This window comes from Stegostoma tigrinum, chromosome 30 (assembly GCF_030684315.1).
Source record: "Stegostoma tigrinum isolate sSteTig4 chromosome 30, sSteTig4.hap1, whole genome shotgun sequence".
In the NCBI taxonomy this organism is placed as follows: Eukaryota; Metazoa; Chordata; class Chondrichthyes; order Orectolobiformes; family Stegostomatidae; genus Stegostoma; species Stegostoma tigrinum.
In genome coordinates this window covers 17,910,721-17,982,809 of record NC_081383.1, presented here as the reverse complement: position 1 = coordinate 17,982,809, position 72,089 = coordinate 17,910,721, and the positions used below count along the sequence as shown (strand labels likewise).

The window sequence follows — 72,089 nt, the reverse complement described above, 5'->3', positions numbered from 1 at the left end:
GGGAAAATGCCAGGAAACATGCAGGGCAAGTCCAGACTGGGTATTTTTAAATATGGTGTATGCACAATGGGTGTCAGTTTTTTTTGCAATACCATGGCACTGGTGAGTTTTCCATGACTGGCATATAGTCAAATGGGGCAGTGGAAGGACATCGAAGGGGTAGTGTATGTAGTAAATAAAGTGAGTTGACAAGATTCAAAGAGAAACTCAGTAGGCCATATGGTGACAAACCTTCCAAAAAACACAGCCTAACTCGCATATAGTTGATAAGAGGGTGGTACAGTAGCTCAGTGGTTAGCACAGCTGCCTCACAGCACCAGGGACCCGGGTTCAATTCCACCCTAGGGTGACTGTCTGTGTGGAGTTTGCACATTCTCCCTGTGTCTGCATGAGTTTCCTCCAGGTGCTCCAGTTCCCTCCTACAGTCCAAAGGTGTGAAGGTTAGGTGGATTGGCTGTGCTAAATTGCCCATAGCTTTCATGGATGTGTAGCTTGAGTGGAGCGGAGTGGGTCTGGGTTGGATGCTTTGTGGCTCTGTGTGGACTTGTTGGGCCAAAGGGCCTGTTTACACACTGTAGGGATTCTATAAATAAAAAAAAGTGAGATTCAGCCTGTCGTTTTTGTTACTCAGTCTGATCCAGAATGTTCACAGGTCATCGACACCTGAGTTCAAGCTCCAAGTCAGTTATAAGTTCTTTAACCTAACCGTTCACTTCCAAGTTAACTTATATGAAAAAAAATTTTCTCAATTGTATGGTGGTATCATTATTTTTATGTGGCTCTTCACTATATCAAATTCCTTAATGTCGACCTCTAACTCTACAATTACTTTGTTCAAGATTCTGCTGTATGTATATAGGAGTCTGAGTTAAGTACTTTCTCCATTCTTTATCACAATTGAAAAAAAAGTGCCTTTTGCAACCTGTGGACATACCAGCATATGTGGGATGAATTGTGGTTACTGGAGAAGCCAAAATACACATAGTAAACTCCCACAAACAGCATTGTGAGAATGACTAGAAATCTGATTGTGTGCTGCTGATTGAAGGGTAACTGTTGGATAGGACACAGAAATAACTCCTCTGCCAGCAGGTTTACACTAGTGATAGGCTATATTTCTCACCAATGCAGCATGTTGAGTTGGGTAAAGTCCTAAATTTCATTCTCTTAACTGCGCTGAGTTAACTTTTGTAAATTTGAAAGCATTCCAAATCTCATACGAGTAAGAAAGATTAAGGTTCCTCATATAAACAAACTGAACACTGGAGAAACTCAAGAGTTCAAGCAACATCAATGGAGAGGGAAATTGTTAACTTTTCAATTTTAGTATGACTCTCTTTCAGAACTCAAATTTCCAGCATCTGTAGTATTTTGCCTTTATTCCTAATATGGTGACTACAGACAAGAATGTATATGTGAAGCAAGAAATTTCCCAACATTTGACATTATTTTCCATTTAAAAATAAGACTAAGAGAATGTTCGATTGAGATTTATAAAATCATGTAGGGTTTAGATGGGATTAATAAAGAGAAACATTTCCAATCACTGAAGAATGAAGAGGAGACAGATTTGGACAATTAGCAGAAGTAGTAAAATGACTGGTTCAATTTTGGATTGCACTTTTCAACAGAATGGCTCAAGTGTTAATGCAATCGCAGTCTTCACAGCAATTGGATAAATAATTGAAGAAGAAGAAAGTACAGGTATGTGTAGGAAGCAGTAGTGGAGGAGAACTAACCTGTTGAAAGAGCTGAAACAGCCTCAGGTTGAAGAGCTTCATTCTGTGCCACATCATTTAATATCCTATGAGCTCTCTCTAAATGTGTAGCACATTTCACTTATTGCAGAAATTAGCCTGAAAAGCAATTCCCGGAACCAACATGCCTCACCTTCAAATTGGAAAATTTTGCATTCCCTTAGTTTAGGATACAGTTCTCCTCCAAATGACCCAAATGCAGAACTGGTCTTATGGAAGTTCAACTACGCATTTTGTGCCATTCTCCCAACTCACTCACGACAGAATTATCCTGAGCAACAGGCTTCAAATTGTCACAAAATATGGAGGGAGGGTTTTTGTTGCTGATTTTGGCTTTATAACAGCCAGTGGTTGGCACAAGTACAACAATATCCAGCTGTACAAGTTAGAGGAGGGCCAGATAGAGCAGGGGAGGGCCAGAGAAAATAAAACAGTTACCCTAGTTGATGATTTAATAGAGCGACTGTATGTAGAAATACTCATGTGGTCTTGTTCCCTCCATTTCTTAGACTGTTTAAATGGATGGAGTATAGAAAAGTAGACATAAAGCCAGAAAGTCTACAGCATGGAAACAGACCCTTCAGCCCAACCAGTCCATGCCAACCAAGTTTCCCTAACTAAGCTTGCCCTTCTTGCCTGTGTTTTGTCCACACCTTTCTAAATATTTCATATTCATGTACATGTCCAAGTGTCTTTTAAATGTCGTACCTGAACCTGCATCTACCACTTCCTCTGGCAGTTCAATCCACATATGAACCACCCCCTGCGTGAAAATGTTGCCCCTCAGGTCCCTTTCAAATCTTTCTCCTCTCACTTTAAAGATGTCCCCACTAGTCCTAGCATAAGTTGCTGCGAATTCTGTTCGAGATGTGTACAGATGCCAATGGCTGTGTAGTTGTACCCACAATCTCATAGCAATCCCAACAAGCAGACCCCAGCAATTCAAGTAGTTTTTACCATTAGTTCCATTGGCACTTATACTGAATATATTCATTTCAGCTATGCGGTAGTTACACAGAGCTCCCACTTCCCTAAATATGGCGATACGGAAACCAGAAATGAGCGTGTCATATTTGACAGTGAAAGTGAAATAACCTAGTGTTTCCCAAGATACAATTTGCTGAATTAATTCTTTTCAAAAATATGATAGTGAGCTTTTCTGTCAATAGGTGGTGGCCAAGATAATATGCCATACTGCACGCCAATCAAACCATTAGGGGCTGACAGGCAGAGCGTAAGTTGGGGCAACAACAAATGCTGGAGATCACAGCGGGTCAGACAGCATCCATGGAGAGAGACCAAGCTAACATTTTGAGTCTATACTATAGGTCTCCACTCAGGCACCCTCGGTGCCAGAACTCCTAAAGACCACCCATCAATCAAGGCCTACTCTTCAGGGCGATGTAGTGGTGAGGAGGTAGGCGAGGTAGCAAGAAAGGGGTAAGTATCTCATCAGTGCTAACTTATCTAATTATTTCCCCTTCTTGCCACCTCCTGGGAGGGTATAATTCTGTCTTCACTGTCCAAGGTTCCATTGCATTTGCCTACCAGGTACCAGGAAAGCAACCAGAGGGTGACTGCTGGCCACAGAACTTATTGCAACAGGGTCCAGCATCGAGGAAATTATAAACAAAGGAAAAAGGAGGCAACAAAAAATTGAAAATCATCTCTCTAATTCTACCATCAGGCATCAGACAAACTGCAGAAGAACATGCTCTTTAACTTCACACTCCTTTAAACATATTAAGCTGCATTTCTATTAACAGAGCACCTGTAAAAGTAGAAAGGCAAAGTCAGACTGATATAAGCTTTCATTCTGGTTCCTTCCAGTCTGGAAATATAATTGATTTTCAGTGACTTATCTCACCTCATGAGAAGCTAAACTGGGAACTAACAAGGAATAAATTGCATTTGTGTAGCACCTTTCACAACATCAAAACAGTCCAAAATACTTTACAGATGAGGAGTTACCCTTTGAGGTGTAGTTATTGTTGGAATGTAGGAAATGTGGTCATCAAATTGCACACTGCAAATCAAATAATCTGTTTTTAGCATTGTCGGTTGAGAGATATGTTTTGACCAGGGAATATAGTCCGTTTTTTGAAATAGTATCATGGGAAACTTTACATTCACCTGACAGAACAGACGTGTCCCTGGCTTAAGATCTTAATGAAAAAGATGTCTGCTTCAACAATAGAACACTCTCTCAGTGCTGCAGTGCCAGACGAGATTTTGCACTCAAGGAGGACATGACTCAAGAACTCAGCTTACAACTCAGGATGCAAGAGTGCTACCACAGAAACGAGGCTGACATTGCTGTACAGAAAGGGAAATTTATAAAGCTCTCAAGGCTTTGATTCTTTCTGATGACCAGAAGACCGGGTAGTGTGACTTTTCATCAGCAGCGTAATACTACTCACTTCCATCCATGCACAAGCTCTGCCTTGTTATGTACAATCTTGGCATCTGAGATAAATGTCAACAACAACTGTGGTTTCAAGCAGAACAAAGAACCGTTATAAATGCTTAATGCTTCAGTTTTCCTCCAAGTACCAGTGTGATGCTAGTACTGTTTCTTTGAAGTGTAATGAATCGTTAGCATGGAATGATGTTAGTTTTTCTTTCCACAGCGCTTGGAATGGGTTAAGCGTCATGAGCTCAGAAGTTCAGAGTTTGAGTAAAATGAGGCCAAGAAAGAAGAACAAAGAAAATTAGCTTAGGGTAAAAAGTGTTTTAGGTTGTGATGACCATGAACTACAATCTGCCCAGTCACTTTGAGACAGGCAATGTGTAAACTCTGTGCTGCCTCTGCTTTAGAATGATTGTAATGTTCAGCAGGATGCAAACCTGGCTAGCTCCAGAGGTCCAATGGGGGGGCTTACACAAATTTCAGCTAGTTTCCATCACTTAAAGGCAACCTGTCCCTAAAGTGGGGGCTGTTTCCATTGCAAGGAAGTCACTGTTGGCTGCCGGGGGTGCAATTACCTGCAAACGGAGCTAAGCAGAAAGAACTCCAAGCAAGAGAGAGCATTTCCAAACTCACAGATTCATCATGGGAAATCTTAAAGACATGTGCCAACAGCAGGAGGAATGCTATATTTCCAAAGGGGGTCCCCAAGTGGCTTTTAATGAATACCTTCCAAAGGGAATAGCAGAAAGTGCCTACAGAGATAATTGCTTATTATTTAACTACAAGAACCAAGTAGGAGTGCTGGATGAAGTTCAATTACCTCATGGAGGCAGTCAATGTCAGTGAGTTTGAAGAACACTTACATCATTCCTGCCAGCCTCTCAAGCTGCTCAATGCACAGTACCACCTTTTCATCATTAGCGGTTGCTAGTGGTCTGGACTTGGGTCTAACATTCTCATGGTCGACCTTGCTCTCACACACCTTTCCAATAATGCTAGACTCACATCTAATTCTCATAGCTTCACATTCCTTCAGCTTTCCAGCCATGGTAGGTACATTAGCCATTTGGACACCCTAGCTGTTGCCCAGTCTCAGGCTGAAGGGGTTGAGCAACACTGCACCATTGCTAAGAAAAAGCACCATAGTTTGATCTGAATTGCACAATCATCAGCTCCAACATTGGCACTCAGCTAACTTTAGGAGGCAGCATTGTGTGGTGGGTTACCAGGCACAGGCAGGCTATAGCCAAGTATCTGTGCCAGTTCACCAACAGAGGAGTCCAACCACAAACTCTGGAGCAAGTCCCAGGAGTGCCTGGACCAAAGGAATTCTGGTTCCCTTTCTCTGCTTCCAGAAGTATGCCACAGCTGAAGCACTCTTGGCTCTAGGTCACAGTGTTCCTGGTTCAAGTCCCACTTCAGGGTTTGAGCATAGGAATGAAGTGGTACTGAGGGAGTGCTGCATTGTTATAGGAGCTACCTATCAGATGAGACTTTAAACCAAGGTGCCAACTGCCTGCTGAGTTGGATGTGAAGGCTCCCATCACACTATTTCAATCAACCGCAGAAGTGTTATCACCAGTGTCCTGGCCAATATTTATCCCTCCACCAATAGCACTAAAACATCATTATTCTCTATTGTGAAGTTTTGCTGTGCACAAATTGGCTGCTGCATTCCCTTCATTGCAATAGTGACCACAAATCAAAAGCATTTATTTGGTTGTAGAAAGCTTTGAGACATCCTGTGGTTGTGAACTATTCTTTACAAATGCAATTTTTTCCTTTTTCTATCCACTTTCTTTTCCATTTCCTTGGTGACCAGAGTTGGACACTCAGAATGACATTGTGACAGGTGTAGCAGATTACAATGAGTTTGGAGACACAGTCCAGGGAAAACTGAAGAGCCCGTTAGCTGTCCAAACAGTGGGACCATTGGTTGAAGAGTCAACAGTCTGTTCCAGGATCTCTGGTGGCATTAGGATTCTCTTTGTCTGACTGTCGTCCTCGTGTAGGTTGGTGCATACTTTACATGCAGCCAACACTGCACACCGGGCAGACAGTGTGAGTTACAAGTATAAACACTTGGATGTCAACAAATATTTCTAGAACGTGCAACCAGTCCAGATAATACAGTCCAGGGATTGATAAGAAGAGTGAGGGGAGTAACAAATTAAAAATATTACATATGAATGCATGAAGCATAAGAAATAAGGTGGATGAGCTTGAGGCTCAGTTGGAAATTGGCAGGTACGATGTTGTGGGGATAACTGAGACGTGGCTTCAAGTGGACAGGGCCTGGGAAATGAATATTCAAGGCTATACGTGCTATCGAAAGGACAGATTGACGGGCAGAGGGGGTGGGGTGGCCCTGTTGGTGAGCAATCATATTCAGTCCCTTGCGAGAGGGGCATAGAATCAGGAGATGTAGAGCCAGTATGGATAGAGCTGAGAAATTCTAAGTGTAGAAAGACCATAATGGGAGTTATCTACAGGCCCCCAAACAGTAGTCTGGATGTAGGGTGTAAGTTGAATCACGAGTTGAAATTAGCCTGTCGCAAAGGTATCATTACAGTTGTTATGGGGGATTTCAACATGTGGGTAGACTGGGAAAATCAGGATGGCACTGGGCCCCAAGAAAAGGAGTTTGTGGAGTGCCTCCGAGATGGATTCTTGGAACAGCTTGTACTGGAGCCTACCAGGGAGGAGGCAATTCTGGAATGGTGTTGTGCAATGAACCGGATTTGATCAGGGACCTCAAAGTAAAGGAGCCATTAGGAGGTAGTGACCATAATATGATAAGTTTCAATCTGCAGTTTGAGAGGGAGAAGGGAGAATCAGAAGTGTCAGTATTGTAGTTGAATAAAGGGAACTATGGAGCTATGAGGGAGGAGCTGGCCAAAGTTCAATGGTGCAATACCCTAGCAGGGATGGCAGTGGAGCACCAATGGCAGGTATTTCTGGATATAATGCAGAAGGTGCAGGATCAGCTCATTCTAAAGAGGAAGAAAAATCCTAAGGGGAGGCGGGGGCAGCCGTGGCTGACAAGGGAAGTTGAGGACTCTATAAAGATAAAAGAGAAGAAGTATAACATAGCAAAGATGAGGGGGAAGCCAGAGGACTGGGAAGCTTTTAAAGAGCAACAGAGGATAACTAAAAAGGCAATATGTGGAGAAAAAATGAGGTACGAAGGCAAACTGGCCAAAAATATAAAGGAGGATAGTAAAAGCTTTTTTAGGTATGTGAAAAGATAAAAAATGGTTAAGGCTAAAATTGGGCCCTTGAAGACAGAAACGGGTGAATTTATTATGGGGAACAAGGAAATGGCAGAAGAGGTACTTTGGATCTGTCTTCACTAGGGAAGACACAAGCAATCTCCCAGATGCAGTAGTGGCTGAAGGACTGAGGGTAATAGATGAACTGAAGGGAATTTATATTAGGCAGGAAATGGTGTTGGATCGATTGTTAGGTCTGAAGGCTGATAAGTCCCCGGGACCTGATGGTCTGCATCCCAGGGTACTTAAGGAGGTAGCTCTACAAATCGTGGACGCATTGGTAATTATTTTCCAATGTTCTAGAGATTCAGGATCAGTTCCTGCAGATTGGAGGGTGGCTAATGTTGTCTCACTTTTCAAGAAAGGAGGGAGAGAGAAAACAGGAAATTATAGACCGTTTAGCCTGACGTCAGTGGTGGGAAAGATGCTGGAGTCAATTCTAACAGATGAAATTATGAATCATTTGGATAGCAGTAACAGGATAGGTCAGAGTCAGCATGGATTCATGAAGGGGAAATCGTGCTTGACTAATCTTCTGGAATTTTTTGAAGATGTAATTATGAAGATGGACAAGGGAGAGCCAGTGGATGTAGTGTACCTGGGCTTCCAGAAAGCCTTTGATAAAGTCCCGCATAGGAGATTAGTGAGCAAAATTAGGGCACATGGTGTTGGGGGCAAAATACTGGCTTGGATTGAAAATGGCAGGCAGTGACCAGTGGCGTTCCATAAGGTTCGGTGCTGGGACCGCAGCTATTTACAATATACATTAATGATATAGATGAAGGCATTAAGAGTAATATTAACAAATTTGCTGATGACACAAAGCTGGGTGGCAGGGTGAAATGTGAGGAAGATGTTATGAGAATACAGGGTGACTTGGACAGGCTAGGTGAGTGGACGGATGCATGGCAGATGCAGTTTAATGTGGATAAATGTGAGGTTATCCACTTTGGTGGCAAGAACAGGAAGGCAGATTACTATCTAAATGGAGTCAAGTTAGGTAAAGGGGAATTTCAACGAGATCTGGGTGTTCTTGTACATCAGTCAATGAAAGAAAGCACGCAGGTACAGCAGGCCAAGTCTCTGGATAGTTTCAAGAAAGAGATAGATAGAGCTCTTAAAGATAGTAGAATCAAGGGTTATGGGGATAAGGCAGGAACAGGATATTGATTGTGGATGATCAGCCATGATCATAATGAATGGTGGTGCTGGCTCGAAGGGCCGAATGGCCTACTCCTGCACCTATTGTCTGTTGTCTATTGTCTAATACAAAAGGCATCACAAATCTTCAAGAAAAGGAACAGAATCCAGCTCAGAACAATATACGAATCATGCATAAGGAAAGAATGAGAAAGAACACTCCAAAGATGATGAGTGTGCAGAGATGCTCAGTGACACCAAGATTGCAAACAAATGCATCTGACATCAATACATTCCCCTCCAGATTAGTCTAAAGATCACCAGTTCAGGACAAGTTGTCCAGCCTCCAAAGTGTTACATAGAAGTTTGAAATGTTAGCCTTGTAAACTCTGTTTTATCTATTTGTACAATTATTGAATTGACAACACATGCTATCTACAGTCATAGATATCTGCCTGGGAAAGTTTTCATCTTTGGAAAAAGAAGGATGTCTCACTGTTGGTGTGCCTTTAGAAAACATATTCGTACATCACCACTGTATTGTAGTACATGACAAGGATCATGTGAAGCATGACACATTGCAATAAGCATGCTGCTCGTTGTAATTTAATAGCTTGATGCAAGCCCAGACGCTTTTGAGCCTGTGACTATAAATGACACCTGACAAAATGTCTGTTAGATTCTTCAATACCATGAAATCAACATTCACTTCCAATGTGATGTGTTATATTATGAGCATTGCTACTTATCTGGTTGGAGGTAAAATCCATATCACACTTCATAGTACTTCCTATAAAACAGCAGTGGCAGAAGTTAATCAAAAGTACCTCACCATGAAACGGGATGGTTGGCCCTTTAAATAGCACTGTTGGGACACAGCGAGAGCCCCTCATGAAACTGAACATACAATCAGCCAGGAGTGATTAGCACAGGCATTCACTGAATCAGCTCCATCCAGGAAAAGAACATGTGACAAACCAGCTGATTGATGTCAGAAATTTCCCACTTCACAAGCATCTGCCACACATAGCCACGTCTGTGCTAACCCTTTTCCAAGTACAGGTATGAAGCACCAAAAGCTGGAAGCTCTTCATGCACAGTTCCATCATTATAGGGATTCTGTAGGACCAGCACCAGTGGTAAAGCATAGCTCGAGTCCACAGCCCTGATATTTACACTATCACAATAACTGTGATTGCAGTAGAATGTTAAACCATCAATCAATGTAACTGAATGTGAGATTAAAACTAATGGTATGAACATGACATGACTTTTAATCTCTTTTTAGATGCAAGAATGAGTTTGTTCATCAAAATCGCTTATATGAGAAGGTTGAGTAAACCAATAAAATATAGCCAGCTACTCAACTCGTACTAGTGCCTGGAGAATCTTAACAAAAATGTTGATTGCAATAAAACAAGAAGGATATTTAATTTAGAATGGGAGCAATGAATAACAAGCAGCAAGTATCAAGGTTAGGGAGATAATAGAAAGTACAACAAGAAAACATATTCTATGATGTCTCTTGAAATAATTAAGTGATTTCCTGTGACTCACATCCATTTGCCCAATCACCCAGCAACTCCTTTACCTTGTCAGTGTAAGGTTCTGGACCTTGACTCCAATTTGGTCTTTATTAAAGTTAACACATTAAAGTCTAAAGGAATTGTCAGACAGTAACAAGTCACATTTCCAGCTTTCACATTGGATAAAACTCTCTTTTCTTTCTCTGGGTGAAATGTGAAAGAAAGCTTTTAGTTAATATCTCAATAGGGTTCTAATTGTGGACAAGCTTCCCTTAAAAGGAGTTGTTTATCTGATTAATGATTGATTTCTTGATCATTGTGCTTTTCATTTGTAATATAGACTACTCTCTTAGAGAGACTGCTGATCCCTAATAATCATTCCCTGTAAACAAAAGACCTCTCTTTGCTGACAAAGCTTTCTGTTGCTAAATGTCAGGTATATTCATAATTCTGCAAAAAAAGCAAAATTAATCTCGTTATTTGTAGCTACAGTGCATATCAGCAAAGTTATTTATAAGTGAAAAGAAAACAAAAACATTAACCATTTGAGATTTAAGAAATCATAATTCTATATGGATAAATATATAAAAATAGAATATTTTATACCACTGTGACCAATAGATTCTACAGACTGAAAAATTGCATGACTAATCTATGTTAATTAAGTAAAAGATCAACATATTTTGCCACTGTCCACACTGGCATAGTCATATAGAGTCATTGAAGCATAGAGCTGTACATCATGGAAATAGACCTTTCAGACCAACTCATCTATGCCAACCAGATATCCTAAATAAATCTAGTCCCATTTGCCAGCATTTGGCCCATCCCTCTAAAGCCTTCCTATGCATATACCCATCCAGATGCCTTTTAAATGTTGTAATTTTACCAGCCTCCACCACTTCCTGTGGCAGCTCATTCCATACAGGCCCACACTCTGTGTAATAAAGTTGCCCCTTAAGACCCTTTTAAATCTTTCTCTTCTCATTTTAAGACAACGCTCTGTAGTTTTGGACACCCCCTCCCCCAGGGAAAAACCTTGGATATTCACCCTATCAAAGCTGTTCATCATTTTATAAACTTCAATATGGTCACTCCTCAGCCTCTGATGGTCCAGGGAAAATAGCCCCAGTCTATGCTACTTCTCCCTATAGCACAAACCCTCCAATGCTGGCACCATTCTTGTAAAAACTTTCTGAACACTTTCTAGTTTCCCAACATCTTTCCTGTAGCAGGGAGACCAGGATTGCAAGCACTATCCCAAAAGTGGCCAAACCAATGTCTTGTATAGCCACAACATGACCTCCCACACTCCTATACTCAATGCTCTGACTAATAAAGGCAAGCATACCAAAAGCCTTCTTCACTATTCTGTCTACCACCCACTCCACTTTCATGGAACTAGAACCTACACTCAAAGATTTCTTGTTCAACAACACTGCCCTCGGACCTTACCATTAGGTGTAGAAGTCCTGCCCTGATTTGCCTTTTCAAAATGCAGCACCTCACATTTATCTGAATTAAACTCCATCTGCCACTGTTGGCCCATTTGCCCATTGGCCCATCTGATCAGGATCCTGTTGTACTCTGAGGTAACCTTTGTTGCCCACAACCCTGCCAATTTTGGTGTCATCTGAAAACTTACTAACCATGTGTCCTGTGTTCACATCTGAATCATTTACATAAATGATGAAAATCAGTGGAGCTAGTACTGAGCCTTGTGGCACACTGCTGGTCACGGGCCTAAAGTCTGAAAAGCCAGTGTCCACCACCACCCTCTGTCTCCTTTGTCTGAGCTATTTCTGTGTCCAAATGGCTAGTTCTCCCTGTATGTCATGTGATCTAACCTTGCTAAGCAGTCTACCATATAGAATCTTATCAAATGCCTCACATATAGATCACATTCACCTCTGTACCCTCATCGATCCTCTTTGTTATTTCTTCAGAAAACTCAATCAAGTTAGTGAGACATGATTTCCCACGTACAAAGCCATGTTGACTATCCCTAATCAGTCCTAATACACGTAAATCCTGTCGCTGAGGATTCCCTCCAAATTGCCCACCACTGCTGTCAGGCTCACCGGCCTATAAGTTTTCAAGATTTGTAGCTCAGGTTGTGGATGAGGTTGTAGACATGTCCACCCAGCTGGTGGGTTTGGTTGCAAAAATGTCGTCATCCTGCTAGGTAACATCGCCAGTGCGTCTCCAGTGAAGCGTTGGTGTTTTGTCCCACTTGTTAGTTATATGCCTCAGTTTGCTGGTGTGATTGGTATTACTGTGGGTTTAGTTTCTCAGTGGTTTGTACACAGGGTCTAATTTAATGTTTGTTGACGGAGTTCTGTTTGGAATGCCAGGCCTCCAGGAATTCCCTGGTGTGTATCTGTTTGGCTTATGCAATCATCGACGTGTTGTCCCAGTTGAATTTGCTTCTCTCATTGTCCATGTGTAGTGAGACAGGTGAGAATTGATCTTGTTGCTTGGTGGCTAGTTGTTATTCGTGTATCCGTTTTGTCAATTTTCCACTGGTTCGGCCTATGTAGTGTTTCTCACAGTCCTTGCATGGTACTTTGAATATTATCCCAGTTTCGGCTTGAGGTCCTTTACATTTGTCAGTAGCTGTCATAGGGTGGTTGTTGACAATTCCTACAGTGTGGAAACAGGCCCTTCGGCCCAACAAGTCCACACTGAACCTCACAGCATCCCACCCAGACCCATCCCCCTGTAACACACCTAATCTACACATCCCTGAACACTATGGGCAATTTAGCAAGGCCAATTCACCTCACCTGCACATCTTTGGACTGTGGGAGGAAACCAGAGCACGCCAAGTAAACCCACGCATACACGGGGAGAATGTGCAAACTCCACACAGACAGTCGCCCGAGGTTGGAATCGAACCTGGGTTGCAGGCACTGTGAGGCAGCAGTGCTAACCACTGAGCCATTTGATTGCTAATACTGCACCCCATGGCACAAACACTTACCACCAATTGTAAAGAGCTGGGGAGAGACAAAAGATGTATTCTTGGATTTTTAGCAAGGAAAATTTAGGTCAGAAGTCTCACCAAAATAATGCAAGTGGACAACTCTTTCTTTCTGTGGCTTTGTTACACTCACATTATGTTGTAACCACAAGAAATTGCCCTACTTTCAGGAGAAATATTTTAATATATACAATGTGGTGCGTGAACGAGAAAAAGAGGCAGCACCATGCCAAACATTTTAATTCTCTGCAGCTGTGAATACTGTAACTAAGCAGCACAGGAAATATTGGATCTTGGTGCAGCCATGTTGCTTTGAATGCTACCTGGCTGACCCCTCTGCCCACGCAGACCCAGTAATGTTGTTTAATTTCCTTCTGATACTCTGGTCTGTATTGAGAATCAAAAAGTCATGCCGACTAAATGAATGCGTGTGTATGAGATTTACAACCAGAAAGACTCACTCCTGTGGTTCAGATCTACAGTCTAAATGGAACAAGTTTGTAGCCACAGCATGATGGCGAACCAGAAGCATTAGATTTTATTTTATTTTCAGATCCTTGTATATGTGAGTAACAAATTATTTTCAAAGCAACCAGATTAACTTGGTGTGAAGGAAAAGCAACTCAATAATAAACTATTGGTTTGCCCCATTCTTGCCCCTCTCTGATAGACGGTAGTTTTAAATTGCAGGCAGCAAGGACAGGTATCTAAAAAATGGGAAGTCATAGGGACAAAATAGGAGCAGGAGGAAGCCAATTTCTTCTCAAATCTGCATCAGTCAATAAGACCATAGTTTGATTTGAAAAGCTCAGCAGGTCTGGCAGCATCTGTGAAGGAAGAAACAGAGTTAACGTTTTGGTTTTTACATAGTTAATGTTTTGGTTTTTTACAGAGTTAACGTTTCGGTTTTTTACTGAGTTAACGTTTCGGTTTTTACAGAGTTGATTTGATGTTGCCATGACTTCACTTGCTTCCTGTTTCTCATTACTCTCTACTCCCTTGTCAATCAAAAATTGTCTAACTCAGCCTTAATCAAGTCCTTCCTTTTTGTTCCTTGCTTCGTTGCACCTATTTTCCTGCCTCTGCATTTCCTCAAAACTGACCACATCTTTAAATGTTCCTAGTTCTGATGGAAGGTCATAGTCTGGAGCATTGGGTTGAGTTGTACCAAAAAATTGGCTGTCACTTTTGGAGGATTTCTGTCGGTGAACTCTAGTGACTTCTCATATAATTCTCTGCTGCTCACCTCATTACGTATGCACCACACCTGGGTTTTTCAAAACTCTGGCATAGTCAGACCTCAGAGTTCCGTGCAGCAGCAAATAAAATTACAGGGTGCATTGGTCACAGGCTCAGTTGGGTAATATGGAGGACGCCTGCCTTTCATGTTCTTTTCTTCCTTGCACTCCCTATTGACACCATCAGCTCTGAGATTCCATTTGTCTCCACCTAATAGAGGGACTGATAGAAGGTTTGACGGGAACAAAAGAGACTCGCGATTGGTGTGTTGCCTCCCAGGTGCCAGGGTCCGTGATGTCTTGGATCGTGTCTTTGGGGTCCTGAGGGGAGAGGGTGACCAGCCCCAAGTTGTGGTCCACATAGGCACCAACGACATAGGTAGAAAGAGGGATAGGGATGTCAGACAGGATTTCAGGGAGCTAGGGTGGAAGTTGAGAGCTAGAACAAACAGAGTGGTCATCTGTGGTTTGTTACCCGTGCCACGTGATAGCGAGGCAACGAACAGGGAGAGATTTCAGCTGAACACGTGGCTGCAGGGATGGTGCAGGAGGGAAGGCTTCAGGTACATGGACAATTGGGGCTCATTCTGGGGAAGGTGGGACCTCTACAAACAGGATGGTCTCCACTTGAACCAGAGGGGCACTAATATCCTGGGTGGGAAATTCGCTAGAGCTATTCGGGTGGATTTAAACTAGCTCAGGAGGGGGATGGGAAACTGAGGTGTAGTCCTAGTACACAGGAGGATGAGCGTAGGTAGGACATGTTCAGGACCTCACTGTCACAGGAGTGTGCTGGCAGACAGCAAGCTGGATTGAAGTGTGTCTACTTTAATGCCAGGAGTATCCGGAATAAGGTAGGTGAGCTTGCAGCTTGGATAGGTACCTGGGACTTCGATGTTGTGGCCATTTTGGAGACATGGATAGAGCAGGGTCAGGAATGGATGTTGCAGGTTCCAGGGTTTAGATCTTTCATTAAGGTCAGGGATGGTGGTAAAAGAGGGGGCGGTGTGGCTTTGTTGGTCAAGGACAGTATAACGGCGGCTGAAAGAACCTTTGATGAGGACTCGTCTACTGAGGTGGTATGGGCTGAGGTTGCCGAGGAAGGTTTGTCGACTGAGTTAGTATGGGTGGAAGTTAGGAACAGCAAGGGAGCAGTCACCTCACTGGGGGTTTTCTACAGACCCCCAAATAGCAGCAGAGAGATCGAAGAACTCATTGGCCGGCAGATTGTTGAAAAGTGCAAACGTAGCAGGGTTGTTGTTATGGGTGACTTCAACTTTCCCAATATTGATTGGAACCTCCTTAGTGCAGATGGTTTGGATGGAGCCGTTTTTGTCAGGTGTGTTCAGGAGGGTTTCCTTACTCAGTATGTGGTCAGGCCCACGAGGGGGGAGGCCATTTTGGATTTGGTGCTCGGCAATGAGCCAGGACAGGTGTCAGATCTCATGGTGGGAGAACACTTTGGCGACAGTGACCACAACAGCCTCACATTTACCATAGCCATGGAAAGGGAAAAGAGCAATTACCAGGGGAAGATATTTAACTGGGAAAAGGAAACTATGATGCTATCAGACAGGAGTTGGGAAGTATAGATTGGGAGCAATTGTTCCACAGAAAGGGCACAGCAGACATGTGGAGGCTGTTTAAGGAGCAGTTGTTACGAGTGATGTATAAATTTGTTCCTCTGAGACAGGTAAGAAGGGGTAAGATTAAGGAGCCTTGGATGATGGGTACAGAGGTGCTTCTTGTCAAAAAGAAAAAGGCAGCGTACATAAGGTGGAGGAAGCAAGGGTCTAGCACAGCTAGAGAGGATTACAAGCATGCTCAGAAGGAGCTCAAAAGTGGACTGAGGAGGGCCAGGAGGGGGCACGATAAAGGCTTGGCAGGAAGGATTAGGAGAACCCAAAGGCATTTTACTCATACGTGAGGAATAATAGAATGATCAGGGAGAAGATAGGGCCAATCAGGGATAGCGTAGGGAACTTGTGTGTGGAGTCTGAGCAGATAGGGGAAGCCCTAAATGAGTTTTTTGCTTCGGTTTTCATTAAGGAAAGGGACCTTGTTGTGAATGAGAACTTTGAGGAGCAGGAAAACAGGCTTGAACAGATTGAGATTGAGGAAGTTGATGTGCTGAAAATTTTGGCAAACATTAAGATTGATAAGTCCCCAGGGCCAGACCAGATTTATCCTAGGTTGCTCCGGGAAGCGAGAAAGGAGGTTGCTAAGCCACTGGCAAAGATCTTTGCTTCCTCACTCTCCACGGGAGTCGTACCGGAAGATTGGAGGGAGGCAAATGTTGTTCCTCTTTTCAAGAAAGGGCATAGGGAAATCCCTGGAAATTACAGACCAGTCAGTCTTACGTCTGTGGTCAGCAAGGTTTTGGAAAGAATTCTGAGGGATAGGATTTATGACTATTTGGAAAAGCATAGCATGATTAAAGGGAGTCGGCATGGCTTTGTGAGGGGCAGGTCATGCCTTACAAATCTTATTGAGTTCTTTGAGGAAGTCACAAAGCAGGTTGACGAGGGTCGAGCAGTGGGTGTGGTGTACATGGACTTCAGCAAGGCATTTGATAAGGTTCCCCATAGCAGGCTCATTCATAAAGTCAGGAGGTATGGGATACAGGGTGATTTGGCTGCCTGGATTCAGAATTGGTTGGCTGACAGGAGGCAGAGAGTGGTTGTAGATGGTAATTATTCTGCCTGGAGGTCAGTGCTGAATGGTGTCCCGCAGGGCTCTGTTCTTGGGCCTCTGCTCTTTGTAGTTTTTATAAATGACTTGGATGAGGAGGTTGAGGGGTGGGTTAGTGTGTTTGCTGATGACACAAAGGTTGGAGGTGCCGTTGATAGTATCGAGGGCTATTTCAGGCTTTAGCGAGACATTGACAGAATGCAGAGCTGGGCTGAGAAATGGCAGATGGAGTTCAACCTGGATAAATGTGAAGTGATGCATTTTGGAAGGTCGAACTTAAATGCTGAATATAGGATTAAAGGCAGAATTCTCAGCAGTGTGGAGAAACAGCGGGATCTTGGTGTTCAAGTGCATAGCTCCCTCAAAGTTGCCACCCAGGTGGATAAGGTTGTTAAGAAAGCATATGGTGTTTAGGCTTTCATTAACAGGGGGATCGAGTTTAAGAGTTGCGAAGTTATGCTGCAGCTCTACAAAACCCTGGTGAGACCACACTTGGAATATTATGTCCAGTTCTGATCGCCCTATTATAGGAAAGATGTGGAGGCTTTGGAGAGGGTGCAAAGGAGGTTTACCAGGATGCTGCCTGGACTGCAGGGCTTGTCTTACGAGGAGAGGTTGACTGAGCTCGGACTTTTCTCTCTGGAGAGAAGGAGGAAGAGAGGTGACCTGATCGAGGTGTACAAGGTAATGAGAGGCATGGATAGAGTCGACAGCCAGAGGCTTTTCCCCAGGGCAGGATTGACTGCCATGAGGGGTCATAGTTTTAAGGTGTTAGGAGGAAGATATAGAGGAAACGCCAGAGGGAGGTTCTTCACCCAGAGAATTGTGAGCGCATGGAATAGTTTACCAGTGGTAGTCGTGGAAGCGGAGTCATTAGTGACATTGAAGCAACTGCTGGACATGCACATGGACAGAAGTGAATTGAGGGGAATGTAGGTTAGGTTAATTTATTTTTGGATTAGGATTATTCCTCGGCACAACATTGTGGGCCGAAGGGCCTGTACTGTGCTGGGCTTTTCTATGTTCTATGTTCTAATTCTTTTATAGATGTCTTCATCTCTGTATTACCCACTGAGCCACAGGCCACAGCCACACCAACCATCCTGATGTACATAGCCCATTGAAGTCAGGATGATGGTGACCATTGACCCCATCCCCTCCCGCAGCGTCCTATGTCCTCTAATGCAGTGTTATCTACCCACCGTTATGTTGAATTGCCCTTTCACACTTGTTGTGCCCTCTGCATCCAAGCATGTTGCCTGCAATCCCCACAGTTGACTTTTCCAACTTCTGTGCCACAGCAGTGAACATGATAACCCTGTTATTTTTGAACAGACCCCCAGGATTAACCATCGCCTTCCTACAACATGGAAGGAAAGCTCTAGCTTTTGACAGCTTTCCAGATTGCTAATACCAGGGCTGGTTACTGTGGGCTTGCAGGCCTACTGACCATTGCCCATTCCTGGACCTGTAATGACAGGAATCCCTGATCCTGACTGCCCTAAGAAGCCAAATGACCATGTCCAAACACTTGTACTGGATTGGGTGCTGACCTTGACTGACTGTGAGACATCCCAACTGAGGATGCTTTGCCTGGACTTGACCAAAGACCGCTCCCCTTAGACTGGGAGACTTGTCATTTGGCTGAAGCAAGTGCAGTATCTTTGCCGTATAAGTTCTTGGCACATGCTGTGGGGTGACATTGGTGTATCACAGTGATGTACAGCAACAATATGTCCACCTCATTGACTGGCCACTGCTGATAGCCATATCAAGCTATCTGGCTTTGTGTCTAAGCTAAACGGCAAGGCAGGACAGAAGTACAACGAGCCTTTAAGTTCTGAATAAGGTGACAAAGTGCAAAAAGATAAGCAAGACAAAGCAGAGTTACTGCCAGCATCCAAGCAGGAATGTAGAAAATAGGCAGAGAAAGTAAATGAAGAGACCTCAGATGGATTCTACATGAGCTGGCTGACTATCCCCTCTTTGCAAAGCAGCCTAGTGGCAGCATGACAATGAAAGGTGACAGTGTACTCCAAAGCAGTTTTACAGTGAAAAACTGTGTCCTAAGTGAATTGGAAATGTGCCTTGACGAAGATGTGGCAGGCCTGATGCACAATAGATGCTAATGTCTATGGAAAAGGTGTGCAGGCAATAACTGTCCATGGATTGTGTCCCAACATGTCGTGGACTGATTGCTGAAGATGGAGGCCGACAGAGGAAAATGGTGAGCTTGAGCTGTGAGCTCTGATTTCATATCAGGAATGGTCTAGTTTCTCTCCATCGAGTAGGAATATAGTTAACAGTGTAACAATTAGGTGAAAATAGAAAACAATAACAGGCATATTTTCTTTATTCATTCTCAAGATGAGGGCTTTGCTGGTTAGGCAGCATTTACTGCCCATCCCTCATTGCCCAGAGGGCAATTAAAAGTTGACTACATTGCTGTGGGTCTGAAGTCACATGTAGATAAAGATGGCAGTTTCCTTCTCTAAAGGGTATTAGAGACAGGCTGGGTTGGTTTTGGGACGCAGTGGGGGGGAGGGGATGAACTGGGCTGGTTTTGGGATGCGGTGGGGGAAGGGGAGATTTTGAAGCTGGTGAAGTCCACATGGATACCATGGAAATCTCCCCTTACCCCACCGCATCCCAAAACCAGCCCAGCCTGTCTCTGCCTCCCTAACCTGTTCTTCCTCTTACCCATCCCTTCCTCCCACCCCTAGCCGCACCTCCATCTCCTACCTACCAACCTCATCCCACCTCCTTGACCTGTCCGTCTTCCCTGGACTGACCTATCCCGTCCCTACCTCCCCACTTATACTCTCCTCCCCACCTATCTTCTTTTCTCTCCATCTTCGGTCCGCCTCCCCCTCTCTCCCTATTTATTCCAGAACCCTCTCCCCATCCCCCTCTCTGATGAAGGGTCTAGGCCCAAAACATCAGCTTTTGTGCTCCTGAGACGCTGCTTGGCCTACTGTGTTCATCCAGCTTCACACTTTATTATCTTGATTTCTGTGTGTGTTGCATCTAAACACACAGGAGACCAACCTGCAGGCAAAGTTGCAACATTGCACACACATAACACATGGAATTCTTAAAGGTGAACTTTCTTAAAGGCAAGGTACATATATCAGTGAAGAGCAGGATTTTCTTTTCTCAGAGGATCAATAGTGTTTGAAATTTTCTTCCTCATGGAGCACTGGAGGATTTAAATATATTCAAGGGTGAGCTAAACACTTTCTCATAGAATTTCTACAGTGTGGAAACAGGCCTTGCAGCCTAACAAGTCCACACTGATCCTCAGAGCATCCCCTCATAATCCACCCAGTCTACACATCCATGAACACTATGGACCAATTTAACATGACCAGTCCACATAACCTGCACATCTTTGGACCGTGGGGGGATGCCAGAGCACCCAGAGGATACACACACGGACACAGTTAGAATGTGCAAACTGCACACAGACAGCTGTCCAAGGGTGGAATCAAACCCCGATTCCTGGCACCGTGAGGCAGTAGTGCTAATCACTGAGTCACTGCACTGTCCCATGATTGACAAAGAATTCAAGGGTTACCTGGAACAGGACCATGGAGTATGTCATGACAGTGTTAAACTATGGAACATTAATTTTCGACTTTTAGCAAACCAAATGGTTTTTGAAAATGAAGAAGCATGGATCTAAATGATTGCAGCGAATAGCTGGCAACAGATTTAGTCAAGTTCAGGAAATCAATATAGAATAAACTAAATTGTCTGAACTTAAATTTCCATTTTTATTGAAAGATATTAAAATCAGACATTGGAGTCAGGTGTCAAGCAATTCATATCTCCTGTCTTAATTAACCCTTTCTTAAACAGATGCTGTGTGTACACTTGTTTGATGTTGCATGCTCATTCTTTTCTCTCGTCACAGTTACTGAGTGATAAAATTAACCTTTCTTTCACTCAGAAAACATTGCATTGACTCCTTATCTTTCACTAGTACTGCATTTTACTTGAAGTGTGATATAATGGTATGCTTAAAAAGAATATATTTGATGGAACTGACCAAAGGAGTTTAAAAAAAGACAATTCACCCCTTCCTCATGGAGGTCATAATAATGTGGACGCTTAGCTGGTAATTTATGACAGGCAAACGGCAGAATTGGTGTGGGTATGACAATACTATGGCTTTAAGAAGTGTATTTTCCCTTTTTTTTGAAAGTGGTTTTAAGACAGAGGTAATGAACTGTCTACTTGAATCCAATAACGTAAACAATTTGTGAGGCACTGGATTCTTTTTAAAAGTTGGAAAAATAGAAGCAGCCTGAGTAGGTGGGGTCAAGCTCCCACAGAAGCAGGATTTTTTGTTTTAGTTTTTCAGAAGCAGTTGCTGCTAGGGTCTTGAAGCTGAATAGGGAAGCTGTTTTTCCTCTCTTTGTTCCTGTTAAAAGCTGGGGCTCTCTTCCTGCTGCTGGAATTGCGTGAGACAATCTAATTTACTAAATTTGCCTTTGCCAAGCGTATGTTTATGGGTTATGATATTAAAATAGTTAATTTAGTAAAATAGTTTTAAAAATCTATTTAATCTGTTAAATTTTCCAATAGACTTAAGTTACTCCAATTTCTTCTTTCTTTTGTTGTTTTTTAACTATAGTGTATGAATAAAATGTGTTTTGCTTCAAGACTGGTAGCTTAACCAATTGAATAACATCTGGAACACAACTCCTGGCACTTGTCTTTAGAACAAGAAAAAAAGTTAGGGTCTAGGTTATCTTAATATGTTTTGAAAGTGTTTGTTCTGGTCCATAACAGGGGGGAAGTTCATTGTTCCTTTTGAAACCTGTTAAAAGAAAATAGAAATTTTGTCTTGCACCATTAAAATGCTAAGATTTTAAATATTAATGATTCCATAGACAAAATACTTTCTGAAAAATTGAAGGTGTGTCCTTGGAAGAATTAAAAGGGGCAGCTTTGTGGTTAGGGGTGGAGTTCTATCCAAAAGCCTGAAATTGTACAATGAATGGTGAAAAATTCTGGAAGGGAAATGGAAGATAGTGAAACAGATAAATTAAAATTGCAGCAGCTAAGATTAGAATAAGGATTTCAATGGAAAAAAAGAAAATTACAGGAACGAGAATCGGACAGTGAAGAGAGACAGAGGCAGGGATGACGATGGAAAGGAGAGCGAGAGAGAGAGAGAGAGAGAGATTTGGAGAAAAGGGTAAATGAAAGAGAAAGGGAGTTTAAATTGAACCAACTTGAGTTGAGTGTGGAGAAAAAGCATTGGTGTAGGAATCACCAAATTCAACTTAAGGGCTAACTGTTACAATTATGATGATCTGAAATGCCAAGTTCAAAAACACATTATGTGCAATGATTTCTTTAAAGAGGATTTGGCTATGTACTTGAGGATAAGGAACATATGGGATTACTGGTAAAAAGTACATGCATGGAATAAGTACAACTGCCATTTCAAACAGCCAGCACCAAAATGATAAGTTGAGTGGGTTCTTTCTATGCCACAAGATAGAAAGACTGGAGGCAATGGGAATTGTGAAATAGGATCTGCTGGTTGGAACCATAGCCAACACAAAGTAAGATGGTTGTGGTTGTTGAAGATCCATCATCTCAGTCTCAGTACACCAAATCAAGAGATTCTCAATGTAGTGGCCTAGGTCCAATCATCTTCAGCTGCTACATCAATGACCTTCCCTCCATTATAAAAGGTCAGAAGTGGGGATGTTTGCCAATGATTTAATAATGTTCAGCACCATTTGTGACTCCTAAGATACTGAAGAAGTCCCTGTCCAAATGCAGCAACACCTGCACAAACTAGGTGTGGACTGATAATCAGCCAAGTATTGGCCAGCTCTAACAAGTAATTAACTAACTCTCCTTAATATTCAATGGCATCATATTTGCTGAAATCCACATTCTCATCCTGAGGAGGACCATTGACAAGGAACTGACCTGTATTAGCTATAGAAACACAGGAGCAAGAGTAGACCATTGCTCGATCGTTATAGATCATGGCTGATCATCTACCTCAATGCTATATTCCTGTGCTATCTCCATATCTTTGATATAGGTATAACTGTACCTAACTATACATCTATTAGTCTCTATTTGGAACTTAATTAATGACTAAATGTCCATAACTGTTTAGGCTAGAGAATTCCAAAGAATAACCACCCTCAAAGAAGAAGCTCTTCCTTATCTCAGTTCTAAATTGCTTGCCTTTTGCCCTGAGACAGTGTCCCCTCACCCTGGGTACAAAAGCCACAGGAAATATTCTTTCAGCATCTCACTTGTCTATCCTTCTAAGAATGTTATAAGCTTCTATAGAGTCATCTCTCCTTCTAAAGCTCCAGAAAATACAGGCCCCAATTTCTTCAAACTCTCCTCATAGAACAAACTCACCATCTCAGGAATCAGTCTGGTAAACCTCTGCTGCACTATTATGATGCAAGTTGATGGTAATACTAGATGGGTCAGATCCAAGATTGAAACCTGGCTTGATGAAGCATACATTTAAATTTTTTTAAAAATAGTTAGTATGATGGTTATTAATTATTAAAACATGTTTATGAGGTTGCAGATATCCTTTAACTGCACAGCATGAATTTATTGCATGAAAGAGAAAAATAAATGAACCAAACAATACAGAAGACAATTTAGAAAGATTTTAACAAAACACAAACCAAATTTCAACCTGTTTCCCCAATATTATCAGTTACAGAGATCAAGTCCAGAACAATTATATTCCAATTCAACTCTTAAGTTCCCAATACAGTTCCTTCCAGTTTATTTTCTGTGGACTGTGAACTTAATTTTGCAATCCCTTCCAATTAGCGAACACAAAGCCTTCATAATTCTGAAGGCATCAACCTTCTTACTTCCCAGCTCGGAAACTCTGCAGGCTAGAAAACATGTCTACCAAAGTGATTAATTTCTCCTCGAATGGAACAGCACACTTGTCTTTCTGAACTGAACATATTGACTTTTCTGACATAAGGTGTAGAGCTGGATGAACACAGCAGGCCAAGTAGCATCATAGGAGCAGGAAGGCTGATGTTTTGGGCCTGGACCCTACTTCAGAAAATGTTGATTTTTTTGGTTCTGAAGTCAAGACAAAAGTATTCACGTTTTTCTGTTTACTCTGCCTGTCATAAACTCAACAGTATAAATATCTTCGCCATTAACATTACTGAAGTTCTTAAAAGCACTAATGGCTGTCACATTCTTTCTTAGTCACAATATATTTTAGGATACAGTCCAGCATTACTCTGAAATTTAAATAAAACCTTCACAGAACTGTTATAGGGAGGGCAACAACATCTGAGGGTTAGGTAACTGGAAACAGGAGAGTGGGTTTTTCTCTGTGGCCACATCCCTCTCCTCCTCCATGTTCAGTCCCTCAATCATACACAAACTATTACAGTTCAAGAACCCACACCACAGCCCAACTGACAGCCTGCCTATGCCACTTTATCAGCCACGTGGGCTAACTCCTTCATCCACCCTGGAGTTGAGATAATTGTGCATGAACCACAGCAACTTAAGAAAGCAACACAAAACCACCCTCTTAAGGGCAACTAGGAATGGATAATAAATTCTGGCCAGCTAGCACAGCCTGTGAGAAAATAAAAGTGGGAATGTGCCCTTAAGTGGTCCTTAAACAGTTACTAATTGGGCACTTAGGAGGCATAATTAGCGATGGGTGGAAAAGTCAAGCTCATGCTTTCTATCCCAGTACTTAATTCAGGCAACAGCTGGAAGGTGGAGTGGATGTCAGCAACACATCTAATTAAGATTATCCCCTCCATACGCACTTCTTCCAGGACAAGAACATCTCACCCTTTAAATAGCAAGGTGGATTATGCAATAGAAGACAGGGGAAGCATCAGGAAACTTGTCAGTAAGCTGATGCAGTGCTTGAGTGAGTATTTAGTTTGGGAATTTGGTGCAGAGGGAAAGAGATGCTTTGTCCTTGGGTTTTTATTTTTGGCTTGGAGCTTAAGGTTTTCTTTTAAACAAGATAAGTTGAAGCCCAGGATCAGGGGTCCAGCATGAAAGTGTGACAGGTAAACCTTAAAATTAGATTACCTACAGTGTGGAAACAAATCCTTTGGCCCAACAAGTCCACACTGTCCCTTGAAGCATCCCACCCAGATCCATTTCCCCCATAACCTACACACCCTCGAATGCTACAGGCCATTTAGATAGCCAATCCACCTAGCCCCTGCACATCTCTGGACTGTCGGAAGAACCACACAGACATGGGGTGTGTGTGTACTCTCCACACACAGTTGCCTGAGGCTGGAATTGAACCTGGGTCCCTAGTGCTATGAGGCTGCAGTGCTAACCACTAAGCCACCCTGTGTTCATTGGTGGCTGTCAAGTTAGTAGCTATCTATTTGGGGTTACTTTTCCTATTGAAGGTAAATAGGGAACATATTAACATCAAAAGACCAGTAATCTTTAAAATGAAAGTCAGAATTTAGTAAATAAAAGATGCAGGGCCAGGCAATGTATTGTTATGTAGGAGCTAGTAGACTCCATTGTGGACATAGTGACCATGTTTGTAGCAAGTTTTGGTTGTTTGTGGAACTCTGGCTCAGATTTAATGAGTTGGAGTCTGAGCTCCCAAATCAGCACCTCAGGAGGAGAGAGTTAACAGGATCTTGTTTCAGGAAGAAGTCACACCCCTTAGATTAACTACTGCAATTTTGTCAGTGGTCAGGGACAAGAGAGTGTGATTACCAGTGAGGCAGGTAGGGGATCCAGGAGGTAGGCTGAGGGAGTCTTGCCCCTTCAGCTTCTCTAACAAGCTTGAGATTCTTTCTCCATGTGGATGTGCAAACTGACCATAGCACCATGGTACAGGGAGCAGAAGAGAGACACGTAGTATAACCAGGAATAGTACAGTCACTGAAATACAGTTCAGGGGTCAGGATTGAGGCTTCCCAAAAGTTGCGTTGCCTGCCTGGACCTTATGGTCAAGATATTGCATCTGGGCTGGATAAGAACTTGGAGTGGGAGGGGAGGATCCAGTTGTCATGGTCTCCACCTACCAATGATTTGGTACAAAGATTCTGCTGACGGAATATGAGCTGTGCAGGGCTAAATTAAAAAGCAGATCCAAAAAAATTTTAATCTCTGGATTACTACCTGACTCATGAGCAAATTAGCACAATGTCAACAAGATTAGAAAGGTAAACATACAATTCAAAGACTTGTGTGGGAGAAGTGGTTTTGAATTAATGTAACATTGGCACCTGTACTGAGGAAGGAGGGATAGGTGTGGAGCTGGAGGAACACAGGAAAGCTGATGTTGAGAGTTGGGACCCTCCTTCAGAAGTGGAAGGGGGGGGGGGTTTATCTGAAATAAGTTTTTGGGGGGGGGTTGGGGCTGGGAAAGGTAAGTGGGGATTGGTCAGTGAGGTGGGAAGAACAGGTAGGTGGGAGAGAAGATGGACAGGTCAAGGAGCTGGGGATGAGGTCTGGGATGGGAAAAGTTTGAAGATCATAGTCCACATTGAGACCATTGGGTTGTAGGCTTCCAAGGTGGAATGAGGTGCTGTTCCTCCAGTTTCCAGGTGCCTTGTTGTGACACTGGAGGCGGCCCAGGATAGACATGCCATCCAGGGAGTTGGAGGGGGAGTCAGTGGTTGTGACTGGGAGGCATTATCACTTGTTGTGAACAGAACATAGGTGTTCTACAAAGTGGTCTGAGCCTCTGATTGGGGTGACCAATGTAGAGGGTGCCACATTGGGAACAGTGGATTAAGTTAGTGGATGTGCAGGTGAACATATTTGATGTGGAAGGTTTTGGGGAAATATTAAACGAATGGGGGAGGTCTCAGCAGACATTACAATTTCCAGAACAAGTAATAGTACAGAGTCAGGAATCTGACATTTGGTCCAGCAGATAAGCTGACAATGAGTAAGGGAGCAATAAACGCAGGACTGAAGGTGTTGTACTTAAATACATGCAGTTTACAAAAAAGTAAAATGAGCTGGAGTGCAGATAGAAATAGGCAGGTACAATGTTGTGGGTATCAGAGACATGGTTGCAAGGGGATCAGGGCAGACAATTAAATATCCAAGGATATGCATCATCCCAAAAGAATGGGCGGAGGAGATGGGGTTACCTTTTTTAGTAAAGAATGACATTGAATTGGTAGCTAGAAACAATAGATTCAGAAAGCATAGAATCTGTGTGGGTACAAGTGAGGAACAGCAAAGGGAAAAATCTCTTCAGGAGTGACATACAGGCCTCCAGTATGAGGCTTGAAGGGCCAGACTTGATAGGGAGCTGAAGGTGAAGGAACCCCTCGGGGGCACCAACTATACTATAATAGAATTCACTGTGCAGTCTGAGGGAGAAGCTGGAATCTAGTGTTACAGGTATGACAACTGAGTAAAGGTAAGTCCACAGACATGGAGGAGCTGGCCAGAGTTGCTTGGGAGGGAAGTCTAGCAGGTAACATGGTGGCGCAGCAAGGGCAGGTGTTTATAGTAGTAATTCAGGAGGCACAGCAGAAACCATAGCCTGGTTAGCCTGACCGAGGTTGTTGATAATGAGTCCAATTAAGGATGACATTGCAGTATACTTGGTGCATGGTGAAACAGCTGAGTCAGCATGATTTTATCAAGGGGAGACCATGCCTGAAAAACTTCCTCATTCTTTGAGGAAGTAATGAGCAAGTTAGACAAGAGAGCCAGTGGCTGTGATCTATTTGGATTTCTAGATGCTCTTTAACAAAGTGCCACACAGGGGGCTGCAAACTAAGATAAGATCCCATGTTATGGCAAAGTACTGTGATGTTTGGAGGATTGGCTGACTGGTAGGAGGCAGAGTGTGGGGTAAAAGAAGGTGACCAGTGAAGCTCAACTATTCACATGACACTCTCAGTCTAGACAAAGCAACTGAGGGCATTGTTGCTAAGTTTTGTAGATGGCACAGATTGGCAGAAGGACAGGTAGTGTTGAGGAAATGGTGAGGCTGCAGAATGACTTGACTGGGCAGATGGAATATAATGTGGGGAAGAGTCAAGTTATGCACTCTTGTGGGGGGGAGAGACTATTTTCTAAACTGTGGGGGGGGGGGGCGCGCGAGGGCTTCAGAAATATCAAGCACAATAGGTCTCAGGACTTGTGGTTTAGACTTCTTTTAAGGTGAACATGCAGGTTCAGTTGGGAATTTGGAAGGCAAATTCCATGTTAGCATTCATTTTGAAGGCTAGAATGCAAGAGCAAAGGCGTACTGCTGAGGCTGTGTAATGTCTTACCAGATGGCATTTGGCATATTGTGAGCAGTTTTGGCACTGCAAAGAAGGATGTATTGCTGTTGGAGGGGTCCAGAGGACATTTTACAAAGTTATGAAGGGCTTGTCAAATGAGGAACAGTTGAGGACTCTGGGTTTGTATGAGAGAGCTTAAAAGGATGATGGGAGATTTCATTGAAACTTCAAAAATATACAGAACAAGATAAAGTGGATGTGGAGATGTTTCCACTTGTAGAAGAGACTAAGATCCAAGGGTACAGCCTCACTGTTAAGGGACACCCCTTCAAAATGGGGAAATGAGTAATTTCTTCATCTAAAGGGTAGTTGATCTATGGGCCTCTTGGCCACAGAAGGCCAAGTCACTACTTAAGACAAAGATTCTTGATTAGTAATAGTATGAAGGGCTGCAGAGAGAAGGTGGGAGAATGGGTTTGAGAAACAGGTCAGCAAAATGATCACATGGCAGAGCAGTCCTGATGGCCCAACCGGCCTAGATCTGCTATATCTTATGGTCTTAACTTCTTCCTCCCGATTGATAGCTACATTTGTATCAGTGAATATGTGGATCATAACTTTGTAATTCCAACACGAGTCCCCAACTTGTCTTTTACCAGTTTGTAATCCCATCCCTTTGCTCTAACATCTTGCTATATTTTGAGTTTGTACTTCAATTTAACTTTTTCTATTTAATTTACTTACCTTGACCAAATTCACCTTAATGGCTCCCTTTTCAAGGATGGAGAGTTCAATGTTTCTTTTTTCAACAGTCCTCGGGAAACATTGACTCTTCAAACAAGATTGCAAATCATTCCAGTAAATGCCTTCTCCTCAGGACCTGGAAAGCAAGTAATTCTGCCAAATGTTTAATTATTCCTCCAGGCCCAATTGGAATAAGAAACTTTCCAAGAATGCATGGTCCTGTGGAATAGGAGAACTACAGCACAGAGCTATTCAGCTCATTGTGGTATTTTCACCTTTGAAATAAACTAGCCTTCCATTGTAATTCTAATTCGAAATGCCTGCTGTATGTTTATTGTTACAGCATTTTCAGGTGCAGGATTCAAATTCCTGTTAAATGAGTTGAGGGTTTCTGTCTCAACAACCAAACTGGACAGCAAGTTCCAGACACCGACTGTGACTGGAAGACAGTTTCTCCTGTTCTCTCTCAGGTTTCTAACAATCACTCTCTAAATACGTACCCCTGGTAATTGAGCTCTGTTAGTGGAACCACATTTTTTCCCCTCTCTCCCTCCCATCCATCAACTGAGCCATTAAAATCATCCTGCAGATGAGGTGCATGCTCCTCATTAGCAATAACATGGCCAATTTTTGTCATCTGCAAATTTTCCCAATCATGGCTCCCACAATTAAATCATTAATAGATACAACTAACAAACAGCAAGTCACCTGAAACTGAGTCCTGTGGAGCACCACTGCAAAGTGTAATCCTTTCACAAAAAACATCTATTGTCCATTACAATTTATTTCTTGTCAGTAACCCAGTATTGAATCTAACTTGCCACATTCTTCTGTACTAAAGGTGGTATAAGTTTTTCTTAACAGTCTGTCATTGATCTTGTCAAATGCCTCATAAAAATTCACTTGGACAACTTCCGCAGCACTACCCTTATTAAACATTCCTTCTTGTCACCTTCTCAATAATGCAATTAAATTAGCAAGACAAGACCTTCCATTAACAAAGCTATATTGACTGTTTCAGGTTAATCTAAGCCTCACCCATTATCAGTTAATCCTCTTGTCTAACATGTGATTCCAATAATTTGCCTACCAGCCAAGCCAGACCGGCTGGACTATAATTATTTGGTCTATTTCTCATACACATGTTGAATAATAAAATGTTTGTGGGCCTCTAGTCATCTGGCACCTCATCTGTAATTAGTGAGATTGGAAAATAATTCTCAGCATTCATTATTTTATCCCCACTACCTCTAAAATATAATCATCTACCCCTACTGATTTACACACCTTCAAGAATTTCTGTCCCTCCAGAAACTACATTCCTATAAAACTCACTTATGTGAAATGCAGGCCCCCAAAATAGTCCTATTCTTAGTTTAACAGCTAAAGTTGCATGGTTCTAGCCCTGCATTTTTACCAAACATTATCTCTAAAATCCATTGCATTCTGTGTTCCTGTAACTTTATTTTTATTCATTCATGGCTTGAATGAATCGCTGACCAGGCAGCATTTATTGTCCATCCTAATTACCCAGATGGCAGTTCAGAATCAGCTACATTGCTGTGGGTCTGGAGTCACATAGGCCAGACCAGGTAAGGCTGGCAGTTTTCTTTCCTAAAGGACATTGGTGAGCCAGAGATGGTGGGAACTGCCAATGCTAGAGAATCTGAGATAACATGATGTAGAGGTGATAATGGGAATTGCAGATGCTGGAGAATCCAAGATAATAAAATGTGAGGCTGGATGAACACAGCAGGCCCAGAGGCCCCTCTGATGAAGGGTCTAGGCCCGAAACGTCAGCTTTTGTGCTCCTGAGATGCTGCTGGGCCTGCTGTGCTCATCCAGCCTCTCATTTTATTAACAAGATGTAGAGCTGGATGAACACAGCAGGCCAAGCAGCATCAGGAGCAGGAAAGCTGGCGTTTCAGGTCAAGCCTTCCTCAGAAATACGGGAGGGGAAGGGGATTCTGAAATAAATAGTGGGGGAGGCAGATAGATGATGATTAAAGGAGAAGATGGGTGGAGGGGAGATAGGCAGGGTTAAAGCCAGTAAAGGTGAATGTAGGTAGGGAGTTAGGGGATAGGTCAGTCCAGGGAGGACAGACAGATCAAGGATTTAGGATGAGGTTAGTGGGGTTTGAGGTGCAAGGAATGGTGAGGGAGGTGGGGACAAGCTGGCTGGTTTTGGGATGTGGTCGGGGGGAGGGGAGATTTTTAAAGCTTGTGAAGTCCACATTGATACCCTTGGACTGCAGGGCTCGCAAGTGAAATAAGATGCTGTGCTATTCCCAATTCCTTTACCTTCATCACACCTGCTCCCGAGAGGAGTCATTCCACTGCTGGCCATGCCAGATGTCTCCCGCATTTCCCACGCCTCATCCCTCACACCCCTGCCCCGCAATAACAACCAAAACAGAACTTTCTCCTCCCCCCCCCCGCCCCCCCCCCTCACATACCACCCCACCAACCTCTGAATCCAACGCATCCTCCTCCAATATTTCCTCCATCTGCAATCTGACCCCACTACCAAAGACATGTTTTTTCCTCCCCACCCTTATCTGCTTTCCCCGAGGGACCACTCTCCCTGTGACTCTCTTGTCTGCTCACACTCCCCTCCAGCCTCACCACCCCTGGCACTTTTCCCTGCCCCTACACCTCACCCCATCCCAGGCCCTAAGAAGACCTTCCACGTCAAGCAGATGTTCACCTGCGCATCTGCTAGTGTAGTATACCATATCCACTTCCTGTTGTGGCTTCCACTACGTCGGGGGATACCAAGTAGAGGCTTGGGGATCACTTTGCAGAACACCTACACTCGGTTCACAACAAACAATTACACCTCCCAGTCGCAAACCATTTCAACTCCCTCTCCCACTCCTTGGATGACATGTCTATCCTGGGCCTCCTGCATTGCCACAATGATGCCACCCGAAAGCTGCAAGAACAGCATCTTATATTTCCCATCTCCTACCCATTAACCACATCCTGTCTCCTTGACTGTCCATCCTCCCTGAGCCAACATATCCCCTCCCTAACTCCCCGCCTACATTCACCTTCACTGGCTCCAACACCACCTCTTTGACCTGTCTGTCTCCTCTCACCCTATCTTCTCCTTTTATCCATCTTCTATCCGTCTCTCCTCCACCCCCACTGCCGCCACTGCCACCGCCACCATTTATTTCAGAATCCCCTTCCACCCCCCTTCCTTCTGAGGAAGGGTCTCTATCTGAAATGCAGCTTTCCTGCTCCTCTGCTGCTTGGCCTGCTGTGTTCATCCAGCTCTACACCTTGTTATATCATTTGCTCTCCTGTATGGTTATTGCTCTTGCATGCAGACTTTTATGACTCATAAACAGGGTCACCCAGGGCTCTTTGGACAGTGCCCTTCCCAACCCCTCACATCCCAGAAATATCTTCTGTTTTTTCCTGACAAAAATGAATAATTTCACACTCACAGATTCCACTTACTCTCTTCTATCCCATTCACTTAGCCTGTCCAAGCCTTCTGGAATCTTCCTTGCATCTGTCTCTCAAATTGTGATCCCAAAAGTTTGGGAAATTTTACAACTTGTCCCCCAAATCCAAGTTATTCATATTGATTGTGGACTGGACACTGACCTTTTGTGGTACCCAATTAACAGCCAGTCATCCTGAGAGTGATCCACTTGCTCCCATTCTCTGCTTTTGCGTGTTAAACAATTTGCAATCTGTACTAACATTTTCCCAATCCCATGTGGACTAATGTTATTAACTAACTCCCTGCATGTGATCTGATCAAAAACCTGAGAATTCACCACATCCACTGGCTTTCCTTTTAAAAGCGACATACGAGAAATCTTCAAAATCCCAACAAGTTTGTCAAACAACATTCCCTTTACATAAATCCATGTCAACTCTGAATAATTTCACCACTCTTTCCGAAATGTCCAGTTATAAGCATCCTTTATGATAGATTCTAATACTTTACCTACTACCATCAATTTGACTGGTCTGAAATTCTCAACTCTTACTTGCTTTGTAAAAAATGTAGTTACATTTGCCACTTTCCAATCCACAGGGACCTTTCCAGAAGCTGTAAAATTTTGAAAGACGACCACCACTATCACTCTGGCCACCACTTGCAAGCCTTTAGAATAAAGCTTATCGGGTTCAGGGGATTTATCAACCTTCAATCCAGTCAACTTTTCAAGTACACTACTACACCTTTTGTTAACAATTTCTTTCAGTGCCTCAGTTTTACAAGTTTCCCAATCATGTTTGGTTTTTTTTCCTGGGTTTTTTTTGTAGTATTCTCTGAAGACAGATGTAATATGACTAGTTTAGTTTCATCACCATTTGTGTTCTCCACTACAAATTCGCCTTCTCCACTTATCATAGACCTATATTGCATTTGAACTTAATGTGAAATTCTGAGGTTGTGGTCACTATTTTCCAAAGTCTGCTTTACATTAAAGCTATTAATCAGCCGTTTGTCTTTACACAAAATAGCCTGATCTCTAGTTAGCTCCTCAGCGTGCATCTTATTGAGGTCCCACCTGCTTTTACTAAGTTCCTTGATGGCTCACTTGGTCAAATGTGGCCTTGATGTCAAGGGCTGTCACTCTCACCTCACCTCTGGAGTTCAGCTTATTTGTCCTTGTTCAATCTAAAGCTATAATGAGGATAGGGCAACCCAATTTGGGCATCATTAAGTAGGTTATTACTGAGCATGTACTGCTTGATAGCACTGATGCCACCTGTCACTTTACTGATGATCAAGAGTGGCTGATGGGGTGGGAATTGGCTGGATTGGATTTATCTTGGGTTTTTTGTGTACACTATGTACCTGGGCAAATTTTCAGTGTTGGGTAATTGTCGTTGTCGCTGTATTGGAACAGCTTGGCCGGGGCACAAGAAGTTCTGGAGCACATCTTCAGCACTATTGCTGTAATGTTGTCAGGGCCTCCAACTCTTTCCTGGTATTAGTGAATCAAATTGCCTGAAAACTGGCACCGGTGATACTGGGGACCACTGGGAGAGGCCGAGATGGATCATCCACAGCACTTCTAGTTAAAGATTGCTGTAAATACTTCTGGCTTATCTTTTCAACTATGTGCTGGACTTTTCCACGTTGAGGATGGGGATAATTGTGGAATGTCCTCATCCAGTGAGTTGTTTTAATTGTTACCACCATTCATCATTGGATGTAGCAGGATTGCAGAGATTAGATCTTAATGCTTAATATTGAGTTTGTTTTAATTGCCTTAATAAACATCAACTATTGATAAACTGTACTAATACTAGTAAATCCAGTACTAAATGTTTAACACATTCTACTAGTTGCAACAAACTTTACTTAAAGCACCACTTTCTTGCAAATTTCCATGGAAATCTATTTTGCTACTCACTTGGTTTGCATCCCACTCAAGCATATTCTGATGGAGCACTCCACAGTCCACATGGTTTTGTTTTAAAAGAACTGCCTCTCTTTTTTTTTTCAATTTCCCTCTCTTTTATTTACAGCAGTAGTGTTTATTTTTCCCCACAGCACCCATATTGTTAGTGTAAGAGTCAATCAAAACACCATATGCAAAATCTTTAGTCAATATTTTCCACCACCAGGAGAAACAACCATGTGGCTAGGGAACTCGTGCCAGGCAGACCCCAATAGGGCATTGCCCATGTGAAAGAAAGTGTGAAGGAGAGGAGGGTAGTGATCAAATCAAAATAGAATTAGAGGAAGTGAAGCACTCCACCCACTGTGGTGCCTACCAAGGCAGTGAGTGTTGGTCGGCATCACAAGCTTCCTCTGCAAGGACACCCAGGCACAATCATAATGGTGAAAGAGTGGCAGGCTCCCCAATGTGTGCTGCCTGAACCTGTTAACGGCCAGTTTGGCCAGACTCAGGAGCAGATTGCCTCGCCAATGACCTAGCAGTATCATTGCTGGACTGTTAATCCAGAAACCCAGGATGTTCAGGAAACCTGGGTTTGAATCCTGCCATGGCAAATTTACTCAGGTACATCCTGTACATGAAAAATCAATTCAATGAAATGGAATTCAATTATTATCTGGAATTAAGAATCTAATGATGACCATGAATCTGTTGTCAATTTTTTTTTGTTGGGGGGCGGGGGGGGATCCAACTGGTTCATTGATGTCCTTGAGGGAAGGAAACTGCCATCCTTACCTGGTCTGGACTATGTGACTCCAGACCCACAGAAATGTGGTTGACTCTTAACTGCCCTCTGAGCAATAAATGCTGCCTCGCCAACCACGCCTTCATCCCATGGATAAATTTTAAAAAACCAAGGCGATCCTCTGATCTGAAAACTGCCCCTTGTGCTGCATGATTCACTAACTTGTTTAACCTCCTGGTACAGTAACTGACACCAGTTGAACTAACTACTTTTAGCTCATTGACAGAACTGCCACTTCCAAGTTAACATGATAACCTTGTTTAATAGTACAATGAAGTTTGTTAGAACTATATCAAAGCTTATTTCTATATTTAAAACAGAAGAAAGATTGGCCAAATTTTCCTGCTTGAACCTAATGCACTATTAACTTGGTCTGTGTCTCATTCAGCCATAGTGTCCTAATGGTTCGTCTCTTAATTGTTAAAAATGGAAAACATAGGTCATTTGTCTTAATATATCCTCTTTTGGTTAAGCAAAATTCTATGTTTGTTATGTCCGAAGCACTTTTTTTTAAATGTGTGTTGTAAAATAAAGAACTAGAATTTATATAACAGTTTGCAACTTCAAACTATCTCAATTTCACAGCCAGTTAAATGTTCTTGAACTGCAGTCACTGTCGTGATGTAGATAAAACAAAGTCTTTCAAATAGCAATGAGATAAATGTCAGATATAATCTTTTTAGAGATGTTGGTTGGAGGATAAATGTTGGTCTGTACATTAGGCTATCCCTTTGGGTTTTTTTAACCAATTTGTAGTTGACGGAGAACTCATGCAGGATTTTGATTTCATATCATTTTGGGAAACAACACCAGCAGCGCAGCACACTTCCAATACTACCCAAATTGCGTACTTGGATGCAAGACAGTTGAACCCTTAGCTTTCCTGCTCCTCTGATGCTGCCTGGCCTACTGTGTTATCGTGGACTCCATCATTGGCAGTTCTTACTATCTCAGAATTATACTCCTGACCTCCTGAAAGAGGATGGAAGACTATGTTTTAACCTAAGGCTGACGAGATATTTTGGGTCAAAATACCATTTCCAACTGGTCTACTGTTTCACTAAAAGGAAGAACATCTACCTGTCAAAATGTAAGGAGACATTACTTTAACAACACCTAGTTATTGTGCACCGTTCTGGTCTCCATAGTGATGAATGGAAAGAAAAGTGGAGGATAAGCTTATAATAATCATGTAAAATTTTACAATCTGAGTGTTTAGAAAAGAGGAAGACAAGATGTGACCTGGCAGCGATGTTTAAGATTATGAAACACTTGGTGTGAGCGGGCTGTAGGGAGACTGGAGAGGACAAAACTGGGGACCAAGATTGTCATTAATAAATCCAACAGGAAAAACCTCCTTACTCAGCGAGTAGCCAAAATGTGGCACGCACATGTAATTGAGACACATATATTTAAAGGAAAAGCTAGAATATAGACAACGGGTGGGGTGGGTGTGGGAGAGGAAGGTTGTGCTGATTGGGTTAAAGATAGGAGGATGGTCGAGCACGATAATTTGAGTTGAACGTTCCAAATAATAACGTGTTCAGTCACTTGTCGATTTCTTTCAGTCTTTGTTTTCCCTATGCAGACAGATTGAGGATGGTTATCAGTCTGTTTGGAGGATGGAGGGTCATGGGCTGGGCTGGAACTCTCGTTTCCGGGTTTACCATATCGATGCGACGCTTTGGAATTGCTGAACAATTATACCCCACCTTTTTTGATATTGAAAAATCTACCAGCATTCTATACTTCTGTGGCAAATATCTGGAGTTTCGCCCACCAACACGTTCGTTCTCTCCCTCTCTCTGGTGATTACACCTCCCCCGTTCAATTTAACATCATCTGCGAATTCACGATAACGCCCGCATTTATACAGCGGCCTGGAAACGACACAGAAAAGCAGTTTCGATCTCGCGCACGACTTAGTTGTTTTTTTTAATAGGTGGGGGGAGCTGTGGAAGGTTTTGGGGAGATGCCAAACTTTTTTAAAAGATGTAGATATAAAATGAGGTTCTCTCTCTCCGGCCCCTGGAGACAGGAGTTTTCAACGTCAATAAATGCGCGTCACCCAAGTGGCTCAGAGTCTGGGATCCGCCCGACGCGTCACAGGCCGTTTCGGAGGAGGCGGGGAACACGTAGACCCCTCTCTCCCAGACAAAGCAGCGGGGCCACGGCACACTGGGGTTCAGATCGCTGCTTCGCACCCAGCTGGGGGGTGGGAGGGAGGGGGGGAAGTGACACACAGAGGCATATCTGCTTTATTCATCAGTTCCTAGGGGAGGGAGGGAAGTAGGTAGGTAGGTAGGTGGGTGTGTAGGGAGATCCCAATTTTTTTCACACACACACACACACACAACAGAGACTGGCTATCCCCCATCCCTGGCTATGTCTGCTTTCGCCTGTCGCGACTATTTCGCCGCTGAGTGCCTCATGTCCATCTCCAGCGGGGCGGTGGTACACCGCTCGCCGGTCAAAGACGAGGAAAGTTCCCGGGAGGACAAAGAAGTCAGCGACACGCTGAAGGAGGGAGGTGGAGGAGGAGGAGGTGGTGGTGCTGGTGGAGGTAACCTGCTGCTGGTAGCCAGTATTCTGACCGACCTGCAGAAATCCCGGCCCATGTCGTCCAACTCGGAGAGCAGCAACTCCTCCTCGTCGTCGGGGGAGAGCTTGGAGAGCGGCTACACCACCCTGTCCGAGGGTCCCGGCACCCCGACCCTCGGCACCGCCAACTCTACGCCGGAGAAGCGGAAAAGCAGGCGGTCGGACAAGTGTGCGGTGAAGAAGCATCAGTGCTACTTCACTGGCTGCGGCAAAGTATACGGCAAATCGTCCCATCTGAAAGCGCACATGAGAACTCACACAGGTAGAAAACCCACGGCTTTATTTCCTCCTCCCGCCTCTCTCTCTCTCTCTCTCTCTCCCCAAACATCCCACCCCCACACCCAACCCTTGAAACAAAAAGTTGTCGCCACGTTTCATTTCTGTGCCTTGATTGTCCTGTGAATTTCTTTGTTCTTGTACACTCGCATTCTTTCGTCTTTTGTTACCACGCTGCTTTTATAGTGTAAACTAAGGGGGCACGTTAATGGCGATTAACTGTAGTGGTTAACACTGGACTTTGTTTTGTATTTTAAGCTGGGACAGTATGATCCTCCGACTTCACTGACTGCACCTCTCTTTTAGAAGCGTCCTCGATTTTTCGTGCGGGCTAAACAAGTTCGTTCTAATTGTGAAGTTGTTTTCTGTCTCCTTTTGCAGGATAATGTCCCTTTTATTGTAGATTGAGCAGTTCCGAGAAAGGGGAGGAGTCACTTGAGGCACAATGAGGCTGTGGGCACTAAACCGTACTTGTAGGATTAAGTAGATACAGTTTGACGTTTGTTACGGAACAAAGGGGAGGTGATATTTCGAAGTAGTTTTTTTGGGGGGGGTGTGGTGGACACTTGACAAGTTAAGTTTTTCTCCGGGGTCAGGGGGTCTCTACACGCTCCAACTTGCCTAGACAGAACCCGGACACGATCCCTGACCTGTTGAGTGACAGTGTCTAGGGTGGGACATTCAGAGATAGCATTAGTACTACATAACCAAATTTGCTGACAGAACTGAAGTGCAGTGTTTTTTGTGTGTAGCCTTAAGTCGGGGGTGAGGGGAAGCTGGGCGGGGTCCATACGGTAACTACCTGTTACTGAGTCGGCCAACTTGCATTGACCATCCAGCATCAGCGGTTCAGATCGATATCTGCAGCTTTGGAGGGGCGTGGTGGTGGTGGGCGAGGGTCAACTAACTGATGGGAGGCTCTACAGCATGGGGAGGATGTGGAAAACTGAAGCGGGTTGTCAGCCCGGGCTGACCGTCAGGCGAGTCCGGGACAAGCCATTCCGCTCCCCACCCACAGCCCGATGCTTTCAGAACCGTCGGGCTGTCCCTGACTTGCGTCATTTCCCAGCCTCTTTGCAGCGTGTGCCCTTGGCGGAGGCTTTTTCTTTGCCCGGGGGGTGTGGTGGCACAGAGAGAGAGAGCGCGCGCGCCCGGGATCTTGACACTGGCACAATGCCAGCATCGTGCTCCCCGCCTCCTGTTAAAATCGTCACGGCCGGGGGTGGAGGAGGTGGGAATGGATGCAATTCAGAGAGGGGGTGGGGTGGGGGCAGAGAATAGGCCCGTAATAGGAACTAACCGGAATTTCTTGCAAACTGGACCATAATTAGCCGTCCGGGGTGGGTGAGGGGCTGGATATCGCGCAGAGATCTTATTCTGGTCGTATTTTAATCGTCCTGCAAATTTAACAGTTTAGAGTTTGATATTCGTGTGTGTGTGTGAGAGAGAGAGATGTACGCAGTGTGTCGTTTTGTTAGCGGAATCCCGAGTTGTTCGATTCGAAATACCAATCATTTATCCAGCACAAGACCTGAAGGTTCAGATGGTGAAATGTTTTTGGATAAAGCCATCAGTGTATCCATTTCGGGCACATGAGGCGTGGGATAGAAATGCAACATACTCGATTGCTACTGAGAAAACGGGGTTTTTTAAAAAATAATGTTTCAAAGGCGGGTAGGGGGGAGGAGGAGGGGGTTATCCAGTGCGATGATGAAAAATGTCTCTCGGGCTCTCGGTGAAGTTAAAGACAGTGAACGGGACCGATGCTGTGGGGGCGGGGCCAACCGCTGTCCTCCAATAGGTAATCAGCCCGGCGCGGTTGCTGGGGTGGCAGCCCAATGAGAGGGTTGGTGGGCGAGGATTCCACTGCAGGGGGCGGGGCCAGTGCGGAGGGCGTTTCCGTGTTGACCACCCCGCACTCTCTCGCCAGCCCCAGGCCGGCTCTGGGTGAGCCCTCGGCCGCTGATAAAACACACTCTCACTCGGGAGATGCGATGCAGCCGGGTGCAGTTCGAGTGAATTCGCTGTATGGTCTGTCTTTTATCTTCAGCATCAGAGCCACCCCCCCCACCTTCTGGGTGAAGATTCATGTTCTAGTTGCAATTGTTCAGCACCCCCACGCACTTAATACATTAAATGATGTACGGAATTTCAAATTTCTATGTATACATTTGGTACATAGAACAGCATAATAACATATAGGATCTATATATAGTGTAGGGGTCAGTTAGCTGGTTTGTACTGCAGAGGGATGCCTCCTGTGTGTTATTGCTGCACCAGAGGTGGTCACCACAAGGATTCTCCTTTTCAACTTGTCCCCCCCCTCGCGTGGTGTGATGGGTTGGGCTTGTCTTTATTGACCCGTGCATCGAGTGTAGGAGTCTGAGGTCATGTCGCAGCTGTACAGAACATTGTTTAGGTCATTTTTGGAATACTATTGGCAATTCTGACCTCCCTGAAAGGATGTTGTAAAATTGCAATTGTTCAGGAAAGGTTTCCGATGATGTTGCCTAGTTTGGAGGCTCTGACCTCTTAGAATCCCTACAGTGTGGAAACAGGCCCTTGGGCCCAACAAGTCTACACCAAAACCTTTAGACTATCCCACCCAGACCTGTCCCCTTGTAACCCACCTAATCGACACCTCCCTGAACACTGCGGGCAACTTAGCATGGCCAATCCACCTAACCTGCACATCTTTGGACTGTGGGAGGAAACTGGAGCACCTGGAGGAAACCTACGCAGACACAGGGAGAACATGCAGACTCCACACAGACGGTTGCCCAAAGGTGGACCTGAACCTGGATCCCTGGTGCTGTGAGGTAGCAGCGCTAACCGCTGAACCACCATCCTGACCTATACGGAGAGGCTGAACAGACTGGGGCTGTTGTCCCTGTAACATCAGAGGGTGGACAGGTGACCTTTGTAGATGTTTATAAAATCATGAGGGGCACAGACAGGGTAAATAGACAAGGTCTTTCCCCTGGGTGAGGGAGCCCAAAACTAGAGGGTGTAGGTTTAAGGTGAGAAAGGAAAGATTTATAGGGGAAACTTTATCACACAGAGGGTGGTGTGTGTATGGAGTGAGCTGCTAGAGCATGTAGTGGAGGCTAGTACAATTACAACGTCAAAAGGCATCTGGATGGGTATGTGACTCTGACCCCCAGATTAAAGCACCATTAGACATTTCTCTGCAATGAGAGAGCAGCCCTATGATCCAGCAGGACTATAGAGATATACCCTTTTAGGGGTAAAGACCAATCTAATGGTGTGGGTGATGTTTGGCCAACTTGGTTCTTTCAAAGACTTAGTGCTCATCTACATAGTTTTGAAATAATAGTGGCATATTAACCATTAGTGATATGGTACAAATATCAGTGTGATGGACCAGTTGCTGCTGAATGAGAACTAAACAGTGCTCTCAGGGGCTTTATTATCCCTGTCATGATTCCAGGTGTACTTTCTGATATTGTCTTGGGGGACTTGACCATCCAAAGTTACCATGCTGCAAGTGACTATTAAACCTACCATTCCCGTGCCAGCACTTTGGAAGAATACAAATCCAATTTCCCAGTTACCTCTCTTTAGCCTCAGTCTCATTCTATTCTTGATGGTCTGGTAAATAGAAGATATATACTTGTGGCATAGTCTGCTTCTCATTTTGTAGTAAATGGGACTTGAGTGAAAACTTAGCTCAATTATGTCTAGGTGTAAGTTCTAAGTTTGAATCTTAACCGGAGTTAAGTGATTTTAAGCGAGGAGCATACCACAATTAGTTTCTGTACCCTTGTGAGGGAGTGATCTTTATTGGAAACTCTCTGGATGTGGAGGCTCACTGTCGAGGATCTCTGAGCAAACAGCCTGATGAAGTTCACTGGGATTATGAGGAGAGGGGCAGCACGGTGGCTCAGTGGTTAGCACTGCTGCCTCACAGCAGCAGGACTCAGGTTCAATTCCACCCTCTGGCAGCTGTGCAAACTCCGCACAGACATTCTCCCCGTGTTTGCTTGGGTTTCCTCTGGCTTCCTCCCATTGTCCAAAGATGTGCGGGCTAGCTGGATTGGTCATGCTAAATTGGTCCATTGTGTTCAGGGATGTGTAAATTAGGTGAGTTATGGGGGCCTTGGTCTAGGTGGGCTTTAAGAGTGGGTGTGGACATTTTGGGCCAAAGGGTCTGTTTCCACACTGTAGGGATTCTGTGATTTTTATGAATATCCATATAAACAATTGCCTGCTGGATAAGCTACAAGACATTGTCTATGATGTAATTCACCATAAATCTTCCAGAAATGAAGACTTTTTAAAAACCAATCATTCTGTAGATTTGTTTTGAATAACTTTAGCTTCCAGCTTCTACTTGAAGCTTTAGAGAAAATTAGAAATTCGGGTGGAGGTACATGTCTTAAAGCCCTTCCAGTATTTCCCAGCTTTAAAGAGCTATGCATTATGAAAAACTTGTATATACAGCAATCTTCACTGCGATAATAACAAGTAGCAGAATATTGTTTGATCCATGCAAAGTGACCAATTCATTTCCAAAAAAAGATAGTTGGATGCTATGGACTAGGAGGGAATGAGACTGGAAATATTGATAGTTTTGCCCTTTGTTAACTTGAAATAGTCAAATTAAATATAACTGTCTTTGGTTAAATGATCTATTTGGATTATTTAGAAATTATATCGGCCAAGAAAGAAGGAGTGGTGCACATACTTGGTAAACCAGATGAAAAGTATAGAAATTTGTTCAAATGCTGCACTGTTGGTCACAAATATCAACTACAGTCAACTCTTTAGTATTCAGTATGCCTTAAATCTTCCAATGTTGACTATAATTTTTCAGCAAAGAAGCCACTCCTGGTTTGTGACCTTCCCACAATGCAACATTGCTGTAAACGTCATTACTATTATTTTCAAATCTAAAATGAAGGTTAGTGTGAAGATGAGGGGTTTCTAAACACAGGCAAATTGCCGTTGCAATTCTCAAATGGTTGCCTAATCTAATTAAGTTTTTATAATGTTAGATAGCATAGGTATCTATCTTTTCACAGCACTCTTAGGAGAGTGGAATACTTCCATCTCTTTCCATCCAAGAAGTCCAGGCACCTTGGAAAACAGAACTTAAATGTATGGATTGGAGCTAACATTTTTTCCTCCACACTTAAATGAATAAGACCATTCAGCTTGACATTGTTTGCAAATCCTCTAATGTCCTAACACTTCCTCTTTCTACGGTAATGTCCTGTTGTTTTAGGACTGCTTTTATACCATTCCTTTCTGAAGGCACCGAATTTTGTAGGTCAGGTCCAGTCATTGGGATATAAGGTCCTTTTTTTTTGCCTGCTTGGCTATTCAGCCAGGTTTTGACTGATCTGTACCTCCAACCCACTTTTCACCTGTTGCCCCATATCTCTTGATACCATTGCCTATCAAAAGTCTTTTCTACTTCCATCTTTAAAGCAATTGCCGAACGTCAGCAGCCTTTCAGAGGAAATAATTTCAAACCAGCTTCTGTTTGTGTAGAAAAAGTGCTTTCTGATTTTCCTCCTATGTGTCCTTGCTCTAGTTTGAAGATTAAATCCCTGTGTTTTTACCTCTTTCTTACCCTTGCCTGCGCCACCCCAAAAAAACGCAAACTGGGTGATCAGTATCTTCATTAGCATTATAAACCACTCCAGTCTTCTACATGCAAGGGTGTAGAAGCCAAGTAAATGTAACAGGTTCTCCAGTCATTCTGTTCCACCCAACCCTTTCACCTCTTCTGTAGAACATACCGGGGCGGGGGGCTGCAACATGGGTTGTCTAGTCAGCATTTCACCCTGAGACTCTGGGTGTCAATTTCCTAAATATAAAGTTCTTTTGTAGACCTCCTTCCCTGATACACTCAAGCACCTCACAAGAAAGTCAGTAGCTAGCAATTGTGATTGAAGAACATGCTTTCGTGAACTGGAGGTATTGGAACCAGTTGTAGAGCTCTTGTAGCTGTCAAGTTAACTTATTTCTTTACAAGGACCTTGTTCCGGGACCTTCAAGTTTTTTGAGCATGGTGTTAACATATGTTATAATTTTTGATGCTCTCATAGAGGAGTAGTTGTGGTGATAGTGGCATTCATTGTTTGCTCAGGGAGTCCAAATTACCTTATCAACCTGTATGTTTACTTGTAGTCCTGAACAATTGCTCATCAAGGTACAGCTTCAGCTGTCTTCCCATCACACAGTTCCTCCCATTCTTAATGCTTATTGGTGAGTGTTTAGAGGATTTTCATATTCATGCTCTGCCTATTTGGCCACATTTTTGCCTACGTCTTCCTTGGCCATCAAAACATGGGGTGCAACTTGAAACCAGAACTCAGACTGTGAAGCGAGGATAGGACCTATTGTCGCAGCATGGCTCTGTTAATGAAATTATACTGATTAATTTTTCTTCCAGTAACTAATGTATGTTTTTTAATTGATTCTTGGGACATGGGTGCTGCTGGCTGGGCCAGCATCTCGGCCCTAATTGTCCTTGAAGTATGTGCCGTGCTACTTTCTTGAATTGCTGCAGTCTGTCTAGGTGTAGATAAACGCAATGCTATTAGGGAAGGACGTTTTAGGATTTTGAGCCAAGGACGAACTGTGATTATATCTTCAAGTCAGTTTGTTGAATTGCTTAGAGGGGAACTTGAATGTACTGGTATTTGCATTTGCTGCGCTTTCCTTCTAGGTGGTAATGATCATGGGTTTGGAAGGTGCCATTTAAGGATCTTTGAATTTTTGCAATGCATCCTGCAGATGGTACACACTGCTGCTACTGAGCATCAGTGGTAGAGAAAGTGAATGGCACTATATCGATAAACAATCCAGCACGTTGCTTTGTGTTTTAATGGTATCAAGCTGATTGGAGCTGTTAGAGCTGCACTCATCTAGGAAAATGGGAGTATTCCATCTAATTCATGTCTTGTGGATGGTGGATGTGGCTTTGGGCAGTTGGGATTTGAGTTATTCACTGCAAATCTTCACCTCTGACCTGCTTTTGTCCAGTCCAGGCTAATACTAGATATGGCATGATGATTAAAGCTTTTTGGAATTAGTCTTTGCCTGGTATTTGTGCAGGTATGAATATCGTTTGTCGCTTGTCAGCCCGAGCCTGAATATTGTCCAGATCTTGTTGCATTTGGACATGACTACGTCTTCGTTATTTGAGGAGTGTTGAATACTCCCAAGCATTGCAACTGTCAATGAACATCCCCACTTCTGACTCTTATGGATGGAAAGTCATTGAACCATGAACAGACTTATGTTAAGGACACTACCCTGAGGAACTCCTGCAGAAATGTCCTGGAACTGAGATATCTGACTTGCACCCACCACCACCTTCCTATGTGCCAGGTATCACTGCAACCAGTGGAGACTTGCCCTAATTTCCCATTTTAACGCCAGTTTTAATTGGGTACGTTGATACTTGGTCAAATGGAGCCTTAATGTCAAGGGTAATAATTTTTTCCCTTCTCCTGGATTTACTGAAGTCAGGAGCTGAGTAGTCTTAGTGGAACCCAAACTGAGCATCAGCAAACAGCTTATTGCTAAGCTAGTACTATTGTTGACCCTTTCCGTCACTTTACTGGTGATAGAGAGTAGACTGGTGGGGCAGTAATTGGCTGGGTTGGCTTCGTACTGCTGAGTGCAAGACAGACCTGGACAATTTTCCAGTGTAATATGCCAGTTTAATAGATGTACTGGAACAGCATGGCTAGAGATGTAGGAAGCTTTGGAACATACCTGTTGAGTACTATTGCTAGAATTTTCTCATGCTTTCGCCTTTACTGTCTCCAGTGCTTCTAACCATTTCTTATAATATGGTGTGAATCAAATTGGCTGAAGACTCGCACCTGTGATGCTGGGCATCTCCTGCAAGAGGCTGAGATGGAGCATCCAATTGGTACTGCTGACTGAAGATTGTTTATGAATGCCTCAGCCTTGTCTATTTGTACTGGTATGTTAGGCCCATTGAGGATGGGGATATCTAAGGAATAATCTCCACCAGTGAGTTGTTCAATTCTCCTCCACTGTTCATGACTGGATGTAGCAGATCTGTACAACTTTGATCTGATCCTTTGGGTTATGGTATCATCCAGCCACATCTCCCACCTGCTGTTTATGCTGTTTGGTAGCTTCACCAGGTTGACAATTCATCCTTGAGTATGTCAGGTGTTGCTCCTGGCATGCCCTCCTGCACCGTGAGCAAGGCTTGATGTGATGGTAGACTGGGGGTTATGCTGGGCTCTGAGACTGCAGATTGTGTTGGAGTACAATAATGCTGCTGACAGTCCACAGCACTTCATGGATGCTGTGTCTTTAGTTGCTAGATATTTAAACTATGACTGGTTTAGCATGGTGACAGTGCACACAATACCATGAAGAACATGCTGAGTGTGAAGATGGGACTTGGATTCTGTGGATGGCCACTCTTACCATTATTGTCAGGGACAAATGCATCTAAAGCGTTCCTAGATATTTTCCAATCAACTTGTTACACACCTCTGTAGCAGGTGGGACCTACCTGAACCCAGGGCTCCTGGCTCAGGGGAAGGAACACTACCAGTCGACAACATGAGCTGTTCTGTGGCAATCCTGCATTAATGTGCTTGGTTTGGTGCTTGTTATCTAGTTAGTAACTTTCAGTGCATGGGGGCTCTTGTGCAATGGTAGTATCCCTATCTCTGAGCCAAGAGGCCTGGGTTCAGGTTCCACCTGCTCCTGAGGCATATAATAACATTTTTGCACAGATTGATTAGGAAAAATAGGTTGATTTAAATTTTTTAAAAAATGTGTACATGGGGACCCTGTTGTGCAGTGTTTGTGTCCATACCTCCGAGTCAGGAGGTCTGGGTTCAATCACCATCTGTTCCAGAGGTGTATCATAACATTTGAGCAGGTTGGTTTTCTTGAAAAACATGGCTAATGTATTTCTTAAAAATAATTTTGTAATAAACTTTTCCTTTTGTAGTGGTCGTAATACCTGCAAATTGCTCCTTCTTTCATTGCACACCCAATTTCCCTGCACGCGATAATCTAGCTGATACTTCAGCAACTGCTTGGTTTCTACTGCCTTGTGCAACTACTTGAGCATTGAAATTTTTATTCTGAGCTGAGAAAATCAATACATCTCAGGAAGATCAGATCACGTCTAATCTATAAGCAAAAAAATTAGTACCACCTTTTTCTCTGGCAGTGAAAGCGACAGGACAGTAGTAGTGGTAACATTCCCTACCTCCTGGGTTCAAGTCCCACTTGCTCCACATGTGGAGAGGAACTTGTCTGAAGGAGCTGGTTTAGAAAATATCAATAATTCCAGGACTTTGCAGCAGGATTGCTGTGGTTGAAGTCCTCCACAATTCTAAACTTCCCTCAATAATGAAGATTGAAGAATTTGAATCTGGGCGTAGTGTTCTGCTTTTCCTTGCATTTTTTTTGTGTTCCTGGAGAGTAAGCTGCAACCATAGCAAGTGGTGCTGGTGACCCTTAAAGGGCAAACAGAGGCAAAATTCCAGTTTTCTTTTGAAATTGATTGGATCTTGAATCCATTGCCAGTTTTTAAATAGGTGTCAATTTAATTACCTGCAAAGCAGCTCAGCACAGAAACACCTGCAGTACCTACTAGCAAGAGAACACTTCTGAATAGATAAATCAACACCAGGGTGGATTGATAGCTGTTAATGTATGGGATCCCCTCTCAGCCCACACCTTCATGACTTGACTTGAAATTATTTTGCAAATGCTTTACCGTCACTGGATCAAAAAGCCTGGTACACGCTTCCTAACAGCACTGAAGGCTTTCCTACATGACAAGGTCTGTCAGTTCACGAAGGCAGGTCAGAGAATTTGGAATCGGCAATAAATGCAGCCATGGCCAGAGGTGACCTCGTTCCAGGCAAACGTTAGAAGTTTTCATCCTAGAAAAATCCCTTGTCCAAGCAGCTACCTAAACCAGCATAAGTTGCATCATGAGCCTGATTTTTGTCTTTATTGTTTTGGGAGACTCTAATATGTCACTCCTTTAAGTCAGGTTCAAATGGTATTGAGTGTATAGCTCTGTTAGAGATTAGAGGTGTAATGGATTAGAACAAGGTGCTTTTAATTTGTGTTCAGGCAGAATGGGAGTAGGAAAAGAAAATCTGTGGTTCTAGTAAACTCCACACATTCAGATCAATTTGTGCCTAATTTCTACTACAGTCTATTAAATTCAATAATTACTTCATTTTGAAGTACAAAGTTCCTACTTTGTGTTCATACTGCTTGATTCATGTTATTTGATTTTATTTCCAGTTCTCTCTAGCTCAAAATGACTGACATAATAGTTGTCTGCATGTATTCCTAAACAACTTCATGACAGAGCCTGAAGTGAACAGACAGCTTTACAATTTGAAACTAGTTTTCAAATGTGCACAAGACGTAATTGGCCTCTATCCTTGGCTTGCTTAAGTGTTGTGCAATTTGAGTCAGCTCAGGACATGTGTAGAAAGGCATCAATATTACATAATCAACACAATTCTTTATCTCCCGACTTAACTCGAGAGACTTCTTACTCAAGTTATGTGCTAGCTAGAAGAAAGGACACAAGGTAGAAACCACAAGTGTACTTTCATTTAGCACAAGGGGGGGCCTGGAACAAAGCTCTTTGCCAAAGGGCTCTTGAACTGTCCTATTAAGATCAGCTAACTACATTAGAGACAGTTCCAGTTTCACAGTTGGAACTCAAGAAAAATTGAGCTTGAATTTTGTGTACAATTCAAATGTGCAGATACCAAAGTGGGACGATAATATAATTTGGGTGGGAAACTGTGTGTCTCTCACACACTGCTGGTTTTACATCCTGTTTGATTTTACTGTCTAACAGAGTAACATTCAGCACGACATAAAACCAAAATTCCGCCTGATCTGTGTGGGTTTCCTGCAGAGAATGAGTTTTAAAATTACACTCTCTTAGTTTGCAGATTCTCACACTCTGGGGAGAAGAGTAGTAGCAGACAATGTGAAGGCACACCCAACAAACAGGATGAAGACAATAACTTCTATGACTGAAATGAGCTTGCAGATGAAAATCATTCCTATGTTTCTGTTTCATCTGAACTCAGTCAGTGTGTCTTATCTCTGCTTTTTATCCCAATTTGTCTTTCAGGGGAGCGACCATTTCCTTGCACCTGGCCACAGTGTTTGAAGAAGTTTGCCCGCTCAGATGAGCTGGCTCGACATTATCGTACCCACACTGGTGAGAAGAAATTCAAGTGCCCGATGTGCGAAAAGAGGTTTATGCGCAGTGACCACTTGATGAAGCATGCTCGGCGACACCCTGACTTCAAGCCCAGCATGATCATCAAACCCCACAGCAGAAGTGCATCACCCCCCAAAATGCTGGCACCCACCTTCCACAGCCTGGCAACCTCTTGCATCGTCAGTTCTCCTAATCCTGCTGGCCCTGTGCTCAATTAAACTGGAGGGGGCTTTAGAAAAACATTTTGTACCAAAAGTCTTGTTTAAACTGAGAGTTTATATTCCACCCTCTAAACATGTGTGGACTGTGCTTGTACATCTTTGCTTTCAAACCATTCCACCTTTGCAGATTAATGTTATGGAAGTCTTTTGTCACTTGTGTTGTTTTTGCACACACACTGACTGTAGCCAGCAACTGAAGTTCAGTCACTATCTGGATTGGTATCAGCATGAAATAGTGAGAGTTGTGAACAGTCATAAGGTCCCAGTTATTATCTGATCTAGTTGACCTGATGCCTGTTTTTATTTTTGAACTTTTAACTTATTACAAAAGCTCCATTCAGGCTTTGGAGTATACTGAAGGGAAACCATTGTTTAGTCATCCAGACAAAAAATTATCTATTTTAGTAGCTCTCACTTTTAAATAAAAGTAGTCCTACGGACTGAACCGCAGCTTCACAAATAAATGAACCAGCCACACAATGCTCCACTTTGTGCTCAGTGGTGACATGAAGCTTGCTAACATTTTTTGTATAAGAAACGCAGACTATACTTCAGAGCAATTTATCTGAAACAAGGAGAGTAAATATGAAATTGCAGTTTCACAGATTTAATGCCATGATCAAAAAATATTTAAAAACTGTAAGAAACTAATTTTGCCCTGTTTCTTCAATTCACAGTTGGCTATGTGATTTTTATGGCTCAGTTTAACTCAGTTGGACACATCCCTTCCCTAGAGAGTTCTCATTGGGGTTTAACTCAGGGACTGAATTACTGTAAATTGCAGTATTCCGACATTGATTTGCAGTTACTTAATTGATCTGTCTCAGGGCTACAGAGGATCTTGCCATGTCACCAAAGCAGACTCAGCACTGCAATTATGACCACTGTTTTACATCTTTCAGAATCTTCAATTTCTTTGTGGTGGTGTGTGGGAGGAAGGTCACTGTTTTGTTCAGTGGCCATGCTGAAATGTGTCTGCTGGTAATGGTGGCAGTCCAACTGCTGGTGTAAGACCCTTGCGTGATGTGTGCTAGTTGGATGCAACAAGTATGTTATTGAAATTACTACCTTCTGGTTTACACCTCAGTTTAACGTCTGCTTCTGAGAGTTATGATTGCATAGGCTGTACTATTCAAATGTAAACATTGGTTCAATCTGACTTTACATGAGATCACTCTTTTTTGCAAATGAAATATGTGCCAGGTCTTAAATGAGCATGGTGAAAATCAAGCTTCTAGCATGGTGTCTATGCTGGCAAAGGTCTCCCTCTGGCCTAACATTACCCTGACCTGGATTACTAGCAAAAGTGTACCCAGCAGTACTTTGTATTGCTGCTCACTGGAGAACAGTTCCCAACTTGGGACCACTTTTTTTTAAAATGGGAGACTGTCTCATGGTGAAGTTGATAAAAGGAACATTTTGTTACACTGTCCATTGGAATTCTAGAACCGATATTACGAACTGTCTGCATTGGAGCTACAGACAATTCAGGACACTTAATGAGTTATTTTCAGAACTCTGTTGGCCAGTAGTGACAATTGTACAAGGTGTCTTACACATGAAGCAAGGTGCATAGCCAAAGGTTTCAATCAGGTTTATTGAAAGGTGATGGCATTACCTGCTCAAGTCATCTGTGTGCAAAAATGATATAGCTGTGGGGTTGTGTGTGTGTGTGTGTACTGACTTTGTCTAAGTGCTCCTATATATGGTATTTTTGTAATGTTTCTACTCAGGGGGCTGTGTTGCTGATGCATGCATTTCACCATACCAGTGTGGAGCTTGTGTGTATCTAGGGTTATACCTATTCAGTGTGTGAAATTGGAACGGCATTGTTCCTAGTAAGTTGCTTATGGTAAGCTGTTGACCAGTTACCAGAAGGGAATATTCTTTATCTTTGAAGTGTTCTACTCAATTAAAATTGCTCGCTGTGTGTTTGGGGGGTAAAAATGATAAATATAACTTTAAAAAATAATGTAAATATTTGTGAAAGGCATGTTTTTAAAGTAGTGATTTAAATTTACACTAATGACTATTTTACTATAAATAGCTTGTGCACTAATGCACACCTCAAGTTGTGTTTCAGGAATTCAAGCGTATACTGTAATTCATTAAAAAGTCCCTATTTCAGTTATCCAGAGGGGAAGTGACGAACAGTGTTTTGATTTGAAACTCCATTGGCAGCTGTATTCTCCCTTCTGATGTACTCTCTTTTGTTGTATTCTCAAGGCAAGTCAAACTTGTGACTTCCCATGAGTTACCTGTTTAGCTTCAGCTTTTTTAAAAAAATTACTAGTACAGGGTGCTGATGGTGGACATGATCCTGTTGTTTTTTACTTTTTTTGTCTTGATATAATCAGTGGGTGTCTGCAATACAAGGTGTTATAGATTTAATATAATCATGAATTTAGAATTCTTTCATGTATCAAAAAAGGAAGGAAGAAAATAAAAATATCATTAATATATTGAATGACTTTTTTTCAATTGGTTGAAATTCCCCTCAATGGTGGAGTGACATGCTAACAAAAACACAATATTTGTTTTAAAACACTCCAATATTTGTGAACACAGTTTTAATAATCAAATCAAATCCACTTTGAAAGATAAATTCATTCCCTTGTGTCTCACTCTTTTTTAATATTGCCACAGTGATACCAAGGTTAGTATTTAGCCTTTGCTGCATCTGGATATTTTGGGCACCAAAGAGAGGTGCTCACTTGCTATTATGTCTGTGGTATTGTTCAGTATATCTAAATAAGGTCATAATTGCTGCACAGCAAGTTTACGGTGACAAGTGACAAAGGTTATGGAATCTGATTCACAACATGCAGACAGAATGCAAAAGACCATTCAGCCACTAATGTTCGTCTGTCTAGTGTTGCTAGTTTCATGTCACCTGTTTCTAAAATTTATAAAATTAACTTTTTTAATAAAACTCCAATGGAACATTAATTGTTTATTGATTTTATTCACAAGTAATTTTGTTGCCATCTTTTTTTTAGTAAAATTCATAGGGAATTTTATGGTTCCATTAGCATTAGTGAAAGCAGCCCCAAGGTATTTGAGTTGCATTTTCAGTGTCTTGAAACACTTCATATCAGGGTGCCTTATGACTTGGGCATTGCTTAAGCAAGAGAAGTTCTAATGTTCCCAGTGATTAGCAGATCTGTGATGCTGGTGGTAATCTGGGTTACTTTTCAGTTTGAGACTCCTCTCTCTCTCTCTCCCCCCCCCCCCCCCCCCCCCCCCCCCCCGCCGTTCCAATTTACTAATAGTTTAGAACGTTTGAATCATACCTGCTGCATTTGGGATAAAACTTTTTGTCATGGTAGATCTTATCCAGTGCTTTGATTGTGATGCCCATTAGGTTGAGTGCTTTTGACTAAGGGGACAGGTACAAAATACAGCTTGGTCAGTTTCTTTGTGATTCTGGAGATGATTTTAACTTGGATTTTACCATCACCTCATCACTCCAGGGTACTGCTCAGAGCTGAGAAACCATCTAGAGCAGAATTTTTTTTGTGTGATCTGTGACTGAGAAGTAACCAAGAACTTTTATTTCATTTGTAGTGTATTCTTTTAATTTGTAGATGTTGCTAATGAGGTGTGAAGAATGCCATACTTTGATGTTAGTATTTAAAAATAAATATCAGGATTTTAACATTCCAGTTTATAATTCATAATCTTCACCAATGGCTGCGGGCAGCTTAACAACATTTAATTGCAATAAAATAAATATTCAGTACAATGAGGCCAGACATGGAGCATAGCATAGGTGAACGTCTGACTTTAGGATTTAAGATTAAGCAGGTATTATTTCTTATGGGTCAGTTTTTATTTGTCTTAGGTTTTGCAAGTTGTCACTTTCACAGGTGGTGGTAAATAACAACTTCTCAAACAGCTGTAGTGATGTGTGAAATGGTAGTTTTAAACTGAAGGTCAACTTTTTTTTGGCTAGAATGTTTCACTGTCTCCTCCCATTTTCCAGCAGTTTGTGATGTTGCTCATGAGTAACTGGTGGGCAGGAACATGTTGTTAGGCAATGCTCCTGCACGATTGAAGCCCATGGAAACAATATTGGCTCTTGGAAAAAATCTTCATGTTAGACCCATTCATTATAAGGAATGCTCCTTCTGGTTTCCAGACCATATTGCACATTTTTATAAACCAACTATTATATTCAATGTGTTGTTTATATTGTTTTGGCAACTTTCTTTATTCTTTTGATTTTTGTGTATACAATTATGTTAGAACATGCAGGACTGATTAACTATGTGACAGGGAATGTCTCTTTTTTGTTCCCCTCTTTTTAATTTTTTTTCTGCTTTCTATTTCTCTTGAGTGACTGCTTGTGCTGTGTACAATTTGGCACAGGTTGTGTGTGTGTGTGTGTGTGTGTGTGTGTGTGTGTGTGTGTTGCCAATGTCAGTCAATGCAATAATGTCTTCACATCAAAAAGTTCGTGATGTCAGGAGCAGGAATCCGAGCTGAGGTTTATTCTTTTCTGCTATCTCCTGGTGTTTCTGTTACCCTGAGGTCACTTGGGGCAGATCCTAGATTTCTTCGGTCTCTTGAGGTCAATGCTTTCAGTTTCCATCCTGAGCTGTCAGGAAAAAGTAGAAGTTGCAACATGTATTTAGCAAGTAAAGAACAGTTCAAGGTGGCTCGTTTTTCTTTTTTTTTAAAATGCTCATGAGGTCATTTTTTTTCTTTAAATTTGCTGGGAGTAACATTGAATAATAAATCTTTAAAGTGCAGTTTATTGTGGAATAAGAACTGGATATTTCTATTTTTTTTCAAAGTTTGGCAATTTGAAAAATTATTCATTTTTCTCAATAGACCAAGCTTTGAAAAGAAGCCTCTAATTCAGGGATTACATTAAAAATGCCAAGGAATCCTGTTCCTCACTATCCTTGTGTTTCAAGTCTGTATATGTGGCACCCATGTAGCGATTGGTATTACTGGGAAGCTTTTTTTTAACTGTCATTTTATGGATAATGTATTTTATAACATTCTGGTGATCAGTTGTATTACTTATGCTAATAAATACTGTAAGCTATAAAGCATTACAGAAAGATTGCTGTTTGAAATTTTGCATGGATGACTGAATTTTTGTACACAGTGAATAAACAATGACGTCCAAATTAAAACACATGGATTTATTTTACAAAGGATTAAATCTCAACTGTTGACTCTAAACGTTGGTCTCTAAAATAAGACTGCATCCTCTCATTTTCACTGCTTTTGTTTGGCAATCTCTTGAAGTAACAAAGGATTGATTGGGGACAGAGTGGTGGACATGATCTGTATGGACTACAGTAAGGTGTTTTTGACAAGGTTCCTCGTGGTAGACTGGTTAGCAAGGTTAGGTCACATGGAATAGAGGGAGAACTATCTATCTGGATACAGAGCTAGGTCAAAAGTGGAGTGTTGCTTTTCACACAGGATGCCTGTGATCAGTGTGCAACAAGGATTCGTGCTGCGCCCATTGCTTTTGTCAACTATATAAACGATTTGATATGAACATAAGTGTAGTTAGTAAGTTTTTCAGTTGACACCAAAGTTGGAGATGTAGTAGACAGTGAAGAAGGTTACCTCACAGTACAACGGGACTTGATAAGGTGGGCTCATGGACCGATGGCCAAGGAGTGGCAGGTGGAGCCTAATTTAGGAAAACATGAGGTGCTGCTTTTTGGAAAGGCAAGTCAGAGCAGGACTCCTACACCTAATGGGAAGGTCCTGGGGTGCATTGCTGAGCAAAGACCTTGCGGTACAGATTCATAGTTCCTTGAAAGTAGAGTCACAGGTAGACAGGATAGTGAAGAAGGCATTTGCCTTTATTGGTCAGTGCATTGATTATCGGAGTTGGGAGGTCATGCTGCGGCTGCACAGAACATTGGTTAGACAACTTTTGGAATATCACATACAGTTGTGGTCTACTTGCTATAGGAAGGATGTTGTGAAACTAGAAAGGATGCAGAAATGATTTCCAAGGATGTTGGTGTTGGATGGTTTGAGCTATAGGGGGAGGCTGAATAGGCTGGAATTACTTTTCCCTGGAGCAACAGAGGCTAAGGAAAGACCTTTTTATAGAAGATTATAGAGTCACGAGGGGCATGGATAGTTTGAATAGCCAGGGTCTTTTTCCTGCGGTGGGGGGGGGGGGGGGAAAGGGTGGAAATGAGTACAAAACTAGAGGGCGTAGGTTTAAGATGAGAGGGGAAAGGTTTAAGACACCTAAAGAGAGTACCTTTTTCAGAGGTTGGGGGGTGTGTGTGTAATGAGTTGCCAGAAGAAATGGTGGAAGCTGGTATAAAGCATCCTGAATGAGGACATGATTAAGAAGGATATAGGCCAAATGCTGACAAATGGGATTAGATTTATTTAGGATGTCTGGTTAGCATGGACGATTGGACTGAAAGATCTATTTCCATGCTGTATATCTGACTTTATCACCTGGAGTACTTCTAGTTAGTCATTCTCAAATGTCCTCCCTCCTTGTCACTCTTGACCACGTGGAACTTAACGTGAGCTATACATGTTTGATTGAGTGCCACTTTGAATTGACCAAAGTTTTTACGCCCAGAAGGTTGTAGTTCCAAGTAGTAGTCCCCAGTTTTAAAAATCATTGTGTGTTATGGGGGAGCACTGTCCTGCATATTTTTTTTAAAATATGTTATGTTATTCTCTAGGCCTCTGATGTAATGTGCCAAACAAAGTTCCAGACATTCCGGTGAACATTACTAATCCTGCGGCAATTTTTCTTTAATATACAGAGGAAACCAGGAGTTCTTTATCATATTGTTTACAATACTAATCGATCATCACCAAAGTAGGTCAATTGTTTATTCATCTTATATTTTTACAAGATTACACTCTCCACAATGGTTGGTGTATTTGTCTGTATAACAGCAGCAACAGGCTAACTGCACTACTTCAGAAAACAGCCAATGAACCTGACGTGTTTTGGAATTTTCTGAAGTGTGAGATAGATGCTTCTGCAAATACAATTCTTCCTCTTTCCAGTACAATGCAATCAACATCAAGGGTGGAGGAACAATTTCATATCATGGTGTAGCTCAGGTTTTGGTATTGAGAAATGTACCCTATTCTTATGTCTATTCAATTTGCAACAGAGTTGGGTGAATGTTCTTCCAGAGCTTTTGCCTTCCGTCAGCTTTTGGAAACGCTAATGTTGCAAGAATGCCATCTGCCAAAATCCTTGCCAGGTCCTCCTTGGAAGCCAAGTGTAATTTGTACGATCCAGGCATACACACAGTGCGAGAATCAGACTCAGCTGGAAGTGGGACATGTGTGAAAGATTGACAATCCAAATCATTACCAGTTAGAAAGCACTAAAAATAAACTTGTTCTGGGCTAGAGGGTTTTCAAACATTTTACAACTTTTACAGCTCCAACAGTACTCTTTATGCTATTGGACGAGGAAATCCCTGCTCAGGCATAGGTGGTGAAAATTGTGCCTGATCCAGGTGCAAGGTTGTCCCAGAATCTCTCCCTTCACTATAACCGTTTCTTTCAAGGGTGTCTCAAAAAAACCAGAGGATGTAAATCATGACATTCTTCTGTCTTTCCCTTCTCCCAGCTTTTGAATGCCCTGAGTTTAGGAACACTGAGTCCATTGTAGAATATTCTACGAATGCTGTGTTAAGCACATACCACTGATAGAAACTGGAAGGTTTCTATCATGTAATGCACCAGACAAATGAGTCTTTGAGGAGTTCCTACACCAGCATTTAAATGCTTGGAGGCAGTAAGGTCTTCAGATGCTGGAAGCTAGAGTCGATAAATGTGGAGCTGGAAAAGCACAGCCAGTCAGACAGCATAGGAGAGGCAGGAAAGTGAACATTTCGGGCCAAAATCCTTCAAGAGGACTAGGGAGGGGGAGGGGAGCCCAGAAATAAAGTGGGGTGGGGTGGTGGGGACGAGGGGAGGGTAGGTGAGATGGAGATAGGTTGATACGGATAGGGGGTTATTGTGTTGGTCAGTGGGAAGGGTGGAGCAGATAGATGAGTAAGAAGATGGACAGGCTGGGGCAGGAGAGATTTTGAAGCTGTTGAAATCAATATTCAGGCCATTGGACTGTAAGCTCCCATGGTGAAACGTCGGATCTTGTTCCTCCAGTTTACGTTCGGCCTCACTCTGACAGCGGAGGAGGCCAAGGGTAGACATCTCACCAAGAGAGTGGGAGGGGGAGTGAAAGTGAATGGCAACTGGCAGGTAGCAGATGCTCCACAGACCAGTCCCTGAGTCTGTGTTTGTTTGGTCTTCCCAGTATGGGGGAGACTACACTTGAGCAACAGATACAGTCGAAGTGCAGGTGAAAGATTGTTTTGGCGCCTCGGAGACAGGTGACAGGAGCAGTGTAGGGGCCGGTATAGCACCTCATACAGTTGCAGGGAAAGGTACCAGGGGTGATAGAGGGGTTGGTGGGGAGTGTGGAACTGACAATGGAGTCACAGAATGAGCAGTCCCTGTGGCAAGCTGTCAGGGGTGGGGAGGGAAATATCTTTAATCACCATCACCATCACCATATAGATGGTGAAAATGCCAGAGGATGATGCTTTGTATTTGGAGGTTGATGGAGTGGTATGTGAGGACCAAAGGGACTGGATACTTATTGTTATTGCAGGGAAGGGGTTTGAGGTCAGAAGCACAGGAAAAGGGGGAGATGCCGTTGAGGGTATCCTTAATAACAGAGGAGGGGAAACTACAGCCTCTAGAGTAGAAAGCCTCATCCAGGGAGCAGATGCGGCAGAGGTGGAGGAATTGTGAGTAGGGGATAGAATTTTTACAGAAGGGTGGGTGAGAGGAGGTGTAGTCAAGGTAATTGTGGGAGCCACTTGGTTTGAAATGGGCATCAGTGGCGTGTCAGTTTTCAGAGACCTCCAGGTAGGGGAGATAGGTGTCAGAAATGGCCAGGTGTATTTGACGGGGGGGGGGGTGGAAGGTGTAGATGAAGTTGATGAACTGTTTGAGCTCCTTGCAGGAGCAAGAGGAAGCACTGATACAGTCATCAAAATAGCGGAGAAAGGGGTGGGGGAATGATGCTGGTGTAGTTGTTGGAGGGGCTGTCCCACGAATCCTACAACGAGGTAGGCATAGCTCAGGTCCGTGTGGGTGCCCACTTCCTACAAACCAAAGGGGTGGCTATGGGCCACCATACAGGATATTTAAAAGCAGAGCGTATTAAAACACAATAGATGGTTTGTCCACTGCCTACCCCTAACCTGTCTCCATAATACTGCGGCCAGGCAAGGGTCATATAACACCTCCCTTCCCTCAACCCCTGTCCTTCAGCCTTGAGTTCTACATGGTCACTTAGGGGTCTCAGTCTGCATCTGCCATTGCTTGTCATTTGGCAGAGAAAACTGGAAAAAAAACAAGTTTTGTTCAGAGGCTTTTGCTACACAAGCCACTGGCAGAGGCATGTATATCCCTCTTGGTGGAAGTGTTTCACTTTGCCCGTTGGGGCATCACCCCCAAGATCATGCACCCTTTTAATTTATCACCCTAGTGTCTAATACGCATACCCCAAACCTGCACTCCCTTGGTCAGGTTCTACCAGCTGATCTGACCAAAAATCCCTGACTGAATTTGGGAATGAATCAGTTGCCTTCTTTCTGAACTACCTGTAGTTCCAACCATAGCTACTACTTGGTTCTGGCGCTGCTTAGTGTTCAAACCAATTATATTGACTAGGAGCTCCCCAGGGCCTGATGTTTCCACACAGATGGGGTTGAGGTCTAACTCCAAACCAAATAAGATTACGCCTAGCATATTGCATTGCAGGGCAGATGTGTTTCTGGTCAGCATAGCCATGACACTTTCTTTTTGGTGAGGTGAGATTAATCCAGTATCAATCACCTTAAATCTGTGTCTGCTGATCTCTCACTCAAAACAGGTTTTCCTTATTTACTGTAATCAAACTACTCACAATTTTGACCTGGTTTATCAAATCTCCTCATAGCAAGAAAGCTTTAGAGAAACAGCTTCTTCAGTCTTCGTTTTTCTGAGGTCCCTCACCCTGTTACCATTCTAGAAATCTCCTTTGCACCATTTCCAAGATCTAATATATGGCACTCACAATTGTACACTGCCATCAAGAAACATTTACCAGTATTGGAAGCAGCCTGGAGAATGTTTACCAGGCTCATACCAGGTATGGAAGAACAGTCTTATGAGGGGAGGTGGAGGAGATTGGGCTTGTACTCGTTGGAATATAGGAGAAAAGTGGCAGCCTTGTGGAAACATATAAGATTCTTAGAGGACTTGACAGCATAGTTATGAAAAGATTGTTTCTCTGGAAAGGGCTAGGACTAGATGTTATTATATAAGAACAAGGGAACATTTAAGGCACAGATGAGAAAAATGTTTTTCCCCGAGGGTTGCAAATCTGCTGAATTCTTTACCACACAAGGCTGTTTATTCAAGGCTGAGATACGCAGATTTTTAATCAGCAAACAAACCGAGGTCAAGAGGACAAGGCGGGAAAGTGGAGCTGAGAGTTATCAGATTTGCCAAGATCTTATTGAATGACAGAGCAGATCTGATGGGCTGAATGTCTTACTTCTGCTGCTATTTCTTATAGTCTAAGTAAGCTGAATCCTATAAACATTCAGCATCACTTCCTTATTTTGGTACTCAATTCCCCTATTAATAAAGTCAAGGAAGCAATATGTCTTTGTAACAGCCTACTCATCTTGTCATCTTCAATAATTTGGGTGTTTAAATCTGCAGATCTCTTTGTTCCTCTGTTTAAAATTTCAGTGTTTATCTAATATTGCTGCCCTCATTCACATTTAATACTGGCATAAAATTGCAAAGAATGCACAGCACAGAAACAGAGCATTCAGCTCAATTTACCTGTGTTAAAATGAGTGCCAAAAATTGAGCAATCAGACAGTTGAAGTGAGGTTAAGAACAACTAAAGCAGGCATACTTCTGAGAAAAGCAAAAAGATTTGGTCAATAATGGAGGAGGTTTCAACTGCACTAAAATTAACTGGGATAACTCAATGTAAAAAATATAGCAAATCTGTAATTCTTAGATGCCCCCCTCAGGAGAACATTTTTAGTCTGTATATAGGGACCCCAAGAAAAGAAAGAATTCTGAAGTTAGTTTAAGCAATGATTTGGAGGGGTTGAAGGGGAATATATTAGAGGTGATGATCATTATTCAGTTAGATTTCATGCAGTTACGAAAATGTATAAAAATTGACCAAGAAACTATGTTAGCTACCAACAGTTCACTGGTGCAAAAAGCATAGCTGGTTAAAGAAATCAAAAAGCAAATTAGGAAAGTATGGAGAAAGCACAAGAAAGTATTGGCAGGTAAGTCAAGGAAAATCAAATGACATCCTAATAAATACATAAAAGAAGAGAATAACTAAGAAATAAGTACAGCCATGAATACTTTGCGTCCTAGACCACCAGGAGAAGCAAGGGAGAAAAAATAGACTCTGACTAGCATTTCCCAATTAGATGTAGAAAGTTCAGAGGAGAATGAAGGAGAAAGTAAGAAGCAAGAAGAGAGTATAAGAAGAGATTGGCAGCCAGCATAGTTTTTCTATGGGCATATAATTAATAAAAAGGATAATAAGATCAGTGGTGGAGGGTACTGGGGATCAAAAAGGGGATCTAAAATGCTGACTGGATTAACAGGAATGTTTCCACTTCAGTGGGATTAGGAGCTTCAGTTATGTGCACAGATTGGAGAAGGTTGAATTTTACTCCCTGGTGAAGATTGAGAAGGTTCACTGGACTTTGGGGTGGTTCCCGCTGATTGGAAAACAGCCAATGTGACGCCACTGTTTAAAAAAGGAAGTAGATAAAAAGCAGGTAACTATAGGCCAGTTAGGTTAATTTAGGTAGTGGGGAAAATGCTTGAATCTGTCAATTAGGAAGAAATAGCAAGGCATCTGGATATAAATTGTCCCATTGAGAACACCCAGCATGGGTGCATGAAGGATTGGTCATGTTTAACTAATTTGGTGGAATTCTTTGAGGAGATTACTTGCATGGTGGACAGTGGGGAACCTGTGGATGTGGTGTATCTGGATTTCCAGAAGGCATTTGACAAGGTTCCACACCAAAGGCTGCTCCATTAGATAAAATTCCATGGTATTACAGGTAATTTATTGGCATGGATAGAGGATTGGTTGGCCAGTAGAAAGCAAAGAGTAGGGTTAACTGGGTGTTTTTCTGGTTGGCGGTCACGCTAGTGGTGTGCCTCAGGGATCAGTGTTGGAACCTCAATTGTTTACAATTTACATAGATGATTTGGAGTTGGGGACTAAGTGTAGTGTGTCAAAATTTGCAGATGACCCTAAGGTGACTGGTAGAGCAAAGTGTGTAGAAGACACTGAAAGTCTGCAGAGGGATATAGATGGTCTAAGTGAGTGGGCAAAGGTCTGGCAGATGGAGTATCATGTTGATAAGTGTGAGATCATCCATTTTGGTAGGAATAACAGCAAACCGACTATATTTTAAATGGTAAAAAATTGCAGCATGCAGCTGTGCAGAGGGACTTGGGTGTCCTTGTGCATGAATCGCTGAAGGTGGGATTGCAGGTGCAGCAGGTGATTAAAAAGGTAAATGGAATTTTGTCTGCCATTGCTCTCGGGCTGGAGTTTAAAAACAGGGAGGCTATGCTGCAGCTGTATGGGTCCTGGTGAGGCCACACCTGGAGTACTGTGTGCAGTTTTGGTCTCCTTACTTGAGAAGAGATATACTAGCACTGAAGGGGGTGCAGAGGAGATTCACTCGGTTGATTCCAGAGTTGAGAGAGTTGGATTATGAGGAGAGACTGAGTAGACTGGGATTATACTCATTGGAATTCAGAAGAATAAGGGGAGATCTTATAGAAACATACAAGATTATGAAGTGAATAGATAAGGTGGAGGCAGGGAGGTTGTTTCCATTCGCAGGTGAAACTAGGGCTAGAGGGCATCGCCTCAAAGGGAAGCAGATGTCGGACTGAGGTCAGGAGGAACTTCTTCACCCAAAGGGTTGTGAATCTGTGGAATTCCCTGCCCAGTGAAGTGGTTGAAGCTGCCTCACTGAATGTTTTTAAGGCAAGGCTAGATAAATTTTTGAACAGTAAAGGAATTAAGGGTTATGGTGAGCGGGCAGATAAGTGGAGCTGAGTCTCAACAAGATCAGCCACGATCTTATTAAATGGTGGGGCAGGCTCAAGGGGCCAGATGGCCTACTCCTGCTCCTAGTTCTTATGTAGGTTGAAAAGTTGAGTTCTGAAGAGGAGTCAGAATCAACATAAAAGACTAACTCTTTCTTTTTCCACAGATGCTTCCAGCGCTGATGAGTTTCTCCTGCACTTTCTGTTTTTTTATTTCAGATATACAGCATCAGCAGTATTTTGCTTTTATTTGAAGGTTGAAAGGCGATTTGACAGAGATGTTCAGAATTATGAAGACTCCAGACACAGTTGATAGAGACAAACTGTTTCCATTGGTGGAAAGTTGAGAACAGAAGCCGCTGATTTAAGGCAACTAGTAAAAGAACCAATTGCAAACAAGAAGAAACTTTTTTATTCAAATAAGTGGTTGAATAAAATGATCTGAATGCAGTAGCTGGGAGACTATTGGAGGGGGATTTAATCATGGATTTCAAAAGGATATTGAAGAAGAACCTAAATGTAAAAAAGAATGCAGGATCATGTGTAGTGCAGTAGAACCACCTGGATCCTCTTGCTGAGAGTTAGCAAGAACACAATGGTCAAAATAGCCCCTGTTACTGTAACAATTCTATGAATTCTTTTAGATTACAGGTGTACTGCAGAAGTACTGGAGGACTGCTAATGGTATTGATGTTTAAAAAGGGAGAAAAGGATAGAGTAAGTGATTATAGGCCAGTGAGTCTAAATTCTGTGACGGGTAAATTATTGGAAAACCTTCAGAGGGTTAATATAAATTGTCACTTAGAAAACCACAGATTAATCAAGAGCAATCAACATGGATTTGATAAGGGAAAATTGTGCCTGATGAACTTGATTGAGTCTTGAGGAGGTAATAAGGAGATTGATGAGGCTGTCAGATTTGCTGAGTTTTGCCAGCACTTGCTGTTGACATTTAAGATTTCCAGCATCCACAGTATTTTGCTTTTTGTCTAGAATGTGGCATACAGTTCTGATCACATTACAGGCAGGACAGCAGAGATTTACAAGGATGTTGCCAGGAATAAAGAATTTTAGTGATGATAAGAAGTTGGATAGGATGGTATTAGGTTTTTTTTGGAATGGAGAGACCAAGGGGAATTTAGTTGGGTATATAAAATCACGAAGGATCTACATAATGTGAATAATACAAACTTCTGCCCTTAAAAAGTGGTAGAGGTAGAAACACATGTGCCATTTGAAAAAATGCATGGAGAGGGACTTGATGCAATGTAGACTACAGGAATACAGATCAAAATTTGGAAAGTGAGATTAGATTAGACAGGAAAGCTGACGTTTCGGGTTGAGACCCTTCTCATTTTCTGAACTAGAGTCTCGACCCAAAACATCAGCTTTCCTGCTCCTCTGATGCTGCCTGGCTTGCTGTGTTCATCCAGCTTCACACCGTGTTATCTCAGATTCTCCAGCATCTGCAGTTCCTACTATCTCTTTAGATTAGACAACTCTTTTTTTGTCTGCCACAGAAATAATGGGCTGAATACATAATGAATACATCTGCAATGTTCTTTGTTATTATGTACCATGCCAGTGTTTAATGCCTCCCAAGTAATTCCTGCCATCCAATTCCATCTAACATTATCAACATATCCTCTGACTGGCCTCATTTCTCCCTAAATATATCTAAGATGTTTACTTCACTTGTGGCGATGAGGTCCACATTCTAATGTTAGTTACAATCATGCCTACACTTTTGCAAATAAGAAACCAAGAGAAGGAAGTAGCATTAGCTTGAATACAGGTGTGTTAACTCAATTAAAGTAGAAAAATGGACATTTGTTGATTCAGGCAGTATATGCATTAGCATTGATCTCCAAGCTGTTCGGCCACATAAATTGGTACACAGGTCAGCATTTTTAAGTTACTGCAAAATCTTTAAAGTACCCACACATTTAAACAAATAACCAGCCACCACATAAAAAGGAAAGAATACTTTGATACTAACCCATGAAGGTCAGTGTTCAATTAGTTGACTTCAATTGCAATGCTGCAATTGACCTCCGTGAGACAGGGAAATGCAGAAATTTCCAGTTCCTGCTTATGGTTCCTATGCAGTGGCCCCATCTACCCAACCTCCGAAATTGGAGTAAGTAGGTTTTGAATGTTAGATTTGATTGTGTTTTCAGAACGAGTATTCTGGAGACATCTGGATATGACATTGGAGGACAATTGGACTCCAGCAAAAGAGCACTTGATTTGGCTTAACTAGATTGATGTAATAATAACTTCCTTTTAGTCAGTGTCTTATGAATACTCCCCAGCTGAAGAGAAATCTGTAGATGACCGAAGATTCACCGCGTTTTTCTCATATACATTTCTTCTACCACTGCCCTCCGCTCCCCCCAACCCCAACTCCCTCAAATACAGGGTAGGGACATAGGAGCAAAAGAAGACCATTCGGTCTCTAAGTCTGCTTCAACAAACAGTAAGGTCTTGGCTGACTTCCATTTCAAATTCCTCATTCCCATCTTACCTGATGATTTTTGATACCTTGCTTACCAAGAATCATTTGACCTTTGCCTTAAAAGTATTCAATTACCCTGGTTCCACTACCTTCTGAGGCTGAGCATTCCAAGGTTGCTCAGTCCTCAGAGAAGAAATTCCATATAGATGATTTGGATGGAAAATAAGAGGTATGGTTAGTAAGTTTGCACCAAAATTGGAGGTGCCATAGGCAACAAAGAAGATTATCTTAGAGTACAGTGGGAGCCTGATCAGATGGGCCAATGGGTCACAGAATGGTAGCTGGAATTTAATTTAATTAAAAGTGAGGTATTGCATTTTGGAAAGGCAAATCAGGACAGGGCTTATACATCTAATGGTAAGGTCCTAGGGGTGTTGCTGAACAAAGAGACCTTAAAATGCAGGTTCATAGTTCCTTGAAAGTGGAATCACAGGTAGGTAGGATAGTGAAGAAGGTGTTTGGTATGCTTGCCTTTTTGGACAGTGCATTGAGTATAGGAGTTGGGAGGTCATATTGCAACTGTACAGGACATTGGTCAGGAAACATTTGGGATACTAGGGTTTGAGGGATAGGGAGAGGCTGAATAGATTTGCGCTATTTTCCCTGGAGTGTCAGAGGCTGAGAAGTGACCTTATGGAGGTTTATAAAATCACGAGGAGCAAGGATAGGGTAAATAGACAATGCCTTTTCCCCGGGGTGGGAGGAGTCTAAAACTAGAGGACATAGGTTTAAGGTGAGAGGGGAAAGATTTAAAAGGGATCACAGGGGAAACTATTTCACCCAGAAGACGGTACATGCATTGCATGAGCTGCCAGAGGAAGTGTTGGAAGCAGACCCAATTACAACATTTAAGAGGCATCTGGATGGGTGTCTGAATAGGAAAGGTTTAGAGGGCCAAATGCTGGCAAATGGGACTAGATTTATTTAGAATATCTGGTCGGCATGGACGAGTTAGGCCAAAGGATCTGTTTCTGTGCTGTAGATCTCTATGACGCTATCTCTGTCCTAAAAAAAGCTGGCCTTTAAAAATAGTGCCCCCTAGTCCTGGACTCACCCATAAGAGGAAACATCCTTTGCACTTCTGCCTTGTTAAGACCATTCAGAATCATAAACACTTCAAGCAGGTAAAACATTTGTGAACATTTTCATCCATTTTATGATCATTAAGGTGAAAATCTGGCCTGGGAAAATTAAACAATTGCGATTTCTGGTATCCAGAATTCAGCATTTCAAGATTAATAACATTCGTCACTTTGCTTTTGTCATTGTGTGCTGTAGTACATTAGGGTCCTCTACAGAAAAGCGATATTATAAAACTGGCTTTTAAGATTTACTTGAAGTATAGCATAACAAAGCCCACAGCAAACTATGGCTAGATTCCTGATGTATGGCAAGACAAAGCCCTGAAGCTGAGAAGATAAACCGAAAAAAAGTGCAGCAAACCCTGCAACATTCTCCTTTTTCAACAAAATGATAAAACAGTTAAATCTGAATTATTGGATTAAGTCAACAACAGCAATGTGTTGCATTTTGATTCTCTTTCCAAAACAAATATAGCACCTCATGTCTCACTGTTGATGTGTATAGCTTCCAGGAAATATATAGGCTTTTGTGACATTTCTATTCAGGAGATAAGAAGGTTTCTATAATTAGACCTTGCATGATGCAGATAGTTAGTCATATTCCTGCTTGTAATAAGGAGTTTCAGCGTGTTGTCCTCCAGCTGTTTGCATGGAAGACCTGGAAATGCAGCCTCTGTAGAGAATTAATCCTCCAATCTTTGATTTAATCATTTGAAGATGTTAATTGTGCCTCAGTTGGTAAACCTAGCTTGTAAGTGAAACACAGAAACAATATGCTGAACTAGTAGATCAGTTTGGGAAAAGAAAATCAGTGACAGTTTCTGCTTGTGATTGCTATCCTTGCTGGAATATATTCATAAGTACAACTTGGCTGAAGGCAGGGTTAGACATAGCTATGATGTTACATTACTATCTTGTCTTACACACAAAGTAACAGTCTCTTAATCAAGACATTGAAGACAATCTGGCAACTCTAGAACCTTACTGTTACAGAAATAGAGAGACAAGGCATATTGGCAGGAAGAATAGAAGAGCTGAACATTATTTAATTGAAGAAACATTGTCGAAAGCTGCAATACAGGGGGATTTAACGGTCCTCATGTGAATCACAAAAACATCACAAACACATCCTAGTTCAGCAGTTGATAGGCAATAGAGTATAAAATGGTGAGGCCTTGTTTAAACTATACAAGGCACTGGTCAGACCACAATATGAATACTGTGAACATTTTTGGTTACTTTACCCAAGGAAAGATATTCTGCCATTGGAGGCTGTTTGAAGAAGGTTCGCTAGTATAATATTACATATATAGAGGGATTGTCTTATTAGGAATGGTTGAACAGCTTGGACTTATACTCACTGCAGTTTAGAGGAATAAGAGGCAACCCTATTGATGGAAATATGATTCTTTCTAAGATTGATAAGGTACGTGTGGAGAGGTTGTTTCTCATTGTTGAAGAATCTAGGACCAGGCAGCATAATTTCAGAGGAAGGAAGGCCCTTTTAAGACTGAAATGAGGATTTTTTTTTCTCTTTGAGGCAACAAATTGGTAGACCTCTTTACCACAAAGGACTGTAGAAGTTGGTCAAAGCTGAGAGTTATGGGAATAACAGAGGAAAATGGAGTTCAGGATTATCAGACCTCATTAAATGGTGGCACAGACGCAACAGACTGAATGGACTACTTCTGCTCCTATATCTTCTGATCTTATTGTAAACCCACGTTGTGATATGGAGAGATAATTAGCAATAAAAGAATATTGACTGAAATAAAGATTCTATCTGACTCCACTTCCTAGCAGCTGTTATTTATGGTATTGGATGCTGATTATGATCTTCGTCTTCCCTATGAAGGCAATGAACAACTTTAAGTAAATTAGCAGCAATGCATGTAATCACCAATGAACGGGAAGTCTTGACCTCAGTACCATTCCAAAATTCATTAATGAAAATCTAAGTTGAAGTACAGACTGGCAAAATGAATTTAGGGCCTCGTGGCATTATTATTAGTCAATTAATCCAGAGGCCCAGATAATATTCTGGAGACCGCGGTTCAAATCTTACCATGGCAGATTGTGGAAATTGAATTCAATAATAATCTGGAAATAAGAGCCTAACGATGACCATGAAACTGTTGTCAATTATCAGGAAAAACCCATCTCATTCACCAATGTCCTTTAGGGAAGCAAATCTGTCATCCTTACCTGTGACTCCACATCCACAGCAATATTCTTGATTCTCAACTGTCCTCTGGGTAATTAAGGGTTGGCAATAAATGCTGGCATAGCTAGTGATGCCCACGTCCCATGTATGAATAAACAAAAAATGAATTGCTCAACAACAGCCAAAGTAAATTAGGTACATAATATTTCACTTTGGTGGGTTCCCTGCAAATCTGATGTGTTAAATATTTGGAGTAAATTAATTAAATATTTTCAGTTTAAGTTTTAGTTCTAATGTGATAATATCATCAAATATATCTTGAATGTTACTTTGATCTCAATTGACCTGGAAAGGGAGGGTCAACCTGGAAAGTAATCAAAGATTTAGAGATAGTAGGAACTGCAGATGCTGGAGAATCTAAGATAACAAGATATAGAGCTGGGTGAACACAACAGGCCAAGCAGCATCAGAGGAGTAGGAAGGCTGATGTTTCAGGCCGAGACCCTTATTCATATTTGGGGCTGGCTTCAGTCCACTGTAGCTCAACGAATTGAATGGATGATTAAGTTCCTGAACTCGAATGTGACATTCAAACTATGTCCTTTCCCTAGCCATTTCCACCTCTCGGCTGCACTCCTCCCACTAAATTTGCTGAAACCTCTTGGTGTGTGCCTTTGTAGATGCAAGCTGCTCTTCAATATTGTCACTGTACCACATAAGGCATAAGCAAGCTGGTCCTATTCTTGTCTGGCATCTGCATTCAGGTACTTTGCCGCGAAGTTCAGTAAAAAGGGACCAGGCAAAGATATCTAATTCTTGTGAGGGGAATTGAATACAAATGTTATAGTTACGTTGTCTAGAAAACTGATGAAAGACCACATCTGGAGTACTGTGTTCGGTATTGGTTCCCTTAGTTAGAGGGTGAACTTACTGAGGTTATTGAAATCATGAGGAGCATAGATAAGATGAATAAGAAGGGCCTTTTCCCTAAGGTGGGAGAATATTTTTAAGGTGAGAGGAGAAAGTTTTGAAAATGTTTAAAAGTGGGGCAACATTTTTATACAAAGAGTGGTTCATGTGTGGAATGAACTGCCAGAGGAAGTGATGGATTCAGATACAGTTACGATGTTTAAAGGACGTTTGGATAAATTCATGAGTAGGAAAGGTTTAGAGGGAATTTGGACCAAACACAGACAGGTAGAACTAGTTTAGTTCAGGAACATGGTCAGCATAGACTGCTTGTTCTAAAAGATCTATTTCTGTGCTGTATGACTCCATAAAAGATGCAAATACATTAGAAGCAGTTCAAAGAAGATTCAGTAGACTTATAGCTGGAATGGGTGAAGTGTTTTATGGGGAAAGTTTTGACAAACTGGCCTTTTATCCACAAAAATTTATGAGAGTAAGAGATGACTTGATAGAAACACGATGGATATGGAAGGGACTTGAGTGGGTGAAGATGCTTCCTCTTGTAGGAGATATTAGAACCAGGGATGACCAATTTAAGGAAGAGATGGGAATTTTTTTCCTGTCAAGAGGCTCAGTGTCTTCAGAACTCTCCCTTACAGGTTAGTGGAAGCAGAAACTTTAAATATTTTTAATACAAAGATCCTTGCTATTTAAGGGGATGAAAAGTAATGGGGGTAGGTGAGACTGAATTTGAGATGACAATCAGAACAGCCGTGATCATAGAACATAGAACATAGAACATTACAGCACAGTACAGGCCCTTCGGCCCTCAATGTTGTGCCGACCTGTCATAACGATCTGAAGCCCATCTAACCTTCACTATTCCATGTACGTCCATATGCTTGTCCAATGATGACTTATATGTATTTAAAGATCATCTGTAATGTGGAGCAGTATCAAGCGGGCAAATGGCTGACTTCAGTTCCCAACTCATACATTAGTAAAAGTTTTATTAACTCCACTACTGTGCACACCAGAAAATGTAGCTCAATCTCTGTGGTGTTTCCCTGGTGATCTGTTACTAAAAGCAATTTTAACCCAGTGATACATCAAACCTTACTTGCTTCCTAGCCATTATTCACCTTATTGCCAACGGTCTATGTTCACTGGTAGGAATTTTTGTATTTAGAAATGAACTTGATAGTTTTGTAAACAGTTCTGCATGTAGGTTTACAGTCTGGTTGAAATATGGGTTTTCACCATTTGTGTTGTTTGATGGCTATTTTACTGCCTATGCTGTATGTAAGAAAGTAATTTAAAAATCTGGTACTTTATCTCTGATGCTGTTATTTGGAACAATGCAGCTGATAGCTGGTAAGAGGTCTTACTATTTTGTTAGTAAAAATGCTGCAGTTTTGAGAGATGACTCAACAGCAAATGCCCAATTAAATTTAATCCTTCACAAATGAATCTGCTTTTCCACCATCAAACTAGAAAATACACTGCAGCAGTTTAAGACAGAATATTGGGTGTTCTCTTAATCAATTGGCATAACGGAGAGGCAACGGCCTAGTGGTATTGTTGCTCATCCAGAGACCCAGGTAATTTTTGGAGACCCAGATTCAAATCCTGCCATGGAATGTGAATTTAATTAAGAGTCTAATTATGACCATGTATCAATTGTCAAAAACCCAAACTGCTGACTCATGCTCTTTAGGAAGGAAACTGCCATTTTTACCTGTTCGGGTCTACATGTGACCTCAGACCCACAACAAAGTGGTTGACTCTTAACTGGCCTCTGGACAATTAAGGATGGAAAATAAATGCTGGCCCAGCCAGAGATGCCCTCATCCTGTGAAAAAATAAAAAAAACCTTAGCAGATGTTCTGATAAACTTGCCAAGGCTCCTTCAGCAGAGCATTCTAAATCTGTGACTACCACCATCCAGAAAGAACCAGAAGAACTACGGATACTGTAAATCAGGAACACAAACAAAGTTGCTGGAAAAGCTCAGCAGGTCTGGCAGCATCTGTGGAGGAGAAAACAGAGTAAAAGTTTTGGGCCTGGTGACCCTTCCTCAGAACAGAAGGACAAGAGCAGCAGATACATGGGGACACCACCATCTGCAAGTTCCCCTCCAACCTACATACCATTCTGACTTGGAAATATGCTACCGTTCCTTCACCGTCACTGGGTCAAAAATCCTGGAATTGCTTCCATAACAGTGCTGTGGCTGTATCTACAACACATAGATAGCAGCAGTTCGAGAAGGCACTCATCATCACCTTCTGAAGGGAAATTAAGGCAGAATAAAAGTGCTGGTTTGACAACGTTGCCCACATTCCATGCAAGAATTGTTTAAAAACAGAGTAATCATGGTTTCTACTGAATTACACATAGGCAATCGAGAATATTTCAAGAAGATTCCTGCCTTGTGGCTCAAGGACCTTGCATTCAATTTTTTCTCTGTTAAGAACCTCTACTCAATTTTAGCTTTGTTTCTTCTGAAGACACTGATGGTAGGTACAGCTTGATGAGCATGAAGACTTCCCCAATATCCTATCTGTTGTTATTCTTTAAATGGGAATAGAGATGGGCCAAGTCAGCAGGTCATTTGACCTTGGATGAGGACAACACACTCGAGCTGAAAATTATCACCATCCAACCTGAGTGCACTTTCCATCAGGAATTGTTGGATCAGGAGAGTAACTGATCCCTTGAAACCCCACTTTTTTCTAGCCCAATG

At 42.4% G+C, this 72,089-nt stretch overlaps 1 protein-coding gene across 1 annotated transcript; it reads left to right on the top strand.

The window, feature by feature from the left end:
* Positions 1-37,431: 37,431 nt before the first annotated feature.
* On the top strand, positions 37,432-52,741 carry LOC125465882 (Krueppel-like factor 9). The gene is made up of 2 exons (XM_048559832.2): positions 37,432-38,035; positions 49,205-52,741. Exons 1-2 carry the CDS (start codon positions 37,558-37,560, stop codon positions 49,513-49,515), a joined length of 789 nt encoding a protein of 262 aa, XP_048415789.1. The 5' UTR covers positions 37,432-37,557; the 3' UTR covers positions 49,516-52,741.
* The last annotated feature ends 19,348 nt before the right edge of the window (positions 52,742-72,089 follow it).

What these genes read in the sequence shown, in the direction of transcription:
- LOC125465882 (XM_048559832.2), top strand. Translation starts at nt 37,558, where the DNA reads ATGTCTGCTTTCGCCTGTCGCGACTATTTCGCCGCTGAGTGCCTCATG. An exon ending in GCACATGAGAACTCACACAG is followed by an intron (nt 38,036 to 49,204) that starts GTAGAAAACCCA and finishes TTTGTCTTTCAG; the next exon opens with GGGAGCGACCATTTCCTTGC.